Raw genomic sequence first — 72,089 nt, 5'->3', positions numbered from 1 at the left:
ATGTACTGGCGTACTGCTTTCTTTGTATTTGAGCCGTAGGCTTGACTGCTGTAGTATAGATTTTTTTATTTATTTATTTATTTTTGGAATAGATTTAAATATATTATTTGTTGTGGAGTTCAGGTGGGGATTTGGTGGGTATGGGGCGGGGATTTGGGCGGGGATTTGGTGGGTATGGGGCGGGGATTATGTGGGGCTAAAATGGGGATGGATATCCACATGGGGATGGGGCGGGGGTGGTTTTGAAGTTAGACCCGCCGGGGCGGGGATGGGGAAAATTTCCAGACCCGCCGTGGGGATGGGGGTGGGGATGGGGATGAAAATGGGAGGCGGGGATGGGGATGGAAATGCCAAAACCCGCCCCGCCCCGCCCCGTTGACATCCCTAATCATGACATGTGTCATGATTAAACCCTAATGACTAACGGAGTTAACGACCGTTAGTCATTAATGACACTTGATGGATTTTTTGAAAAATGGGTGGCATTTGGTGAAGTTTGAAAACCTTGATGGTATTTAGTGAATTATTAAAGTGTTCAGTGGCATTCGGTGAAATAACCGAATAAAATATACATTGAATCGATTCAAACAAGATCTCACGCGAATATGTTTTATCATATATATAAACCACAGATGCGAGTAAAAGGATATTGTGTGAATGTGTAAAAATCAAAAGGTGTCGACTTAAAAAAAATAGAAAATAAAAAAAGGAGGAAATATAATTTATGCCTCTTTTGAATTTTTTTTTTTAAAAAACTCCTTATAATAATAATACTCCCTCCGTCCCCGAAAGAACGACCCTTTTGGGTTGATTTCGCGGGTATTAATAAAGTTAAATAAAAAAAAAAGTAAAAGTATATTGAAAAGATAAATTTACATGAGATTTACAAAAAAATTAGATCACTACCCTTTCAAAACCCACAAATGCAGTTACTATTTCAAATCTACGGTGCATATCCATAAATACCCTTGTTTCCTTTTTGTTTTTTTTTTTTTTTTTTTTACCTTTTTTTCGATTTGAATGGGTTTGACTTTGTGCTTTGTAGTTTCTTTTGGGTTGGGTTTTGTTCGTGGATTGGGCATTTATGTGTCCCCTTTATTTTTTTTGGGTTTCCTTTTTTGGGTGTCGTTTTTAATTTGTAGTTTTTTAAGCCTTTTTTTTTTCCTTTCTTTATTTTTTTAAGATTTTTTTTTTCTGTAGGCCTTTTTTTTTCCTTTCTTTATTTTTAAAATTTTTTTTTTCTGTAGGATTTAAATTTTGTTATTTTGGGGTCCTTTATTATTGTGTATTATATTTTTGTTTTTTTCTGTATTGCCTATATTAATTAGTTTAATACTCATTATGGATTGTTTGTTGGGGAGCTTAGTGTTGTCAAAATTACTTGCTACAGAAAATTCTAAGTCAGTCCAGTCAATGACACCTTGCTTAGTTGCTTGTAAAAATTTGGTCTTCCATGTTTTAAGGTTCGTGTCATGTGCGGTACTTTTGGTTTTGTTTGACTGGGAATGAGGCTTGAATTTAGAAAATGTTTCTTTATTGATTGAGTGTGTACTTGTACTGGATATATATATGATTCACCTTCTTGGAGTGCATCTATCACTTGTTATTTTGCATCTGATTTATTTTCTTTTGGTGTTCTAGAGTTTACACTAAAGTGATTGTAGTTCTAAACAAGGGAGCTCAAGTAACTTAAATCTTATCAATTGTTTGAGATGGACATGTTTGTTACATATATGTATCTTTTTTATTATTGCATTGTTATGGTTCATCCAAGAGCTGCCAATAATTTAATGAACCGAAACTATGACTGTCAGTGACAAATGACAATTCCATACACTACAGGACTGTGACAAGGACAAACCAGATACTTCACTATGATTTGTGTGTTGATGGATGTGTTGTCTATGTTATGTTTTCTGTTCATGTGATGGAGTTTATGTGTTGCAGCGATGTTTGCCTTTCTAAATTGGGTGTATAAAGTAGCCTATTTTTCATGGTGTTTAGAGAATTATGTTCGTTTATTGTGAATCAGTGCTCTTGATTGTTTTCATCTATGCACTGATTGTTAAAAAAAATGAGAATTGTTGATTTAGTTTATTTGCTTTTCCTTTTATTTGATGGAAAATAACATGGAAAATTGGATGGAAAATTAACATGGAAAATTTGATGGAAAATTAGCATGGAATGTGATTGATAGTTCAGATTTTTATGCCTTTTGATTTAGTGTTATGTGTTGTTTGGAGAAAAATGTGTTCTGTTTCATATGTATACTATTTGTTTAGAGGAGGAGATGTTCTGTTTAGAAATGGATCTTGTGATGGTAAGGCTGCTGGTTTAATGTGGTATGTTGTTTGGAGAAGAGCATATTCTATTTGATATGCTACTACCTCCGTTACATATTAGTTGCAACTTTTGCCATAAAGGGGTGCTACACATTAGTTGCAACTTTCATTTCTTTTCTTTTTTTAGTAAGTTTTTTAAAATGAAATTACAAAAATACCCTTACTAAATATTTCATAAACACAATTAGTTACCTAAATCAGATTTCATTAAATTTATAATCTAATTTAATTAACATAATAAAGTCACTCAATTAAATCAATAATCAATTCAAAAAATCATTCACATCCATTATCACGACATCATCTCCCACAAAATTATTAGACCACCATTTTAGCATTGCCACCGCTACCCCAAACCACCACCTACGACGCTGCTGCTCATCACCACCTTCAAAGTCACCGCCTCCTCCCTCGGTGTTCTTATCTCTCTCTCTCTTCTTTTTCTTCTTTTTTCCAAAAATAAAATTGCTTAGATCTGATGCTTTTTTGAGGGATGATTGGGCTAGTTTGGGATGGTTTTGGAGTGCCTCGAGGTGGTTTGGACACCACCTTCTCAACTTTGTCGCTGCCGCCGGATCTATCCACCACCGTTAAAGTCGTCGTTGCAAGATCTGATTTCGGTGCTTGAGGTCGTCGGTGCTCGAGATCTTTTGGTGCTCGAGGTCGTCGCTGCTCGAGATCTATCGGTGCTTGAAGACAGGGGTGGTTTCGGTGTCGTTTGGGTTGAAAGAGGGTGATTTTGGGGTGGTTTGGGCTGTAGGGGGTGATTTTATAGTTGTTCGGGGGTGTTTGTGGGTGGTTCTTGGGTGGTCGGCCTGAGAAGGGGGTGGTTTCGGGCTAAGAATGGGGTGGTTTTGGGCTGAGAGGTGGTGGTTTTAGGGTTGTTCTAGTGCGTGTGGGTGGTGTCCGGCTAGTTCAGGCTGTGAAGTGGGTGGTTTTTGGGTGGTTTCTGGGTGGTTAGTGTTGGGCAATGGTTGTTGTGTGGCAGTTGTTGGTGGTGTTGGCCAATTTATTAGTTATCTTCACTTTCTCTCTCCTACCCTTAATTTATTATTCTTTAATTCACTAATCTACCATTATGAATTTTTGTCTTAAATTCCGTGTCGAGCTCAAAGTTGCAACTAACCTGAAACGGAGGTAGTATTTGTTAGGAGGGGAGGGGGGTGAAGGTGTTCTGTTTAGAATCTGGATCATATGATGGTATATGTGCTTGTTTTGAGTGCTGATGTAAGGTGGTTTATTGGTAAAAGAAGTGTTTGTTTTGTTTGATTTATTTATTATGAAAAGTGTTCTGTTCTAAGCATGGATAATAATTGGTTTACTATGTAGTTCTATAATTGGATATGACTTTATAAAAAATGTATATTCTGTTTGTTTCTTGTTAGTTCTTTCTGTTTGTTTTTCAAGCTATATATAGGAACCTTTTGTATTGTTAGAAGGTGGTTCATTGCTATAGGTTAGACAAACAGCCTGCCTTCTTAGAATACTTATATTAGGCTTCTAATTATTATTTAGCCTATCTACATGACAGCAATCTTTGATAAGAATCATGGCTTCGGCAATGGACTGATTGTCTTATAATTATTTACAGGTCATGGACTTACCACCCACGCAAGTAGTGATGCCTTTCCGTCCTCTTCTGAAGCAGATTACCAGTTACTTGAGCTTCCCTGATCCAGATTACCAGTTTTTTGATGAACCTGGAAGCATTGCTTGCGTGATTGTAAAAACAGATTGCGGTCCCATTGCTTCTGTTTATATTGGGGGTTATACTAAGAGTATAGAAGAGTCCTGTGAAGTGGCTGTTAGGAAGGCTGTCTATGATCTTATGAAAAAATATGATATAGTGGTTGAGGATGTGACCTACTTGAGGAAACAGATGTATGATCGATGTGGTCAGTTGTTTTGGTTCAAGAAGAAGGAGTTGGAACGCATTGAGAGAGATGACCCTAAAATTTTTATGTATGATGATATTCCTTCTGGACTTGAAAACAATCACAAGAAGATTGTAGTCGACTTTGTTGTGATTTTAAGGGCTATCTTTAGAACTGTTGATATAAAATGCACTCCGATTGAAACCAATGAGCATTCTCCTGTTCGGTACACTTCATGGTTTACTGTTACACCTCATAGAGAAGGCATAGGATTCCGGTGTCTATTTAGTGACTATTGCCAGACTGCAGCTTCAGCAAAACAGAACCTAGCTAGAAAGGCTGTGGACTACCTTTCTGATGTCTTTAACCTTGTAATAATTGATGCTAATTATAAGGTGACAACAGCTAGGTTTGATGCCATCCTATGTACCTTAGAGAGGGAGAGCTATATAGGTGTCAAGGAATGAGTTTTAGGCATTAAGGAGCAGTTAGAGCCTTCTACAGTTCTTATTGAGCAAGACTGTCTTACTCCTCTTGGACAGGAGTTTCAGGTTCCTGTATCTATTCCACCTCTTTTTCCTCCTAAGAAACGCCTGCTGCGACATATATATGCAGAAACAAGTCTTGTTATGTTCTTTATTCTAATTGTGAGATGGTTTCGATGTTTCCAGTGCCAGAAGATTTAGAAGGCTGTTTTAAGCGTGCAAAGTCTGTTAAGCATTAGAAGCTTTTAGTGTCTGACTGGAAATTAGTACTGCTACGGATGTATTTCTTAGCTCTTTTTGCTTTTCTTTTTTTGTATTGAGCTAAGTTACTGCTTTGCTACGCTAAGACTATTTTAGGACTGGCTTATATGCTTTTGTATGGTGTAAGGCTTGTGTTAAATTTGATTAACTAAGATTTCTTTTGTGATAAGTTGTTCTACAGCTAAACTTATGTATTATATTATATTTCCTGAGATAATGCAATGGAGTTGGTTAAATCTTTTGTTATATGAATTCTGTTGAAAGTAATCTTTTGATTTATAAAATATGCAGTCTTTATGTATACCCATCCTTTTATTATTATTCATGTTAGTTAGTTACTTATAACATGTTATGCCTTGGAACCAGGATTGATGTGCTAAAGGAATTCAACTCTTGGACAACACATTATTAATTGTAGCTTGATAGTTGGTATACAACTATTTACATATGAGTATGTCCTGCACCATAGCTTTGCCACTTCATAGCTAATTTAGATCTGCAGCTTAAGTTTTCTAAATATTTTATTTGAATGAGGCTCTTATAGATCGTTTGATACGGGAACCATCATCTTCAAAAGGATATTGCACTAAACGCCTTAAGAGTTTAGAGTCAGCATCTCAGGATGAATTGCAGAGGTATATATACAGGAAAAAAAATGAATTCTGTTAGACATGTTGTATTAAGGCCACTGGTTAGTTAGCAGTAGCAGTACCTTGTTTCATGCTTAAAGAAAAAACTACAGTGACATATACATGGTGTATTGCTTCTGCTTTCCTAGATTGCAGCCTGAGCCTATCACAAAACCTGCAAAGATACCCAGGACTAGACATCCAGTGACAAGTAACCAAATTTTTACTGAATTTTGTACCTTTTCATTTGAATTATGCATGTTAATCTATGTATACATATATGACTGTTTTATGGGTATACTGTGATGAGCAGGGATTCCTGATGCAGCAGTTGGTAAGAAATTACCTACAGAGGCCTACCAACTTCCTTCTCCTACTGAATGTTTAAAGTGTAGAGCGCGCAAATTTGCTTTTGAAACACCTCACTTCTGTTGTTGCAATGGTGAGGTTAAGATTGCTGCAAATGATTGCCCTGCACAGCTTCTGAGGCTCTTGACTTCTATGGACGAAGATGCAAAGCATTTCAGGCAATACATACGCTTGTATAACAACATGTTTGCATTTACATCATTAGGTGGAAAATACGATGCTAAGACCAAAAAAGGGATTTATGTTTTTAAGCTGCATGGTCAGCTATACCATTATATCCCCTATTTACTGCCTGGAAAGGAAGGACCCAAATATATGCAGCTCTATTTCTATGATGGACAGCTTGAAGCTCAGAAACGGCTAGGGTGTTTTCTAGCATTAAGAGAAGATGTGTTGGCTATTCTCATGGAGGTTACTAAAATAAATCCTTATGCGAGGTTCTTTCGTTCGTTGAGAGAAACCCAAATCACTGAATCTACATAAATTTTGATAAATAAAACAACTGTACCAGATCAGCGTGTCTACAATGCTCCTTCCACTGATGAAGTAGCTATCATATGGCCGGAGAATGCATCTTCCAGTGAGGCACAAAGTCCCCATATTTTGGTAACAACAAAAAAGGATCCATCTCAAGGGGACTTTACTGATGCTGATTCAGCTGATGATGATTCTTTTGAGAATGAGTCATCTAAGAATGATGAAGCTGAGAGAAAATCATGTCATAGAATCATGCATTATTATGGCTGTTATGACCCTTTACAATATCCAATACTTTTTCCTTACGGTGATTGTGGATGGACTCAAGGCTTAAAAAAATGTCTCAAGGTGGAGTTCAGCAATTGCAATCGCAGCCTGATCCTGTGGCTTCATGTAGTGTTCATACTGCTGAAGATTTACTAGAAGAAGAAGCAAGACGTATGTGCACTATGCTTGCTTAATTATTTACAAAAGTCAAGAAGTTTTTAGTTTATTGCTTATTTCTGTTCTGCTTTTTAATTAGAGCACAATATTTGTATTTGTAGGTGCAAGTGGAGGTTCTTCAAAAACAGACAGGAACATTTCAGCAAGGGAGTATTATGCGTACAAGCTTCAGTGTAGGCCTAATAACATGCTACTTAGAGCAGGTCGATGCTTTCAGCAGTACATAGTAGATATGTATGTGAAAGTGGAGAATACATGTTTGGATTTTTTCCGGAAAAATCAGCAGACTATAAGGGCAGATCTCTATCAAGGAATCCTAGATACCATTGATTGTGGAGAAAACTGTGCAGCAAATGTGGGTCGTAAGGTCATTTTACCTCCAACGTTCATTGGTGGTCCTCGAGACTTTAAAAAGAGGTACCTAAATGCAATGGCATTAGTCCAGCGGTTTGGAAAGCCTGATCTTTTCATTACAATGACCGCTAATTGTCCTGAAATTAAGCAAGAACTTGATGTTGGAGAAAAAGCACAGGATAGACCAGATATAGTTGCAAGGATCTTTAGAGCAAAAGTTCTTGCTTTAAAGCATTTGATAAAAAAAAAAGGTATTTGGAGAAGTTGCAGCAATGATCTATGTCATTGAATTCCAAAAGAGAGGTCTACCTCATGCTCATTTTTTAGTCATTTTAAAGCAAGACTACAAAATCAAATGCCCTTCTGATTTTGATAGATTTGTATGTGCTGAGATACCGTCTGTTGATAATACCTATCTTAGGAAAGTTATACTCAAACACATGATGCATGGTCCATGTGGTCATTTGGATCCAGAGTGTCCTTGTATGAAGCACAAGGAAAGTCGTGGTCGTTGTAAGTATGGTTACCCAAAGCAGTTCTGCGATGAAACAAGGAATAGCAGTGATGGTTATCCACTATATCGAAGAAGAGACACTGGAGAAACTGTTACAGTTTGAAAAACAGTCATGGATAATAAATGGGTTATTCCATATAATCCTTATCTTTCTTCGTATTTTGATTGTCACTTAAATGTTGAAGTTTGTTCCACTATAGAGGCTGTCAAGTATTTATATAAGTATGCGTATAAAGGCCATGATAGAATATCTTTCAATATTGTTCAGTCTAAAGATACTATGCCAGTCCAAGATGAAATTGAGCAGTATCAATCAGGCCGATGGGTTTCCCCCTGTGAAGCTGCTTGGCGCCTTTTTGGTTTTGATATGTATGAGATGCATCCACCAGTTTTGCCTCTTCCTGTACAGTTGCCCAATTCTCAGTTGATCCAGCTTAGGCCTCATGAAAAGTTGACATCAGTGGTTTCAGATGCTAAGCGTTCTAGAACCTGTCTTACAGAGTTTTTCCGAATGAATGCTAACCTACTTTAGGAGAAGGATTACTATACAATGAGTTTTCAGAGCACTATCGTTGGGATGCATCTGACAAGCATTGGTATAAGAGACAGAATAAGAAGATAGTCATTGGTAGGTTGGCATTTGTTGGACCTTCAGAAGGAGAAAGGTATTTTCTTAGATTGTTACTGCACAATGTCAGGAGTCCAAAGTCATTTGAAGATCTGCGTACAGTTAATGGTCATATATGCGACACCTTTCATCAAGCTGCACTTAAATTGAAGCTATTAGAAGAAGATGATTCAGTTGATTTGTGTTTGAAAGAAGGGTGTGTTGTTCAAATGCCACTTACAGTTCGCAAGCTCTTTGCAATTGTGCTGATATTCTGCCAGCCTAGCGATCCTGTTTCTCTTTGGATGAAATATTATAGCTTTTTGTCTGAAGATTTTAAGCATAGATATCCTTCTGATCCACAAAAGTTTAGACAGCTGACTGTTAAATCAGTTGAGTGGTTCTTAGAATCAATGGGAAGTTCTCTTGCTAAATATGGATTAGACCATTTAGTTGAACCGGATGATGATGAAATGCGCATAACAAAAGATATAGAGAATGCATTGAATGCTCCAATACCAGAACAATGTCTGCAATTCAAAAATCAATTGAATCAGGCTCAACGAGAGGCATTTGATGTGATAATGAATCATGTTACAAAGCAAGTTCCTGGAGCTTTTTTCATAGATGGTCCTGGTGGAACAGGCAAAACCTTTCTATATAATGCTTTATATGCAGAGATAAGACTAATGAATAGGATTGTTCTGCCAACAGCAACATGGGGTATAGCAGCATCTAATATTCCTTCTGGAAGAACTGCACATTCGCGCTTTAAAATTCCACTCGATCCTCTTGAGTCACGTGCCTGTAATGTGCCCAAGCAAGGTAGCCTAGCTTCCCTCCTAAGAGAAACAACACTCGTTATTTGGGATGAGGCTTCAATGGCAAAAAAAAAGAAAATGTTGAGTCACTTGATGAGTTGCTAAGAGATATATGTAATCCTCACTTATTGTTTGGAGGTAAAATTGTTGTCTTTGGAGGAGATTTTAGACAGGTTCTTCCTGTTGTGCCTAAAAAACACAAACTGAGGCAGTTGCTGCTAGCTTGGTTGGCTCTGCTTTGTGGCCACAACTTATGAAGTTTAGGCTAACAGAAAATATTCGAGCCAGGCATGATCTAGTGTATGCAGCTTTTTTGCTGGCACTTGGAAATGGGGAGCTGCAAGATTCTGAAAATGCATTTGTTCAGCTGCCATCAGAGATTATACAGCCTTATGATGCTGCCACACCTCAGGATCTGCATTTGACTTCAGCTGCTTTTCCAGAGATGGATATGCCTCCGTTTAGCGCAGATATATTCACTACTAGAGCTATATTAACACCAGTCAATGACAATGTTGATGTTATAAATGATATATTAATAGGCAAGTTCCCTGGTGAAGCAGTGGTCTACAAGAGTTATGATTCAATGATTGATGATAATTGTTCCATATACCCCATTGAATTTCTAAATAAGCTATGTCCTGGTGGCATGAGTCCTCATGAGCTTATATTGAAACCCAATAGTCCTGTTATCCTACTGCGTAACATTCTGCCATCATCTGGTCTTTGCAATGGAACATGCCTGATATGCAAAAAGTTCTTTCCAAATCTCATTGAATGCGTTATTGCTGTTGGCCATCACAAAGGAGAGCATGTACTGATACCAAGAATTAATCTAAGGCCATCAGAATCCTCGGCTTATCCTTTTCAGTTTCAGAGAAAACAATTCCCCTTAAAGCTTAGCTTTGCAATGACTATCAACAAAGCTCAGGGGCAAACACTTAACAAAGTTGTTGTTTATTTGCCGCGATCATGCTTTTCGCATGGCCAACTATATGTTGCACTTTCTCGGGCTCGTCAGGCATCAAATGTCAGTGTTATAATTGACATCAATGCTGAAAAACCAAGTTTGGCTCATGTCAGAAATGTATTATCCTACGATGTTCTTAATTTAGCTGGCATCATCTAGCTAAACCAGTGAGTTTTACCTTTCCATTTCCTAGGTTTATACTTTTTTTGAATGGATTTAGAAATTTTACTAATTTAACTAAGTCTTGTTTTCTTCTGCATGCTATACTATTTTGCAATACAGATAGTTTTTCTGAGCATGTCATAGTTCATGAATTAGCATACTGGTTAACTTTCAAATTATGGTATGCTGTTTATCTATATGGAAAGTTTTTGAATCCATTATTTTGAAGTTAGGGAACCTTTAGCAGATTGCTGACATCTTCTAATGTGCATTTTTGTTCCATCTATGCAGTGTTCAAAGAATATTTTGCTAAAGGTACAACCATAATCTGTCTAAATCAAGTCTGGTGGATGCATTCGGTACATCTGATTAATCTGAGAACTGAAGTCTCAAGTCTGGTGTATAATTTGCTTAATTAATATGTATTAAACCTCAACCATAATATGTATGAATCAGAATTCACCTTAAGCCTTGAATCAGATTTATTAATAAAGGCAGAGGTATGTTTACCATATATATATAGTTTAGTGGATCAATCAATACTTTCTGATTAGTTGTTTTTTAAAAAATTGTTATTATTATATAAAAAGTTGTAGTATTTATTATGTATCTAGATGTCTGTTTTTGTATTTTATAAAACCAATCATATAAAATTCGAAAGTATTTTAGCAAAAATGCCATTTTACTATTAGTGTATTGTAATAATCTTTCGTGTGTGACAAGTTAATAAGTTGTGAAAACTTAGATTTAAGAAACAACACTACAAAGAAGAAGTTTTGATTAAAAAAAAAAAGGTAGTCAAGATTTGGCACCCATTTCTAATCAAGCGGACAACCACTGTCTAAAAAGGCATTCTTTAGTTACTAGCTACCTAAGACATTCTAGATTCATAGAAAATAAGAGAATACTAATCATCAAAAAAAAAAAGGCATACCAAAAAAAGGGGGAAAAAATACAGATATATAGAAAATTAGGTATGTGCTTACACATGAACTGCATCTCATGCTGATACATTTCAGCTTCTATAAATTCATGCTACTGTTTCAATTTTAAGAAGATTATTACACACATAGAAAAAAAAATAAAAAAATTATGCAAGGCATGCAATTTCTGCTTAAAGATATCAATATAGATATGGAACTCCATATTAAATTGTTAATCAAGTACATCCTACACTACAAATAGCTATTTTAGGAGTAAGACTTGCTGATTTTATGGAAGAAAAAACAGCATACCACTATTACCCCAAACAGTACCATTGAATTCTTACTTTTTCCTTTAAATTTTATTTATTTATTTATTTTAAAAAGATGTACTATAAGAATACAACACACCTTAGGTCTTTCTATTACTCAGAAAACTCAATACCTCTGCAGTAGACCACAGAAAGGCATAGCAAAGATAAGTTTACAAGGAGAAAGCTATATTCTATTCCATAAGCATTAAAACCTCTACTTTTGGGCAGGTATGATCAGTCTAAATGCTATTTCACTTCATTTATTTTAGAAATACAGTTGATTTGATCCCGAATTATTACTAGCTGAATATTCCATGTATAGATTGCATGTATTGTAGCATGAATATTCTTTAAAAGGTCTTAGTTGTGGTATAAGAAAAGCCATTAATTGTTTGGGTGCATTTATAGAGCTTCAAAATTACGTATACATAGATATTTATAAATGCTTGTTAATGTTTTGGCTTAATTGGTATTTTACATGTGAGAAGAAGCATATATATATCTATTCATCACAATATAAAGGCCAGACACTTTTAGTACATCCATAAATAAAATTACCACCTGATATATCAGTTAGTTTAGGTTAATGATAGAGCTGCTCTAGATTCTAGGATTATAAGTTGAATAATTAGTTTAGGTTCATGATAATGCTGCTCTAGATTCTAGGATTATAAGTTGAATTACCATCTAAACAAACTAGACATGCTATAGACCTTAGACATAATTAGATAACATAATAGAATTTTACAATATAGCTTATATAATCTAGCTGCTAAAAAAGTTTGGTTTTATATTACAGAATTACACTATAATTGTTCCAACACTAAACTAAGCTACTTACATTATTCTAATTTTAGATAAGACATGATTTTGTCTATGTTATTTCCATATGTCAGAGGCACTTTAACATTCTTTTAAAATCTAAATTATGAGAATCAGTATTTTTATTAAACATTACACACATGTTTAACTCTATATTATAAGATTATAAAATAAATGTTCTAGCACTAAACTAAACATACTTAAATCCATTTGATTTGCCTATTTTATTAGCTGCATATCATTGATTATACTTTGAAACAGATTATCACTAAAAGATTTTTAGAATCAGCAGTATCTGTAACAATCATATATGTATCCAGAGATTAGAATACATGAGCTATTAATTTTCTATAGGATTACCATTCTAAAAAGAGTCTAATAAATTAAGGAATAGAACTCATTACTCATCATACTTGTATATCTCTAACCCTAACTAAGTTAGCTTCTTGCTTATATTCTGTACAGAAGCTTGTTATGGCACCACAACGAAAGTTTCTTGATGAACTCGATGCATTGAGTAAATCATACAAAGTAAAAGTTAACATTGCAGAAAAAGGTCGAAAACAGGAATCTGAGAAGAAAATACTTTACCAGTACATTATCTTACAAGATGACAAGGTATAATCTGTATATGTGATTTACAAGTACACATTAATCTTATAATACATCACTATGCATGATTTTAGCTTAAGATATTATTTTTGTTTTCCTTTACAGAAAAATCGTATGAAGATGACATTATTTGGTGATCAGATTCATGCATATAAAGATGTCATTTTGTTTAGAGGAAACTATGAAATTGCTAATGCCTTAATAAGGCCATTAGATGCACAGTACAGGGCTAGAGAAACAGATCTTCCATTTCAGATGACTATAGGAAGCAGAACTCTCATCCAATGTTTGGATCCTGAAGGAGAGCAAGTATTTCCTAGATACCAATCTCTTGCCTCTATTCCAAAAGTTTCCCTTGATGATTCTCGACATGGTAATTTCAGTATCCTATTATCTTGCTCTAGAGATCCAAAAATTTCAACTTACTTCATTAGATAATTTACAATAATTTTCTCTTCTCTTTTAGATATCCTTGTGATTGTGCTGTATGTTGCAAAGGAACCAAGGAAAATTGTGACAAGTCTAAATAAGGAAACTTTTGTACGCGACCTGATTGTGATAGACCATAGGTGATTTCATTTCTACATTCAATTAATAAAATGTCATTATAGCAGTACAATACTTATGATAATTTGACTTTAACATTTATGTTTTGCTTAACTTTCAGCACTGATCAGTCGATGAAAGTCTGTACCTGGAATGATTTATCAGGAACACAGTGTGAAGCTCTTGTTTCTGATGCTGACAATTTTAAGGTCGTTGGCATCACAGCTCTGCGTCCTATCACTCGCAAAGGTGGCTCAGAAATCAACCTAAAAATTATATGCTTTACTTAATCTATTCCATTGTATATCAATCACACAATAAATATTTTCTAACGTTTTAAACTTGAAGGTTTTCAACTTGAATCAACCATGTCTACTGTGATAATCCAAAACCCTGAAGGTGAAAAAGCAGCTGCATTAACTGAATGGTATGCTAATTCACATTCAACTTTTAGACATACACAATATACATATTTTGCACACTTTTCGACTAATGTAGACTACAATTGTTATTCACAGGGCAAGAAAACATCGAGTTGCTCTAAGTGATCATCAGAATAGAGTTACAGCTGCCTGGAATCCACCTGCAGAAAGGACTCTAACAACAATAGGGCGCATCAAAACAAAAAGGTAGGATTAAGATATGTGCTTCTTTTTAGTGCTAATGTAAGGCAATTTAAGCATGTGTTTTGTTTGATTTATTTATTTTGATAAGTATCCTTTTTTAAGCATAGATAGTGATGGGTTTTCCATGCAGTTCTATAGTTACCTATAGTTTTATAAAATCTATATATTCCATGTGTTTCTTGTGAAATCTTTCTATTTCCTTTTCAGAATGTGTATAAGAATCTTTCATTCTGTTAGAGAGTGGTTTGCTGCTATAAGCTACCAAAACAGCTTAGCTTCTTAGAGAACTTGCATTAGGCTTCTAATAAATGTTTACATGTTTTATATTGCTTTGTGCTCACTGTCGAGAGTAATACAAGAGTTCTAACATAAACTTATGCTTTCAATGTAGGCAACAACAACACTTCCACAAGAAGTGTATTGGCTTAGAGTTGTAGCATCAGATATTCAATATGACAGGCTTAGAACATATATAGGTTGTTCTTACTGTGGAAAGCGAACACAGCACCCTCTTGGAACAGTCTACACTTGCATAGCCTGTGACAGGAAAGAAATATTTGCTACTCACCGGTAAATGTCATTAACTCTTTACATTAGTTAATGCAGATCATAGAACATAATATCCACTCAAAACCAACACTAAATAATTTTTCAAATTATGCAGGGCGACTATTACATTGACTTTCTCTGATGGTACTGGAGCATTGCAGCTTACAGCATTTACTGAAAACTGCACCTTACTCTTTGGACTATCAACTGAACAGATCTATCACATGAAGGCAACAGTAAGTGATTCACGATCCATATTTCCAGTTAACAATCCTAAATATTCTTTTATTTCATTTAAATTTTAATAGTAATAATAAATAACAATACATCTATATCTTAGGATGATACAGCAAAATTTTGCCAGATAGCCGATAGACTATCAACTACATACTTTTTGATAAAGATTGGCCCTACAACTGCTTTAGAACAGAAAACCGTTCTGCAATGGGGTCTAAAGGGTGTAGAAATGGAAGACACAATCACACCTATTGTTGCAGGAAGCAGCTCCACAGATGCTGCTACAGGGTCTGAAATTAAGAATGTAGCTGCAACAGCTAATGCAGAAGGTGTTGAGTCTTATCAACACAATGAATGTGTAGCTCAGAACAATCATCCTCTCAGCAAGACCATTAAGAAAGAAATTAAACATTTGCTGCATATGATCTATCAGTCTTCAGCCAGGAAGAGGAAGATGCTTGCATATCAGCAGAAGCGATGGCTGCAGCCAAAAAGCAGCAAAATCTAAGACACGGGATATAGCGCGGAAAAGAAAGAGGGTTGATGCTGATGATCAGTTTGTTCCTACCACACCAGCAAAAGATGTTATTGCCCATGAAACAGCTTCAGCTATCAAGAATGCAGATCTAATCAAGGAAAAGGAAAAAGATTAGGCTATTCAAGCAGCGCTAAAAGGAAAAGTAATTGTTTATGACACACCAATTGGCTCTGCTGAAACAGCCAAGGCTATTAAGCAAGAGAAAGATAGCAAGCGTCGAGCACTTGTGTTTCCTGATGATGACTCAGATGACATTTAAATGAAGGAATGACAGATCAGTTGAGTAACAGCTTCATTTACTAAATATTTTGCTATGTATATATTATGCTCTAAAAGTAAGTATTTTAAGCAATGTGACTTTTCAAAGGAACAAGTACTCTTAAATTACATGTTCCTAAATAAAGCCACATAGACTAGGAAAAAAATCAGTTATGGTTAAAACCAGTTGTTAGACTACATATCTTTTGCTACTTGATTGCTTTTATATAGTTTTAAAACACAATCAAGCATTATGGTTTTATATAGGAACAGGCATTTCATAGGTGTTTGTTCCTGTGTAACACTGCTTTTCAATGTGTCAAGCTTGACACAGATTGTAATTAGTCTATCTAGCTTTTGCTATCTGGTTGCTAAATTATGCTTTGTAACACAACCAGACATCACCTATCTAGGGCTTAAGAAAAATGTAGCATTGTAGCTGCCAATCATGTACTTATTATGGAACTTTTATGTATATATAGTATTATGACCAAGTACTTTAAGTAATTACTTTATTTTCGTTTGCTTACCATACATTTGTCAAAAGAATTAAATTAAACAATCTTTGCATCGCCATTTTGTACTTACATTAGTTCATACATATGAGCTCATTATCTTTGCGTTTGTATAAGGCATAGGTATTCATAGTGTAGTACACCAAATAAACAGCCATAGAAAACACAAGATACATAGCCAACTTCAGTCATCCATTATTGACAGGGTAAAGTCGTATCCCCTAATCAAAAATAATTCCTAAGTCCTCTAACTAAAGTAGATAGGGAAGTAGGGTCGATCTCCACAAGGAAACAAGTCTTTTTACTCCTAATTAATTATTATAGTCTAAATTATCTAAGTAACCAATATTTATATTCGAATAAGAAACTAAACTACTAAGATTGAGAATAGAGAGAAAACAATATATGAAAGGATCTAGGGCATACGTTCACCATTAAATAATACTCCAGGGTAAAACATAGTAATCAATCATTGACATTGCATAAATAACATGATTAACAGGCTCTCGCAATTTATTAATCAACATAGATCTAACAGGCTCTCGCAATTTACTAGATCTAAGTTCTTAATGAAAATAGCCTTTAATATCAAATTAACATCTGCTCGATTCGTCAATTTAATATTGCTATACTTTTACAAGCTGCAATTGTAAAACGTTAAAACAATTCAATAAGAAATTATCATGTAATACCAATAATCAATAATAGTCAATCATCAATGCATCAATTAACTAGATTGTAAAGGGCTTTCGCTACGTATTACAATCACACAATTAATTTACCGGTATTAAATCTCATCTCTCGAATCTCGACTTAACCATTTATAAATTAATCTGCCTATTAAAACTAGACCTAAACATCAACTCTCATCTCTCGAATCTCGAATCAATGTTGTCAAACTCATGCATAAAAGATAGGCCTAATCTAGTCACAGAGCATTAAATCAATCAATAGGAAATTAATCTAGCATTGATAATTAACAAAAATAAATTACCCCTTCATATTATTTAAGGATCCCCATAAACCCTAGAATTAAACTACTCAGACATAATTAAATCTAAACTAATCAAAGTAATAAAACAAGTCATGATGGAAGGAGTAAAGTAAATAACTAAGATTAAGAAAAGAGAAATCGTTACCAAACTAATCTGTATTAATGGAAATAATCCAGAACAAGGTTTGAGAGAAGAGTTAAGAGAGAGAAAAATCCTAAGTAGAGAGAGAAAGTCTAAGAAAGAAGATAATCCAAATTCCGTACAAAACTCGTATATAAACGTTTCCTAAAACAAAATTAAAACTAAACTAAACAGGCTATATAAAAACACGCGCCCGATCGGGCGAAGGGTCGCCCGATCGGGCCCGCCCTTTTCTTCGCATTCCTTCTCCGCAGCATCGCCCGATCGTGCTAGACGCTCGCACGATCGGGCGCGCTTTAGCACGCACAGCACCATGGTCTTGTCGCGCCCGATCGTGCTAGAGGTTGCCCGATCGGGCCCTTGCTTCACTTTGAGGCTCGGACTTCGATTGGGCTTGATTTCTCGGCCCAATCCGGATTTCCTCTTCAGGTCTTGAATACTCGGTCCAAAGCCTCGGGATTCCAATTACCGAGCCCTTAATCATCGGCTCTCACCGATCCTGGGCTTCAAAAGTGGTCGTGTCCTTCTAGCTTCCGTAGTTGACTCATAAAGCCCTGGAAAATGCTCCAAGAGTGCACTTTCCTGTAAAATACAACTAAAACTACGAAAACACTAGAAAACACAAATTAGTGATAAAAGTGGCCGAAAGAGCCAAAAACACTACTAAATACGACCAAGGGACGGGGGCAAAATACTATATAAAATAGACACATCAAACTCCCCCAAGCCAAACCTTTGCTTGTCCCTAAGCAAAGATCTCATCAATGAATCAATAAACATGCTTCACCCCAAAAGTAAAAATCAAGCACAACGATCCAGGGTAAATCAAATAAACATGTTTCAAAATAAACCAATCAAATCCATCTAATTACCAATCTTCCCTAACAATTGTCAAATAGAGCAAACCACAAGAGCATATAGAATTCAAGACTAGTGCTCACGCACTCAACTCTCATTTTTGTGGCGAGTAAAAGATGTACTCGATCGCTCTCCATCCAACCCCTTTATGTGAACAATGCCCTCCCAACTCACACTCTCGTGTGTATAAAACAATGAACGCTCAATCCTACTAGTCGACTCGAAATATGCCAAATCATAACTTGCATTGATAAACAACACTTTCACATTCATACAATTTTATGCACAAAGGTTGGAAGGTCTTTAAAGCTTGTAATATAAGGCTAGGGTAAAGGGTAGGATAAATTTGGGAATAAGTGAGAGAAAAGCTATGCTTAAAGGAGCCATATCCTAATAAAACCCATGATCAAAACAAATAATGATCATACATCTCCAACAAAACCAACTCTAACATCAACCAAATATACTCCAAACAATATAAACAATCCCAACACTTACAATTTCACTCATAAGATATAATAATGAAGAAGTAGAGTGAATAAACAAACTTTATTCTCCAAACTTGAATATTTTCACTACGTGAAAAAATGTATTTGGCACCGGTTCAAACCCGGCCTAAGGCACCGGTTTGAACCGGTGCCTATTTGGGGGGTGCCAAAAAGGGTTTTAAAAAGGCACCGGTTCAAACCGGTGCCAAAACTTGAAATTGGCACCGGTTAACCGGTGCCAAAACTGGGTTTTAAAAAATGTGGAATTGTTGCCAAAAGTGCCAAATATTATAAATTTTTTTTTTTTTTTTTTTAGAACAGCAAAAAATTAAAAATCTGACTTAAATTATTTAGAACATCAAAATATAGATTGAATTTCAATCAACATAATCAAAAATTTACAATATATAATCAAAACAATTTTACAATATAGATCAATACAGTAGTAGTTCAATTACAACAAGGAAAAAAAAATATCGAACAATTAAAATAATTAAGCTTCCATCTTGCTCAATATAAAAAAAAAATTCGAACGATTAATATAATTACAACATATAAAAAAATTACAATACAAATAAAAAAATAAACTCAATATTCTTGCATCTTGCTTCTTCCATTTAAGATCTAACTCAAGATACCTGCACCAATTAAAGCAAAAAAAAAACGATTAACCCAGAACATCATTTAAAAAATAAAATCCAGAAAAAATAAAAAATAAAATCGAATAAAATAAATATAAAAAATAAAATCGAATAAAATAAAAAAAAAATCAAAAAATAAAAAAGAAAATCAGTTGGTAAGAAAAAAAAAACCCAGAACATCATTTAAAAACCAAAATTGAACCCAGAAATTAAAAACCAAAATCGAAAATCTGAAAAAAAAAAAAAAAAAAAAAAAAAAACTCAGAAAATAAAAAAATTTCGAATTTAAATCGAAAATTAAAAAAGAAAATCCTAAAACAAACCCAGAACAAATCTTGCATCTTTAATGGATCTAAATCAAGTAAAAAAAAAATCAACAAACCCAAAAACGCATGCATTAACCCAGAAATCGAAAAACAAAATCAAAATAAAAAAATAAAAAAAAAAACAATCGAAATCGAAAAAAAAAACCCAGAAATAGAAAAAAAAAATCAAAATCGAAATCAAAAAAATTAACCCAGAAAAATTCACAAATCGAAAACACCCAGAAATCGAAATAGTTGAACTCGGAAAAAAATTGAAATCGAAGGAAAAATCAAAAACCCAGAAAAAAAAAAAAAAAAAAAAAAAACGTAACAAAAAAAACCGAGAAATCGCTGAAAAAAAAATCAAAATCAATTGAAAGAAGAGTTTGAAATTAAGAAAATCAAAATCGAAAAACAAACTATTAAATTCGATTGAAAAACCTCAAAATCGATTGAAAAACCTCAAAATCCGTGTTGCATGTTGTTGTCTTCGAATTTGTTAGTGGTTTTCGAGTGATGATAGAAAGGAGGAAGAGATCCAGAAAGATAAATGAAGGAGAGGAGAGGAGAACGGCGACGTGAAAGAGGAGAGGAGAGGAGAGAGAAAGAGGAGGAGGAGGAGAGAGAAAGAGGAGATGAGAGGAGAGAGAACGGCCGAATGAAATATTTAGGGTTTGGGGTAGTTATAAGGGCGGTTTTTTTTTAATATGTAAATGAACCGGTTCGTAAAGGCACCGGTTCAAACCAGTGCCCTTTTTATTATTGGCACCGGTTTGGGCTGAACCGGTGCCTTTTCCATTTGTTTAAAAACCCGCCCAATTTTGGGCCGATTTTTGGCACCGGTTTGGCCTGAACCGGTGCCATATGGGGGGTGCCTAATGCTATTTTTCTACTAGTGTTTTTTTCATTGAAGCTCTATATTTTTCTTTGATCAACCTCCAACTAGAACATTTGAACACTTTTTTCCTTTGAAGTTCTACTTATTTTTTTCACATATTTTTTTTTTCTTTGAACTTCTCTTTTTTTCATAACATCATGCTTTATTTTTTTCAATGAAATATAATTCTTAAACTCATCAAAAATAAACATGAATAACAACAAAACAACTTCTCAAAAGCCCACCCAAGTTGTGCAAATAATAAGCACACTACAAACTCTCTCACCTCACTCACTAATAGCTCCCCCAAGCCAAGCTTGGGACTAGTAACCAATGGGGCAAAATAGGCTTGTAATATGGCTAGTAAACAACAAAAAGTCAAGGCAACAACATGGGTATCAAGAAGGGAACAAATGTATCTACAATGTCTAGAGGCTACCTAAAAGAACAAATGCCTTCGTCCTCCACAATGTGCATAATAATGAATCATATAAATATTACTAATAAATGCAAACCAATACTCAAATTCATTGACATACCAGGAACTATGGAACTATCACACATTCCTTACCAAATCAACTAGTCAAGCACTATATTCACAAGTAGTTGGACAAAATTGACGCATGTTAAGGTTTCAAGGCAATCAAACATCAAATCATGATCAACTAATCCACAATGCTTATCATCAAATACCAATAATCAAAACAATTTTCTCAAGTAAGGGGCACAGGGAAGCATAATTTACAATTCATTGGTACGTATTTTTGGATTTTTTTATTTTTCAATTTTTTTTTGTATTTTTTCATATATAAGAAAGTAATAAAAACTAACCTAGAAAAGCAAAAAAAATAGAGAGAAGAGAAAGAAAGTTACCATATATACAAGAAATCTCCCCCCAAGCCAAATCAAGCAATGTCCTCATTGACTTGGGAGGATAGCTAGGAGGAGCTACTCCTCATCGTCATCCATCCTCTCATATCCTCCTCCATGACTCGAGCCGGCACCACCCTGGCTCGGTCCAGCACCACCATAACCCGAACCACCTGCAAAGTAGTTAAGGTCCACATTCCCCCCCATACCCCAAAAAGGAGCATCACCCCCATAATCATGGACTGAAGAGTATTCCACATAAGTACCATACGCACCGGGGTGAGAATACCCTCCTTGGGGGTATCGGAACCAATCGGGAGCAAGTGAATCGGGGGGAATAGCCCCCCGACGGGCATAATCATCATACATGGGGTATAGGCCCCTCCCGAGGTTTCTCTCTATGTGTCTTACCCGCCCATCCAAGGTGCTTAACCTAGAATCTAGGTTTTGCATCATACCCTCAACTCTCCCTTGCCTCATCTCGATACGGTCTAATTGGCTCCTAAAAGCCGAAAAGTCATAGGGGGCATTGGGGTCGACGTTATAGTCGACCGAAGAAGTGGGTATACCATAGGTGAAAGGTGGAGGTGGTGGGTAGTGTGGTGAATGGTGATGAGGTGAGTGGTCAATGGGAGATTGGTGGGGTTGAGGTGACGGGTGAGGTGGTTGAACCTCACCTTGACCGTTAATCTCGAAAGTGTAAGAAGGCTTCCCCTTCTCAAATTTGGTCAAGGTGGGGTTGGGTAAAGTGAAAGCATTATCCCTCCTACCCGATTTCCGTTGAATCACCCACCAAGTCTCCCCCCCCCCCATGACATTAATCCAATTAAGGCCCTCTAAATAGGGTAGGTCCATAATAGTTGGGTCGGCTACCTTACCGTCATCGTTAGGGACAAAGCTAAGGTGCTTGACCGCTATGTGTGTAACTAGGCCACCAAAATAAATGGGTACCCTACACCTACCCGCCTCGGCCGCATTGGCCACCCGTTGGAAGTGGTTGGCCATTTTGTAGACTATATTGAGCTTTTCACTCCTAGGGATCATGTATGACCCTAGCAATTCAAGCTCATCCCGCCTAACATTGGCGGGTTCATGCCTTCCAAAAATGGTAAGGCCAACAAACCGTTGCCAAATCTTTGGCACGGGATGTTGTATCCAAGTGCCCTTAGCATGTTGGAGGTTCAAATTAGGATCCCCCGTAAGGGATTGATAGACAACGGCAATGTTGTCTTGGGGCGGTTCAAGGGGCCTATCCGATTTTAACTCAAAAAGTTTACCAAATTCTTTCAATGTCAATCTAACATCATTATTAAATAATCAAAATTGAACATGAGAAATTAAAGCATTTGAGTTTATGACATTAAAACTAGAAACGAATTCTAAGGTTAAATAATCATAAGTATCGTAATGCATGTTAAAGAAACCACTCATGCCAACTCCCTTGAATAATTTTTCTACATGCTTATCAATTCCTAATCTAATAAGGGTGGGGTGATGAATGAAACGAGTGGGAATTACCTGCCTCGTAGTGAGGTTGAGCATCCTTTGTTTTTGCTCTTGGGTGGTGATGACCACCCTCTCCCATCCCGGAACTTGCAAATCCGGGTCAATTCTGGCCTCTTGTTGCCTTGAGCTTTCCCCCCTTACCGTTCTTGATCTCTTGAGAGCCATTGAGATTAGAAAATATAGGAATTGAGTAGTTTCTCTCTCTTAGGGTTTAGAAAAAATCGAGAGAAAATGGTAGAAATTGGGTGTAGATTGTAGAGAAAGATGAAAGGATTAGAAATATGCAAAAAAAATTTGAGTTTTGATGGAAGGATTGGAGAAGATCTTGAAAAATAAGTGAGTTTGAAAGTGTAAAAATGGAGGTTTTAAAGAGAGAAAGTAATGGAGAAAAAGATGAAAGAAGAAGAAAGTGAGGAAAGAAAGAAGAGGAAAAGTATAAAGGGGACGGTCAAATAGGCGCGCCCGATCGGGCAAGCCTCGCCCGATCGGGCGGATAATGTTTATTTCCAGAACCTTAGTTGCGCGCCCGATCGGGCGAGCTCCGCCCGATCGGGCGCGAACACGAAAGAAAATTTCGCCCTTTCACTCGCCCGATCGGGCGAGCTTCGCCCGACATATCTTTTCCTTCACTCGATGCGCGCCCGATCGAGCAACTTCGCCCAATCGGGCGAAATAAGCTCGATTTCCAACTCTCCTTGCGCGCCCGATCGGGCAGCCACGCCCGATCGGGCGAATTTAAGGCTGGAATTTTGCCTTGCTTGCGCGCCCGATCGGGCCCGTGCCCAGTCAAATTTCCTTAGCTTTTTCTTCGTCTTCAAATTTTTCTAAGTCTTTCGACCTCTTAAACCTATACCTGTACAAAAACACTTATAAACGGTAAAATTTCACTCTCCTCGCCTCTCTAAAATAAAAATAAAAATATAAAAAAGGAAAACTAGTCTAGAAAGCAAGAAATATGGGTTGCCTCCCGTAAAGCGCTGGTTTATCTAGGTCCCGCACGACCTTCTTACCAAGTACAATATCTAGGACCCTTTGCCTAACGCTTGATCGGGTGGTTTCTCACCCAGTCTAGCGGTGTTTAAGCTGCGATGCGGCTTTCTGACATACCCTGTGGGACGCCAAATTACCTTATCTGGCGGATCCTCCTTAACTTGGGCTGGGGGATCTCAATGCTACGCACTAAAAATCCTTCTTCGATCGAAGGTTGCTTCAAATTGTGATTGCGTTCAACACTTGCAACTCGATCTGACGGAACACTTACCGCAGGCTCGATTCGCACAACTTGCTCGATCGGTTCCACCTGTTCATCCTCAAAACCAAGACTAACAGTGTAAAGCGCTCTTTCTCTTGCATCGACTTCCTTCTGCCATTTGTCTATCTCATCTGAAAAGGATGCAACACAAGATACCGCCTCCAAGGGACCTTTTTCAAGAGCTTGGGGCTTGTTAGAATAGTTTTCAACCACATTAACACTGAAACATTTCTCCTCAGTCATGGAGCTTTTAGGGGCATTATTCAGATTAAAAACAACTTTATCATCCTCTACTGATAATGTTAGCTTACCACTTCTTACATCTATGACTGCTCCTGCAGTGTTAAGGAATGGTCTACCCAAAATAATTGGGGTTTGCATATCCTCATCCATATCAAGAACAACAAAATCTACAGGTATATAAAATTTACCTACTCTAACGGGGACATCCTCTAAAACACCTAAGGGGTATTTGAAAGAATGGTCGGCCATTTGTAGAGTTATATTGGTAGCTTTTAATTTACCCATATTCAACTTAGAACACACAGATAATGGCATGACGCTAACGCTTGCACCCAAATCACATAATGCATTATCAATCAAGAGATTGCCAATATGACAAGGGATAGAAAAGCTACCTGGATCTTTTAATTTAGGTGGAGACTTATTTTGAAGTACGGCACTACACTCTGCAGTGAAAGCTACTGTCTCTACCTCACTAATGGACCTTTTCCTCGTCAATATTTCTTTCATAAATTTTGCATACGAGGGGATTTGTGTGATTAATTCAGTAAAGGGAATTGTTACCTTCAAATCTTTTACCACCTCCAGGAACTTACCAAACTGCTTATCCAAGTTTGTCTTCAACTGACGATTGGGGAATGGAAGTTTGATAATTGGCTTTGGAGCATTATTACTCTTATCTGGAGTAGCCACCTTCTCTGGAGTCATACCCTGCAATGTAGGATTAGATATGTTAGTACTATCCTTTATCCCTGCAGGGCTATCAACTACATTGTTTGGTTTAACGGAATCAAGATTAGCATTATTTAATAAAACAGGTTCATCAACTCTGGGCATAGAGGGCCCTTCATAGTTTGAACCACTCCTTAGGGTAACTGCAAATGCTTGATCCGTAGGCCTAGTCGCTGTGCCGGCAGAGCTCCCTGTTGGCGAGCTTGTAGGGTAGCAGAAAGTTGCGCAATTTGATTATCTACAATTTTATTATGCGCTAGAATTTGATCAATTGTCGCATCTCTACTCTCCATGTGCTTTTGCATATTAGCCAACATTGCTCTAATTTCCACCAGAGAAGGGTCAGAAGATGAGGAGGGTTGTTGTGGTTGGTTCTTCTGGCTAGCATTGGGATGATAATATTTCTGTTGTTGTTGCTGTAGCGTCTGTGGTTCTTGTGGTGGTGGATTTTAGTGCTCCGGTAGGAAAGGTACGGATGATTCCGATACCCAGGATTGTAGGTGTTGGAGTATGGGTTATTCTGCCTATAAGATTGGAAGGCATTAACTTGCTCCACGGAACTCCTGCAATCTTGCTCCCAATGACCTACAATACCACAATTTTTCACTGAAGGCCTCATTAGAATTATTATTAATCGCAGAAACATTAGCTACATTAGCAGTGCTCAGATTATCTAATTTTTGGCAAATAGAGGTCAGTTGAGCTTGCAAAAAGGATACAGAGTCAACACTATGTTTCCCCTTGTTCGCAAATCCTCTAGGATTCCCATATTGGGAATTGTGTATCGCCATGTCTTCAATAACTTGACCTGCATCTTCAACATCAAGATTCATAAATCTCCCACTAGCTGCAGAATCTAAAATTATTCGAGAAGAATTTCCAAGGCCATTATAAAAGGCTTGGATTAACTGCCATTGCGCTAAATTATGGTGAGGTCAATCTCTTTGTAAATCCTTGAACCTCTCCCAAGCCTCATATAAAGATTCATCGGCTTCTTGGGCAAAGTTCTGGATCGCACTCCGTAGTACGGCTGTTCTCTCTGCAGGGTAGTACTTGTTATAGAAATTCAAAACAAGAGTTTCCCAGTCAGTTATACCAAGTGTAGTTCTATTCAAGCCATTAAACCACAATTTAGCTTTTCCAGTTAAAGAGAAGGGAAAGAGAATCTCCCTGATTTGGTCTTGAGTGACCCCGACTTGCCTGATGGTGTTACAATATTGACAATAGTCGGCAATGTGAAGATTCGGGTCTTCACCCTTAGCTCCACTAAATTGCTTCCTCTCTATCATCGTTATAAATTGAGGTTTAATTTCAAATTGAACCCCATCAAGAGCCGGAGTAGGGGTGAGATGTGGAAAATCCGTAAGCTTTGGTTGTGAATAATCACTAAGCTTCTTTGGAACCGTCATCTCTGATTCTGCGTCTGATGATGTCTCTGAATCGCTAGAACCAGTCGGAGGATCGCGGTGATTATTGTTATTATCACCAGAATCCGCCAGGATTTGCTTGTAGAAATTTTTCTGTCTATGGAAGGAACGTTCGATCTCCACTAAGAGCAAAATCTTATTTTGCGATAATTACAACCTACTATGTTCCCTTACTAATTACATTGACCATAAGCTTCCCATCAGCTAATTAGTTCCCTGCATCTAACATTCCAAAAAGACACTACAACACCTAAAAACGCCAGGATACACCAAGATAATTTACTGCCAGAAACTAACAACCAAACTTAGGAAACTTTAAGTTTATACCCTACCAATACTACAACTAAAACCCCCCAAAAAAACTTAGCCAACAGATAGTATACGATTAGTCAGAAATTTTCATACGAAACATCGAAGAATCTTCACTTGTTTCTGGATTTCCCTGTTGCTGATTTCCAAAAGAAGAATCTGAACCACTGCCATCATCATCAGCACCATCATAGACATCATGGCTTGATTCTACTTCTTCGCCTGAATCAACAACAGCTTCTTTCTCAGACTCAGTTTCTGAGTCAGAATTGACATCACTTTCAGGATTTTCATCAGTCTTTTCATCTTCCTCGCTCTCAGCTTCATCTTCCTCACTATCATCTTCTTCTTCACCTTCCTCTATTTTCTCTTTTACACCAGCACCTTCCTTGTCTTTGGGTTCCCCTTCATCATTGTCTGAATCAACAATGATAACAGGCCATTCTCCGCAGCCATCCTTCTTAACACCCCGTCTTCTCTTATTACTTGTTTCCCCTTTTTCTTTCTTGTTTTCCACCTTTGAATTTCCTTGTTCAAGGAATTCTAGATGCCTATCCATCTTCATCTTCATTTCAATGGTATACAAACGAAAGCTAGCTACGTTTTCTTTTTGTGACTTCCGATCATTCGACCTCCAGATTGGTGGTGAGAAAACCTTCCCGGAAGTCGCAGTACTGTCAGTGCTACCCATTGGCAGAAATTGTAATTAAAATTTTACAGAAAAAAAAATTGGAAAAGAAGGACAGAGCACAGGGATAGAGAAGGCTATACACCACGCAATATAAGTACATGAATTGACCGATCAAAGCAATGATGAAGGTTTCTTGAAATAATAAAGAACTATGACTGTATGACTTCATCAGTACAGCCGTTCAAAACCTTTACATATTCTATGGTTGTACTTACATTTTAAAAACAGGCAAAAATAGAAAGTTCCTTTTCATAAATTTCATTATATGCACAATGTCCATGCACACGTGTGTTAACCATTTGTACTATCTTTAACTTTACATTACGATTTGTCACGACACATAGTATTTCTTGGCCAATTTTCCTATTTTTAGACAAACAATTTCCACATAATACAACTGTTCGCAAATAAAAAAAAAAAAAAAAAAAGACATACTTATAAAAATATTACACGTTATATCAGCACTTTATAAAAATTACTAATAAATCAATAGCTCGTAATCTTAAATAAAAATTATACGCCCTCTAAATTAATACCTACATCTTAACTCATTCTTAACACAAAATATATATTCTTAACTCATTCTTAACACAGAATATATATTGTTGCACTACCCATTACATACATTACCTAAATACAATAAGAAATGTCCATAAATTTAACGGAAAAATTTAACTCACACATTCCGTGTTTATTGGGCTATCGCACGCATCGCGCGCAATGGCTCAACTAGTAGTATTAAAAATATATGGAAAAACAAAATTTTATATAGAAAAGCTAATTTTGCACAAATATTGTTGTAAATTGGTGGGTATTTTAATCCTAATGGGTCATTCTTTTTGGGACTAAAATTAGGCCAAATAGGTCGTTCTTTCGGGGACGGAGGGAAATAAACTTGGATTTTCTCTAAATATAATAGACTTTTAAAAAAATATATATATACGTAAATCAATATATGAGGTAAAAGACAAATTATAAATTAATATAGAATCAAGCACGAATTACCATGATTAAATGCTGAACAAGATATTAAGGTGATGATTACCTCAGTACAGAAATTGTCCCATAACATTTTGTTCTTAAATATTTGGTGATTAATTCTCATTAACCTGTCTACAAAATACAGATATAGAAATATCAATTATTTAAATGTATTTAAAAATTCTATCAAAAATTAAACTCATAATTTGGTACACACAGATCTGCGCTGGAATTAAAAGAGCTCCATTAAATATCTAGATTACAAACTGTATAAATGTGATTGCTACAAAACTATACATATGAAATGAATGCGACAAATCTAATAGAAAATTAGCCAAAACCATTCATTTCTACGCTAATTGGGAGGGACTATAATCATATGCTTGAACATAATATGACACCTACAAAAACTAGCAAAATCCTGAGACATGAATAACTTCTAGCACTTGAAACCTTCCTGAAAAGACAAGAAATGTGGAAAATGCTTCCACTATTCTGCAGAAGAGCATTAGTTTCGGGATTGATCTTTGAATACTCATAAGCTCGAAGAGGACACCCTACGCGACACTTCAGGCTATATGGCAATGTCTCGGGTAAAAAGCTGTAATCAGTGCATATCCACAGAATATTTCTTATATATCTAACTGCTCAAGGTCGATAATGTTAGCTGCATTTCGTATAAGCTCCTTGCGTCCATCAACCTGGAAAATTGCAGCAAAAGCGTCATGCTAACTCATTTATTTTGACACACAAGAAAGAGCAAAAAACAGAGAAATCTTAGTCCAGTTCATGCATCCAAGAATTACTACCATCCAAGACATTCATATCAACTTGCCATTGTGAATTATTGAATGGTACTTTATAACATAGGAAGAAATTATATCCATATTAAATCCCATAGCGGAAAGAAATAACACTGGCTCGAAATCCCCCATAGGTAATGGAAAATAATGAAAAGAACAAGCACACTGAAATGACTTACCCGGGCTCCCATGAGTGAGGCGAAAACAAGATTTGCTTGAGCCGCATCTTCTACCGTCAACTGTTTCAGCAATCGACTTTCTGGATCCATTGTTGTTTCCCAAAGTTGAGCAGGCATCATCTCACCCAACCCTACGATATACTTAAATCAGACAATAGAGCAAAAAAAAAAAAAAAAAAAAAAAAAAAAAAAAAAAAAAAAAAAAACTGTTCTATTCAGAACATACTACATTGAATAAGATCTGCAAACAAATCATATGTATGATCACATAGATGAAGGAGAAGCCCTGTTCCTTCTGACATACGAATTAGAATTCAGGGTTACCAGCAGGAACATGTTTGATAGTGCTTTAGTAATCAAGTCATCATTAGACATTAGCATAACTGTAACCAATCTTTTCATATAGCAACGGGCCAAAATTTTTTGTTTCTTCAAGATATGTTCAGAACCCAAATAATTTACATGCTAAAGATGCAAATACAGAATTACTTGTCTGAGCTCGTATTTACATATTTATGATGCCATTAAACTAGGGAAAGCAATTAAAGAATTTCGGAAAGAGCAATCCTAAAACCAAGATGAATAAATCACTGGTTCAGTAAGAAGACATGAAAACCCATATGCATTTTAATAAATGATAGCATATCATGAATGAAAGCGATTCTTATTATACCTTTAAATCTCTGAATGTTGTATGATGCATTTGAAGGGAAGGTACTCTGGAGTTTTTTAAGTTCAGCTTCACTGTAACAATAATAAAATTGTTTCCCTCTTTCAACCTGAAGGCAAAGGTACAAAATAAATAATAGGAACCCATAAGCAAGGAGGTGTGTATGAGCTTAAATTCCTCAACTCCTCCAGATTGACCACAGTGCCAGAAGAATAACGATACCTTGTATAGGGGAGGAACTCCCACATAAATGCAACCTGCATCAAATAAAGCTTTCTGCAAGAAAGAAGCCTCATACACATTAGACTTACTTGTATACACAGCTTTAGATGCATAACTTACAGTTTTTCCACCAAAGTCCAGCATATACCTGATATCTATAGAAAAATGTTAGCAATAAAGTTCTAATATGAGCACCATCAACATCAGCATCAGTTAAAATAATAATCTTATGATAGCGAAGATCTTCCATCTTGAAATCTTCACCCTGGTAAAAGATAACTAGTCAATAAAGATAAGTAAAAAATCATAACAGATTTTATATTAAAATAAGATCCACTGGTACCTTCACTCCAAGTCCCAAAGCAAGAATTAGGTTTTGAATCTCTTCATTCTTGTACATAGCTGCATCATCCCTCCTCTCAACATTTAAAATTTTACCTCGCAAGGGCAGGATAGCCTGCAAGGAAATATTTTCAGGGAAAGCATTATGTAATAGATTAAACTTTTCAACCAAAGATCATGTGCATACACAAAACTGTAGCCTCTTTCACCTCAAGACAACAAGGTAAGTCCTATCTTACACTTTTAATGCTAAAACTGTGAATAAAGCCCTCAATAGCATAAATCTTGATCGTACTGAAGCACTAGTGATGTTCAAAGACAACAAGTAATACATGCAAGTTAAATAGTGATTTACATCTAAGCTCACCAAGTAAGTGATGAAGTCAAGAGGATGGAAACACAGATTTATTTATTTTGCCACATTGCCAAAGGGGAAATAAAAGGTGGTAAATGAAGGAGTTCAAGAAATATCATAGCAAGCATATTACTGATAGCGTCAGTCAAAAGGAAAGTTGAAGAATTCAATAAAAAAAAATTCACTTCTGTGTTATGCATAAAGGATGTATTACAGCATCACTTTGTTCTCCCTCTACCCTTTAAAGGTTACCCCATTCATCTCTTTTCACTTGATTAAAAGTTGTATAAATGGTTAGGTAGTTTTGTTGTTTAGGATGTGAGGTAAGAAATATACTAGAGAGGATTTGTTGGAACCATGTCAGTCAAAAAGAAATTGAGGCACTTTTTAGGGACAGACCAAAATTAAAAAAGGGGCAATTCTTTAGATACAGAGGGAGTATTCTACAAATTTTCTCAAATTTGTCAATCATCCTAGAATAAATGGAAGATACTAACCTAAATCTGATATCCATCACAGAAAAACTAAAATATACTCCCTCTGTTTTTTTTTTTAATGAAACCCACTTCTATCCCACTCACACTTTCTTAATATTTCTCTTCAATCACGTCACTTACTTTTACATAAACTACATACCCTTATCACGTTTATTTTTATCATTTTTAATTCCCCAAAACCCCACTTACACATATAATAACTTCAACTCAACCGCATGAAAATCCGCATGGTCAAAGTGTTGCATTTAAGAAAAAACAGAGGGCATAACAATTTATTTCAGTCCATTGAAAAAAATATATATCAAAGAGAAAAGGGAAAATATAAGCTCCCTTGCATAAAACATGTTTTCAAGACAGCACATAAAAAGCACCAACAATTCTTAACTACGGTTTGTGACATCCTTTATCTATTGACTGTCTACCTTCCTCCCTTACAAGGAAAAAGCTGTTTTATGGAAGAAAGTTGAACTCCTATCATTGATATTCTTACTCCAGATCAAATAATGATATTCTTTTCTCACAAATCAACAGAAAAACCAGTTTGAGAAATAAGGTTAAAAAAAAAGCACATTTTACATAAACAATTCAATGCAATGGCACACGAACCACCTTTACTCCTTTAGCACACAGATTTAACAGTTGCTTCAAGTACAAGGTGTAATAACTCACTTGAAAGCGTCTATCTCGGCCTTGTTTTGCACTTCCACCAGCTGAATCTCCTTCAACAATAAATATTTCTGCAGGCATAATTCAATACCAAGATAATTTAGTAAAGCAATGGACAGAAAATTAAAAACAATATGGGCCTCCAAGACTCCACACTGTTTTTGAGGTTTGATTTCTTTAAAAATCTTCCAATTCTTTAACACATTACACAATGATACTAGCAGATTTAGCACCAGGAATAGCTATGAAATCCCTCAACTTTTAGGGAACAAAAAGATTTAGAAGTAGCAAAGAATTCACCCTATGTGTTATTCCTATTTACCTTTTTGCATGAGAGGGGGGGGGGGGTAGGGGAAATTTCACCCAGATACTTTAAGGTTGATCGTTGGCATTACTCTCTAATACAGCTACAGATATTGCATGTACTAAATTTCAGGAATACCCACCACTTACCGAAATATCTACCTTCTGTTCATCAGGAAGAAACCTATCACTAAGATTTTAAGAAAACAAATCTCATAAAAATTTGAACATTTGGGGAGGGGACCTAGCATTATAAACCTACACATCAAAATTCTAGACTTTCTAGTGCAACTTTCTCATATACTTTTCTTCAGCAAATGTTCTATTCCAAGTATTCTACTGGCAGTTTGACTTCCTACGATAAAAAGCTACCCCAGAATCTAGTCTTACTACCAAACATAAAGATTCTTGGGATATGTCATCCAACATTAGATAAGTAGTCTCACTCTAAAATCACATTGTTACTTACAATAAGAGACAGATAGTAAACGGTAACGAAGATATAATTGTTAAATATTAATCAACAGGAAAAAAGATATTTATTGGCACACAAAAGCCAAATTTAAAATAGCATAAAATTTCTCACTAAAGATGAATACTGACCCTAGGACAAATCAACATTCACCAAAAAAGAACGCCCAGGTGGCGATTGTAAAAAGATAAATATTTAAAAGATCAAACATCAAAGAGATAAGATGGAAAGGACCCACTGATCAGGCTTAAAGTTGAGCACTTGAGTTTTACATTTAGGCAATTTAGCATATAAAGTTAATCTCTTTGATGAATCCGCCACATATAATGTTCATTGCAATATGCATGTGCATATGCAATAGATAGTGGAAATGCGGAAACCACTGATGAATTGGTGCTAGCCCCATAAAACATGATGTAATTTGACTAGTCTCATCTAGTTTTTAGAGTTTACAGTAAATATCAACTAGTAATAGGTTTGGAGAGCTTATATCTGATTTTGATGCCCAATACAAAGCCTTTAGGTTCAAATTTCAATGCAGGTCAGTCAGAACTCAAAAGGCCTGATCTAGTTTCTTATTGCAAAATAGAAGAATAAAGTTCAGAAAAAATATATATATTGCCAAATTGGAAATGTAGTGGATAATTACTTGCAGCAAAGAACGCATTTTGAATATCAGACGACAATAATTAAATGAGAAAAGTCACTATCCATTTCCTTAGTCTTGCAACTCAGCTCTTCGGACCTAAATGAGAAAAGTCACTATAATTACCTGCTTCCTCAGGGTTTGTGGCAGAGCAATCAGCAAGTTTTCCAGGAAGCGAAGATGACTTCAGGACACTCTTTTGCCTCACTAGCTCCCTTGCCCTTTTGGCAGCCAGAGCAGCCTGAAACAAAAATTAATAAAAGAGCCTTGCAGTTTAGTAATAAGGTCAGCTACACAATGTCTACTGAACATAAATTTATAAATCAAGATTTATCACAAACTTACCTTGAGAGCATTCAAAGCCTTTGAAACGATCGAATCTAAAACATCAGGATGCAACTCTAAATACTCCACGAGATAATCTTGCACACATTGATCCACCACCTTCCGAACTTCTGGATTTCCTAACCTTGTCTATCAACCATGGACATCATAGCATCAGTCTTCAACTTTCAAGAATGTAACTGCAAACATCTTAAGGTTATTGAGCCACAAAAGAGGAGAAAAGGAGTAATTAAAAAAAACCTTTGTCTGTCCTTCAAACTCTGGATTTGGCACTTTGACAGAAATTACACAAGTTAATCCTTCCCTTACATGTTCGCCACTTAAAGTAAGATCTTTGTCCTGAAAGTAAAATTAAGCTCTTACATTGTACAAACAAAAACAATACAAATTTAAACGCGTTACAAGAAGAGATGTTATGGGAATTCATCATAGTTTGCAAGTGCATCCTGTTTCGTAAAACAATTATCATAGAATACTAGTACATTGGATCCAAGGAAAGATCAAAAATGAAGAAAATCAATGCACCTTGTTAGCTTTTGATTTCTTTGCCAAACTGTTCAGAGTTCTTGTCAATGACATCTTGAAGCCATCAATGTGAGTACCGCCATCAACAGTGCGTATGCTATTGGCATATCCCAAGATTGTATCTGAATATGCATCCGAACACCTACAAAAATTTAGCAGTTTAATCCAACCAGGTAGAAGGAATTCGTCTCATATACAGCTAATACAAGGGCAAACGTTGTTGCAAAATCTAAACAAACAAAACCAACGTAATGTTTAGTTCACCTTATTCAAGTGCCTCATTAATTATTTCAGATCAGATTAGAAAATAAGTTCAAACATATCAGATTAGAAAAAATAAGTTCATAGCATACCTTATCAACTTATTTGCGATTTTTTATCACTAAATATCAATTCCCCTTAAGCAAAGTCATAGATACAAAAATAGTTGGCAGACCACCCTAACACGATAAGATTAAGGGGAAGTAAAGTCATAGATGCAAGTATAGTTGGGAGACTACCCTGACAAAGGAAAACTTGAAGCCAAACTTTAGAAAACAAAATATCCATCACATTAAGCTTAGCAAGTAAACTCAGAGAAATCAACATCTAAATAACCAATATTAAATAATTACAGGAAAAATCCCGACATATATAGCTATTGAGAAGATTAAAATGCAACTCAACATATCAAAATTCCTACAGTATTTTCTCAGGGAATTTGTGGGGTTGTCATATCTAATGTCTACTCTCAAAATCAGATAACAGCCAAAGGATACAAATATAAAGCAAAACCTATACGATATATCAAAACCAACACAAACAAATGTAAAAGAATAGACAGAGGCAATGCAATAAAAAGAACAAAAATAAATAAATGCAACGCTTAACAATAAGAAGCTATGAAAAGTCCAGATATAAACGCAGATATAAAAGCCTACCACTGTAAAGCTGCATCAATAGTTACACCATCTATTTCTCTGTGAAACCCAACGACATCATGAATTGGTCTCTGGATGCACATTCCAGCATTAGCAAGCAAAATAATGTGAAAATATGGAGCAAAATTCAGAAATGGAATGTCATCATGGAAAACATACCTTATCAACGTTTAGCCATTTCACATATTCAACCAACCCACCAGCATAGTAATATTCATTATACCGACTCTTCTCCGGATCTTCACTCTCCTTGCTAAAAGCAATGGTAAGCTGCAAACAGGAAGTAAAAGCGGAAAGGAGATGCTTTCAGTCAATATCCCCAACTAGTGAATAGAAGTTATATATATCCTCTCCTGCAATTCCAATAAATTAAAAAGCAAAAGACGAAAAACAAAGGCGCAACGATCAATTACCAATATAATTCATACAACCAATTAGCAAAAAGAATTAGCCTCATAAATCTATCAACACCAAGCCACCACCGCATATAAAAACATCTTACTCAAAATTTAGAGTATCCAAATACATTGTCAATACTTTACCTTGGGATTTAAAAACGCAAGCTCCCTAATACGCCCAGCTATTGTGTCATAGTCGAACTCAATTTCAGTCGTAAATACTGCAATGAAATTGTCATTATAAAAGTAGAATTAGCAGCCAAATTTAAAAGGAAAATTGTAATACAAAGAAACAGCATTTGCCAAGTAACAAAGTCAATACAGAGAAAACATAGCAAAGATACACTGCTCCTCAGTTACCTTCTTTATCAGGCCAAAACCTGACAGATGTTCCTTGGCGATCCTCAGAATCTGGTGGAAGCACAAGACATGACAGATTTGTCACAGGCTTTCCACGGGCATATTTCTGCTTGTACTCCATTCCATCTCGCCAAACTGTGATTTCCAGAGCCTACATAATACTAGTAGAGCATCAGAGACCGAAACACCTTTGCATGGTAGTTGCATCTTTCGATTTGATAGTATTAAGAGAGATTCTTTTCTTATTTTTTGACCTCCATCCAGAAGAAACATAAGACAAGAATATGAATATAAATGTGATGCAAAAGCATATACAGTGGCAACTGAATGAAAAACCCAGGGTCTTAAGCCAATGTCAATAAGCATACTGCAATATCAGATGACAGAGCGCAAAAAAGGCTATAGGCCTAGAGCAATTTTGTTGCTCCTAAATCATGGGATGCCTAAGGCCGAATTACCCAATATATTTGTGTACCCAGAAAATGTCTGTTGTGTGTTTGAAAGTAGAATTTTTGAAGTGTCAAAGGTCAACCATTAAAGTCTTCTCCAAGGGGGAGCAATATTGCAACTAGCATAATTGAAATAACTTCGAAATTTTTTCTCAATCTTGCGACAGACTACACATCAAGACAAAACATAAGAATCACACACAAAAAAAGAAGTAAATACTTCTGAATCATAAACGAAGTACCTACCGCTGATAATGCATTGACAACTGATAGACCTACACCATGCAATCCTCCTGATACACTGTACCCACTACTCGAACCACCAAATTTCCCACCTGCATGTAAGACCTGCATAAATTAGCAGCCATCATTCAATACTGTTAGAATTTACTATAGGAAGCACATGTTATGCAGCAAAATAGTTCAATAAACAGAGTATATTTTCACCATGAGCAATGAATTCTAACAGACAATTACAGCTTGCCATGTTCTATACTCATATGGCCACCACTGCCAACCAGATAAATTTTTTCATATTAATAAGAACAATAACCATATCTTCTTTTCAATTAAACACAGCAGCTCACTTTCTGCAATTACTATCTGTTAAAGCAAAGCATAATAACCGTATCATAGAGGGTATAGATTACTACTCTTGCTACTCAATTATCCCATTTGCAACACTCATCCAAATTTTTGGCAGCCATATGTTCTTAAACCCATCACCTACTCACCGGTTACTCAATCACACTAAATCAACAAGGGGCAGAATACCACTGTAACTTTGCACATAAACCAACCGTTCACAAAGCAACCACAAGTGCAATAAACAGAGGAGCACAAAGACGATAGATTAAACCAAGCTTCATTAGTAGACTCAAGATGTGATAACTCTGCATGAACTAGGCAAGCATCAGTGTTTCTTAATCAGGAATGCCAAATTGATCATTAAGCTTCCTGGTCACCTTTCAGTACCACAAAAGTCATGAAAGCTACTAAACACAGCTAAAGAAAAAAAATGGGGAATATGCAATACAGACATAACAAGCCAAAATAATTCTAATCGTATGGAGGGTTAAAGGCATCTTATTTAGTGAAGCTCCTACGGCAAAAAACCTAATACACAAAGCTGAACAATGCTACAAAGTGGCTGTCACACAAACATGTATGTAATAACACAAACTCACAAGTTCTGATACCATAAGTCAATTTATCAGAACCTAATTAGGGATTTTCAAAAGCAGACCAAGAGGGTAGGGAGGGGGGGGGGGGATATTGCAATTGTAACGTAAAAATTGGAATGAAAGAAATTTAATCCCATTGCAACTTCTATCCTGGTTTTCTTCTAAGGTTTTACCGTTAAGACAGTTTCCAAAGAAGATTTCTTCGTTACTGGATGAACATCAGTTGGGATCTGCAACATACAGACGACAAAAAATAATTAGAATAGAAACAACAATATGAAAAGAAAAAAAAAAAAGTCAAAATCTGCAATAAAGTGATATGTCACTCCTTATATGACTAAATATATCAAGGAAGATGTCCACAATATGCAGTTTACACATGAATTATCGTGGACACTAGCTTGATGCCTCTAGGTAGATAATTATAAATATCACAACACTTAAAATATATTTATCAATGAGAGTGAGGGATAGCTCAAGTGGTTAGAGCTCCCCACCCAGTTCCAAGAGATCTTGGGATCAAATTTCATCACCCACTTTTGTGGCTCTCTAAACACCAAAAAAATATATTGGGTTTTTCTATATAATAACCCTGTTAACCTTGCCATTATCCTGCCGTTAAACCGTTGGTGGGGCCCACTATCTATTTATTAATTTTTTTTATCGATTTGCGAGTTGGAAAATGTTCCTTTAAAGGTTTGGGGGCTATTTTGGTCTTTAAGGGTCCAAATTGAACTCAGATTTCACAAAAAAATAACGTAAATGACTCGTTTGGTGTATTAAATCGATAAAAAAAAATAATAACGGAATATTTTTCAATGAGCAAATCGATAAAAAAATGCTAATGAATGAAGAATGAGCTCCACTAACGGAATTTTTAACGGCGGGATAATGGCAAGGTTACCGTATGGAAACAAAACGTATATTGGGGTTATAGTGTGGAAAGTGATATATGTTGGGGCACAACGTAGAAAAGTGAAAATATCAAGGTTACTATATAGAAAAACCCTATCAATCATCGGCAAGCTTAATGATTTAGCCAGTAATAAATATTAATGATTGTAGTATCATTTACCAGAGCTACTATAATGCTGAAGCAGAACCTAGATAAGTAGTTAGTGAATACATGCAATACATTCACAGAGAAAAACACAGAGTGGGAGGTAAAAAGGTATGAAGGGACTGAAGTACTCAGGCCACCTTTAAGGTATGCATTATCTATAAATAGATACAACGAAATTATAGGTCATGAATTTCATGATAAAAATCAGTTCATTTCCACAAAGAAACAGCTAAAGGTAGAAGCAGGATTCAAGAAAAAACCCATTATAGACACATACGCTAATCATCATCTAAAGTAATACTTCCTCTGTTTTACTTTACTGGAACCATAGCCTTTGCCATAATATTTGAGGGGGGGGGGGGGGGAGGGGAGAGGGCAATTGGTGCACATGGTTTACATTATTATCCTTTGAAAGAACATGTAATGTTAACCCACATGCACTTTATAAGGGTAGTTTAGTGAATCTGACAACCAAAATCAAACCTAATATAGAATGGGTCATGTAATATGGCATTTCCATTTTAGGAATGTTAGTCAAGTAAACGGAGGAAGTATTTCGTAATTATTTAGTCATGATGCTTGTGGATAAAATATAGCCACAAAATTACGCCAACTACCTTATTTTATATAAGTCATAGGAAGTATATTTGTACATGTTTCTGCAGTCATTTTTGCTTAGCCACATACTCATCTACTCAAGCACACAAAAGATATAAAAATCATTGTTGGAAATGTAAATGTAAGCATCAATACACCTCATAAGAGAGTATGAATTGCAAACATGTCTTAGGTTGGAATGGAAGACTTATCCTAATATCCTATTACTATTGTTTGGTTCAAACTTATCTATGTATATTGCTATATTTTCTTCAAATTATTTTGTAAGTCCACCTCATATATAAGTCAGCATTTTCTACGTTGGGGCCCACACTCACTCATTTTTTCTCTCAACCTTTTCATTATCCTTAGTCTCCCTGCAAAAATAAAAGATACTAGGTATTAACTTAAATAGGGACTAGAAAGAATAGAATTATTTCGGTGTATTTATTTTATTCACAGGAAATTTTATCCACCAAAGAGGGGGGGGAAAGAAAAAAGAAAAGGAGGACTATATGAACGAAGTTCGGCATCTAAGGCAAATGGAAAGTGGGCAGAAACCAATCTTATCACCAATGGATGATAATGAGAAATCAGGGGAAGCCAAAGCAGTCAACTGCTGTATCAAGGCACTGTTTGATGTTTATTCAGCAATGCCTTTGGGTAAAGGGGTTGGGATGTTCTACCACAATTAACAGAAAACTTTGTGTGAAATATACCACTAAGTTACACTCAAACATAATCAAACTATCAAAGAAGTGCAAATATTGGAATTTGATGTTCCATACCCCACGCCCATTGTCAGTAATGCTCACAGAGTTGTCAGCATACAGGATAACATCAATCTTTGAGGCATATCCTGCTTGTGCCTCGTCAACAGAATTATCAAGGATTTCATAAACCTGAAAGATCCCATATTAGAGTCAGTTTAAGTTCACAAGTTCATAATTCTCTAATTTCTAACCATAATATTATAATAAGACATCATTTGGACCTCAAAGGCTCAAATAGCTAAAAAAAATATAATTCACTAATTCAGAAAGGTAGGTACCAAATGATGCAAACCCCGAGAACCTGTACTTCCAATATACATCCCTGGTCTTTTTCTAACAGGATCCAAGCCCTGTAAGACCTGTGCCAAGCAATTATCACAACATATAAGCCATACATATATCATACTGTATAAATTAAACCTCAAGCTGCGAACACAATTGCGCAGTAAATCAGAGAAAGATGACACACATTCATCTAATCTATAATGAAGTCAAATCAATCATTAAGAAAAACAAGACCAGATGAAAGAACAACATCTTCACCAAGGATCTACTCTAGTCCTCTATTCAGTCAATTATTAGAAAGATTCTAAAGCTTCCCACACATTGCATATTAACACCCGACACTAAGGTTGCTTAAAAAAGGTCAGGGAAACACAGAGATATTCCACATGTTGAACATATACAATTAAATTATCCTCCTTTCTTGGTGTGTTTGGCTAAGTTGGCCCCTAAAGCAAGGTAAATTGTCAATGCATCATATAAAACACCCTTAGTAATGATTTTAAGTAGAAAAACGGCACTCTACAAGTCTACAATACCTCAAACGCTACCACATGATAATAAACATCTCATTATCTCATAATTTACTCCGATTGTAAAGTCCAATTACAGGTAAAAACATATATGCAATTAGCACATATCACAATCAATACCATATTAACTCCTTGATTATCAACATCAAGTAGATGGATAGCAAAACACAGAACAACACAATGGAGAAGCAAAAACTCATTGGCATACAATATCATGATGAAGCTAAGATTAATAATACTGGACGCGAACACGATGAAGCTAGTAGTATACCTGAATTTGGTCAGACCCATATGATTTAGAAGCCATATTTTCCTGAGGAGACTCAGTGGCAGTACTAGAAGATATATATGCTCTGGGAAATGCCACATTTCTGACCACTGCACCATTAGAAACCCTCCTCAATCTGAAATTAACCCTATACCCACAAATTCCCAACAAAATTAACAACACCAAAAATCATCAAATCAATTAAACAAAGCATAAAACCTCAAAATATAGACAGTAATAATAAACTAAACAAAGCAAAATACAGCATAATTTATATAAACCCAGAAAAGACTAATTCTAAACAACACCAAAACATTGCTCATAGCAAAAATTGAGAAAACCCAACAAAATGCCCAGAAATTTTTTGTAGCAAAGATGAAATTTTCAAAAAAGGGTCGATAAAAAAAAAAACCCCAATTATACAATACCCAGATAAAAAAGTTAAAGTAAGAAGTAGTAAATGAGGGAGAAAGAGACCTTAGAGTATGGGGAAAAGAGGAGGTGAGAGAAGGAGGAGGACATGAGTGAAGATAAGAGGAAGAAGAAAGGAAACGTGAAGAAGAAGAAGAAGCAGTGGCCATGAGAAGGCGAAGAGAGAAATGGCGAGGTCTGAAAACAAGAAGCGCCATTCAGTTCAAATTCATTCAGAAACCTCTCTTGTTTGGGGGTTGCCTAATGCCTATTACACTCACTGGTGTTTTCTGCGGCGTAAAACAAGGATAATAGAGTAAGAGAGAAGGTGAAGGTTAAAAAATATTGAAAGTAGAAATGGTTGGGACACTAGAAGTCTAGAAGGGCTAGGCAAGAGTTGATGGAGTTGATCTTCACCGTATGACCGGTTGTACATTTTGTCGGGGTTAATAAAGTAAATTTATTCATTTTCAAATTTGGTATTAATAAAGCGATACGTGATAACGCGTTATTTAAATAAAAAAATTGATAAACATTATAAGTTAAATACTCAAAATTGCTTGCATTTTGAGATAAAGTGACCATAATGCCCTTAATAACTTCGCCTCCCCCTCCTCTTACCCCCCCCCCCAACTTGCTACCACCACAACTTGTACCACTTATATCCTCCACTTCCCACCCACTAGCAGCAGCATAGAGAAAGAGGTCCTTTATTGGTGGCGGCATTGACAACCCTACCATCTCACCGATGTTATAAACCAATAGTATTACACAGTTAAGTTTGTTGTGTAAAGAGAGCTGCAAAGAACAATGATGCAGACGAGATTTGATCTCATGTCTTGGATACCACCTCCTAAAATATCAACCAAAACTTAGTTGGTATCTCATCCCATAATATAGTGCAAACATTTCTTTTTAATAAGTGTCCCAAAAATATTGTGTTTATTTTATATTTTACATATTTTAATCATGATACGTGTAACTTATTTTAATTTTTTTTTTTACTTTTCTCATATAATAAATACTCCTACATTTCCCCAAATTTCATTCATAATTTACTTTTTTAGGTTTTCCTTATAAAATTCTCCTATTTCTAAAATTTCATTAGATGTCACTCATATTTTTTTTTTTTTAACTTTTTCATATAAAATACTTTAATTTAGAATTCTACTATCCTAAATTCTTGATTTAAGAAAATGAGCACTATAACATAAGGTGGAGGAGTATGATTTTCAAGGTAATATGTTTTGAGAGTTAAGTATAAATTTGGGGACTAACATTTTCATTTTTTTTATCTTTTGGGACCTCTCACCTTTTTTTTAACCTTTTGGGACCTCTCACCTTTTTTTTAACCTTTTGGGACCTCTAGTTAAGTTTCCGGCCATTTAACCCAACTTAAACTCACATGAGCAAAAGGCAGTCCCCTATTTCAATTTTTATCCAAAAAAAAGTTAGTCCCCTCATTGAAATTTGTACGAAATACATGCGTCCATTAATTTAAGCATGCATATCCAAAACATGAGTATATTATCTAAATATTAAACAAAAAATTATTTCCTAAAAATTAAAGCTGCAACATTAAGTAGCCGTTTAAATTCAAAAAAAAATTAAAATCCATAACAGCAGCAGCAGCCTGCAGCTAGCCTTCAGCCCTTCAAATCTCTTCTCCAATCTAAATTAATGTACACAACTACGAACACATCCAACATCTAAATTCAACACAAATTTGCATAATTGACGCAATCAGGGGGGAAAAAAATCAAAATACTAAACCCTATTTCAACCAGATAAAAAAACATACATTTTTGCCAAAAAAAAACATGCACAGTAGTAGTTTAGGATGTTTATTTCACTATCCTTGCAAAATGCTTCGAGAATTATCATATTTGGGAGCCACCAAAGACGAAGAATATTCAGAATAAGAGGAATTTTGCAGAGGTTTAGCAGGAGAGCAAATGAGAAAAATGATGCTAAAATGAGTAAATACCTACAAGATTCCAAACATTGTTTTTTATTTATTTATTTATTATTTTTTTTTTTTAATTCTAATTCGGTTTTTAATTTGGACTACTCATTTACAAAACCTTGCAGCAAAAGTTTTGCCTTCCCCGTGCACATGTGTTCATTTACACGCCCTCATCAATCATTCTCAAAAGCATTAAATAGGGGGCTAACTTATTTGAAGGGATTTTATGTCTTTTGTCACTTTTCAAGGGACTAACTTTTTTAACCCAAGGGACTCACTTATTTAATCCAAGTGACTCACTTTTTGGCTGGATTCTACCCATGAGGTCCCAAACGGTGAAAAAAAAAAGGAGACCCCAAAAGGTGAAAAAATGAAAAGGTTAGTCCCCAATCTTATACTTAATTCTATGTTTTGAACTTTTGAAGCCATAATTAAACTCTATAATGGTTGGATGCAACACATTGTATCATTTCCACGAAGTTATTACAGAGTAAACGATACCAATGTTCTTTTTTTAATTTTATACAAGCATAATATTATCAAATTCTGCTAGCAGTGTAGCTTGTATGAGCAGGTTGCTTATTATACTGCAAGTAAAATCCCCACTCCAATAGTCATGGTAAGCTCTTGCAAAAAATTATGGAGAATGTACAAGAAATTCCTTATATATACCATATGTAATTGAAATATACTTCGAAAACTAGTTTAATAGGCAACGAGAGTCTGACTCTATAATAATAGGCAACGAGAGTTTGAGTCATGTTATCTGACTACCAATTGTCTATCGAAATTAAGAATGTCAGTGGGGCAAAAATGGATCCCGGTAACTAACCCTACACTTCTGCAGCCTCCAAAGGGTGCAGCTCACAAACTTGCGAACTAGTCAGGGTTTTTGCGCGGTAGGCAAATTCTTCTTACATTGCAACTCAAGTTTCTGGTTAGCCTTGTTCAACTCTTTAATGGAACTGAAGATAGTTTCATTTCCGAATACAAGCAATTATGACAAACATGGAAATTGGAGGCGTTTCAGAAAAAATCTATAATCCATAACTAGTTATGAAGTCAAAGTAGCTTTCACCCGTACTTCAAGAGTAGCAACTGGGGTATGCAACCATGCCCTTTTACAGAATATCAGCAATCCTTCAAAATCAAATATAATTGAAAGATGACCACAAAAACCTAATACACACCACTACTTTCACATAGATTCACACTCATGTTGTTAATACAAAAATATACACGATTGATGTAATTCTCCGTGGACCAATCTAGAAGTCAGCTCTTTACAAATGAATAGCAGACCGGGGAAGCCTCTTGAAAAGGAAGCGGGAATGTCAGAAGAAAGCGAGTTGTGGAGGGAGAAATCTGTGAAATAAAGCCCTATCATCCTAGAGTTCAAGGACTGAATCCTTAACGAGTGTAATTTTACCTTGCAAGGATCATTTCCTACATATGCCGAATGTTCCTGAATGATAGAAAAGACAACCTGGTTATAAACCAATCTCCCATATAAAGAAAATAATTAACTTAAAATAACCTTCAGTATGCCCCAATACTTTACCTTGCAGAATGTGGCTGAGAACCATTGACAACCCCTCTAGCCATACTCATTCTCCGGTTCCTTTGATCGTTCTCCTTGTTAGTACGCATTGAAGCAACTTCCTTTTCCATCGCTGCTACTTCTCTTCTCATTTTCTTAGCTTCAACTTCCATCGCCTTGTTCAGAGTCTCAACCTTCTTTGATAACATCTGTGGAATTCATACAATTACGGAAAGAATGTAACCATCAATGGAATAAAACAAAATTAGCGAGTTTGGAAGTTTCAGCAATTTCTAACCTCAATAGCGTCATCCTTATCCTTGAGGCTCTGAGCTTTCTCATTACAAGATTTCCTGAGAGTAACAACTTCCTTTTGTAACATATCATACAATGCCCCAGAGACATAGTCATCACAATCTGTTTTTGTTTTTTCAACTAGATTCTTGTGATCATCCTCTCTTTGGGAGCCATTGTGAGTCTTGTCAATACCATTAGAAGTTGTGCTTGGCATCATTGGACATGGCTTAGCTCCTTCTTGAGATTTATCACTGCCATCAAATGATTGTGACGGATTCTTGGCATTCTTTAGCAATGCAATTACACTATTAGATCGTAGAGTCCCGGATGGTGAATTTGTTGTTCTTTTTGATAAATATCCATTAGAAGCCACCCTTGAAAAATTCTCTACTCCTCCGAGAGATTGACGTCGTGTTCGACCACTGCTTATGCTTCTTCTTTCTGGGGTGACACGAGAAGAGTTGGCACTTGCAGATCCTCTCAATCTTTCTTCTAAAACCTTAAATCTTAATTGGTATTTCTCCTAATGGAAAGTAATGCAAGTATTAGACAACCATAGAGAATGATCTAGTACAGCAAAAAGAAGAAAATTTAAGTCTCACTTTTAATTGTGCTTCTGCTTTTGCTGTACGCTCGGCAACAGCAAGCTTATCCTTAAGTTGTTGCATTTCTCCCTGCAATGATGGAGATATAGCTTTGAAATCATTTGAATAATATATATGTTTTTGACAAACTATAGTGAAAAATATGTCAATTGACTTAGTATTACTTTGCGGAATCTGTACAGTGTATATAAATCTGAGAATACAAGCTCTACCAGAAACCCTAAATACACACAAATTAAGCCGACTTAACCAATATTAGGAAACAACTTGTTTCCTAAACACATACAACCTGCCTAAAATATATCCACAATAGTTTTCAACAATAACATTCATTAAAAAGAACACAGATCAATCGAAGATAAAAAAGAGTAATCTAGACCCACTAAATAAAAGAATTGAGCAACCAAGGTGCATGCCATCTACTACAGGCACTATTGTAGGTTCCTGTTTCTTAGATGGCTTTCACAGTATCACCCACTCGAGGTCATCCTTATAAGTCAAAGTTTAAGAGAAGCAAACAGCCAAACAGTAAACATTTCCAAAACACTAAACAGCCAGATGAATGACCAAGGTGAAAGCTTGATACATAGTTTAGGCCGTTGTCATCCTTATCTTTATTAAGGTCATCAAGATAGTCAACTGAAAACCAGATAACATTAATAAAAAATAAATAAATAAATTACATGCCTGATAATATTTTCTCTCTTCTAGCCATTGCTTTACAGGCATTACTTTGTCATTGCCATCTTTCCATTCATTTGCCACAACAGTAGCAACCCTATTAGCGTTTACTTTTGCACGAGCAAGCTCCCTGTCTAGGGTTTTCTTCTCCTCCTATAAAGAAAAAAAAAAGAGTTCAGTATCAGCATAAAGCACAAGCCATACCGATCAAGCTGTTTTTTCTTAGAAAGTTGAAACAACATCTGTTATAAGAACATAAAATTACATTCATCTCCTGCACTTTACGTTGGTAATCACGCACAGCATTGGCAGCTGCTCCACCAGCCAACACTGCTTCCTCAAGCTCCCTAACTGTTTGTGTTAATTTTTCAACTTCTGCTACCTTTTGACGATGCATTTTGTCCAGAATTTTGTTCTCCTCCTAATAGAATTCATATTATTTAATAAGCAGCTGAAATTGCATATTTGAGTACTCTGACAAGAAAAAAATTAGAAACAGCAAATCAGTATACCTGACAGATTTCAATCTGCTTCATCAACTCCTGGTTTTTGTTCTGCAAATCGTCAACCATGGATGCTTTTGCCATAGCCATCTGAACAGTTTTCTCTGCCTCCAATAATGCAGCTTCCTTGGATTTTGTAAGACGGTCCAATGCCCTGTTGTCATCCTGCAATTTTGCAATCTAGAAAAGAAATAGACCAGTGAATCAGAATATGTCTCCAACTCCACAAGATCTGGTTTTTCATCTAAATAAAGGGATTGGGCAAAGATGAGATACGCAGCCTTCATGCAAATTACCTTAACAAAGTGACTTTCGAGTAGAAAAATAACAATGGGTAAATACAGCACTAAATGAAGAAAAGATGGACAAGATGTACCTCCTGCTTTGACAACTTTAGCTCCGCCTCTAGCGGAGCAATAATGGCCTCTATTGGTGGCATGTCATCATCCTTTTGAGCAGCATGTACGCGTCTAAGTGTGGCTTCGGCAGCAAATTGTGCAGCAAGAGCTGCTTTCTTCTCTTCATTTATCTTTTTAATTTCAAGATTCTGCAATATTAAGTTGACACTTCACTATAGCATCCATAAGCCATCTTCTATGCTTAAAATTTTTGAAGATAGAGTTTTATTTGGACTAAAAGTATTAATGCTTGGTACCTTGCTTTCCAGATTAGCCTCAGTAGTTTTTAACTTCCCATCCACCTTTTGAAGCTCTTCACTAAGCTGGAATAGAGCCAAATAACGTGTGATCAGCATCAGCAAACAGCCTTGTTCATTTGTACAAAACTGAACATGTATCTCAATGAACTACGTGCAAAGTATACCCTTAAGAGGTGAAAGAAGGCGGTGTTCAGCACAAAATTAGCCAAAAGCAAAAAAAAAAATGTCCTCTGACTTCTCATATACCAATAAACGCAAATGGTATGGTAGACCATCAATGGAGGACTCCATGCCAAAAATGATGGAACTTGCAAACATGATGTTATTTAGTACAAGAGCATAAATATTTGAGACAAGAAAAGACATTAAAAGTCTTTGCATAGAAAGCATTGTTTTACAGCCCAACCTAGATTCTACTTTTTCATAATTATAATTTATTAGTGTATCTTTAAAAGATTTGTCTATAGAACAAATTCAAGTCACATGAAATTCTTCAGAAAAGAAAAAAAAAATCTAGAAAACTATTAAATTCACTGTGTACTGTCCTCGGTTTCATTTATCAAACAAAAACACTTGAGTATGGTTCACTTACTATTTCTAATCCTTTCATGGCCATTGGATTTTGATTAAATTGATCCATGAAAGTACAACACTTTGTCTATTATTAAGCATTAAGCAAGAAGAAGCCATCATATTTGCCTGTCAGTAATATTAGCAATGTAGCATGCAATCTGTGGTGAAAGTATGGAGTAGTAATATGGAAGCCACGAAGAATATTCACTTATAGGTTCCCAGGGCCTAACCGCCTAAGCATAAAACGGGAGGCCAAGGTGTAAACCTAAGCAAAGGTACATGTGTTCCATGGGAAACTATGGTCATTCACCCAAACAATATTATAAATTCTTGACAAAAAACAAAATTAGCTACAGACATTTAAACTTTTATAACAATGCACTTCAATTAATCTGACTCCCATCCCTAGATTTTCCTCAAATTTTCTCTTGATTGAATCAATTACTCCCATGTGTTTAACTGTTTATATGATTAGTCAAAGTTTCATCAGCATCCAAAGTTTAGAAATGTAATTAATCCATATTTAACTAATACATAATTTAGTTTGTAGTTGCATTTGAGGCAATCCTTCATGATAGCCTTTTGTTTTTTTTTTTTAATGACTCTTTGAATCTAAGTGAATTTTAAAAAAAAATTAAAATCTTCGCCAAGTGGATGCAGTTACATGTGGTTACAGCTAGTTAGATATTAAAGCTTAAAACCAGCAACAATTTAATAAAACACACGTACACATGACTAATGTTTTTCCATCGCCTACAATGCACCAATTACACCTCGCTGAGATCACCATGCCTAATGCGTCTCAAATCATAGCACACAGAGTGCCTTTTTGATAGAGTATAAAACATATTCCTGGCCTCAACTATCAGCTTAAGCTTTTGGTTGAGTTGGTCCTTTAACATGGTATCGGAGCCAGCGTGACACAAAGGTCACGGGTTCGAATCTCATCCGCCCCTCCTTCAAAGTGGAATTAATTCGCACCAGGTATAGGTGGGCCTGTGTTGCATCCACATTTCAAGCCCAAAGGGCCTTTCATGTGAGGGGGAATGATAGAGTATAAAACATATTCCTGAGCTTCAACTATCAGCTTAAGCTTTTGGTTGAGTTGGTCCACTAACACTTTTAATACACTGGCCTCAAAACTCCAAATCATATTGCATTCAAGTATTGGGTAGATGGGAAGAGTGGGAAATATGCAATACTTCATAGAGCAAGAATTTAGGTGAGGCAGAATAATGTCAAAATACCTCTTCGACTGCCTTTTCTTTAAGGCGTTCTGAATGTTTTAATCCCTTGATTTCTGCATGAGCTTCTCCTAATTCTCTATCCTTCTCTGCAGCATGAACAAAAAAGTATACATGAATTAGATGCAATGATACATTTACAAGGTGTCCATCTGATCATGCACCAGCTTATTTAAGTAAAAAAAGCTACTCCGTATCCTACAATTTGAAGGACAATCAAGTACAATTAGAATTATCAGTCCCAATGTAGGTGTAACTAGGAGGCCTATCCCTATGCTAATTTACCCTAATATGCAAGGACAAATCCAAATACTATTTTCAACAGCTTAGGTTAAACCACTGTCTAAACCAGACGGGTTGACAGCCATTGAACCCAATACAAAGCTTTGCCCGTCCCGGAGTAAATATGCAGACAAGCTAAAACACCTAAACTGCCTACATTGCTCCACAAAGTCATCATGACAGATAGCCACATAAAGCTAACCAGAAAGAGGGTCTGTATAATGATGTTCTACTCCGTATTCGCTCAATATAGAAAAAATAAGTCCTCCCATACAGTAAGATTATTCTCTTCACTTTCATAATTATATCCTAACATTGTGAACAAACATCAATTCACTATCATCAAAAGTTAATACTGTTTTTCTGTAAATATCAACCATTTTTTTACCAACCATCTTAACCTTTTGTTCATATCCAGAATTAACCATTGATTTCGTCATCAATCACAAAAAAGCAAATATAAACAGATGTTGCAGCCATCTAATAGATCACATTTGACAAATTGTTCTTGTTTTAGAAAAGAGTATGCATTACGATTGAAAGTTTTCAAATTTTATCCATAACATTATCAAGTTATAGGGAAAACATAATTCCTGAGGTAGCGTAATCATCTAACTTACCTCTTCAGTCAATAGATACTGCGTTACTTTTTGATGCTATAAAATAGAAATATACATTTTTGCAATTCAATGACAATAACCCAATAAAATTAATCATTTCCATCTAAGGAAATTAACCTTAAATTTCTCATAAAATACAACATAATCTACCTAAGATCCAAAATTAATAATCCATATTCACTCTTAATTTAATTATAGCAAGGAGACAAACAATTCCATACTTCGTATTAATTAACACTTAATTATTCAATTAAAAAAATTGGAACACTAAAAGTCATTCAACTACCTAAAATACAAAATCGATTAATAAAGCAAAAAAAAAAAAAAAAAAAAAAAAAAAAAAAAAAACAACCTTTTACTTAATTAAGAATTGATCAAAAAAAGTGACAGAACTCAGCAGTCACAACTCAAAACGGAACATCCTCTACCTAAATTTACAAACCCATTTCAAATTATTTTATTTTTTTAAAAGACAAATCGCGTAAATCAATCAAAAGAAAAAAAAAAAAAAAAAATCATTCCTTATATTTTCAGCAACAAATTGAAAATGCCAATCAATATAGATTTTTTAAAAACAAAATAAAAAATTGCCTCTCAAAATATCCATCAAAAGTTTAAATTCCAAAACATTAAACCACATAACAATCAAAAACACCCTTAAATCACTTTACAAATTTCCATGTTAACACAATAGCAAATCAACTATATTCATGATCTTTAAACAATATATTTGTAATCTTTGAACTAAGTATTTGTAATCTTTGAATTATATATTTCGGGACCACGATATATATATTCTATACGAATACCAAAAAAAATTCAAATTTTCAAAAATGCCAACAATAAAATAATTAATTCATCCAATAATAATCAAAAAAATTAAAGGAAAAAAACCTCGAACTTCATTCTCAAGGCGAGTGAGCTCAACGCGAACAGGATCAGAACCGTGCAACAAATGAACAACATCTTCAACACCCGAATTTACTCTCGAATGTCCGCCGCTCTTTTTCCGGTACTTAAACGAAGCCGACGTCGTTAACTTCGCCGGCGCCGCCGTTGCTTCACCGTTCGCCATTGATTTTTCCGGCGAGATCTGCTCAGATTCCGATTTACACTCCCAAATTCAACCAACAAAGATTAAAAAAAAACCCTAAAGTAAAAATCAAATCTTTCTTCAAATTTACTACTTAGTACTAGTAATAATAATAACAAGTAGCTCAAAAAAAAATTGATTGAATGAATTTCAAAAAAAAAAAAGAGGAGAGAGAAAGTAAGTGTGAAGAGAGAGAAAATGAAGGGGAGGGAAGAGTGAATATGGGGAATGATTTTTTAAAAAATTAATTTATGATTTTATGGAATGTGCTTTTTGCCTTTTTGGCTGGAATTTTATTTATTTTTTTGAATTTTTTTTTTAATTTGGTGGATTTTGATTTTGAAAGGTATATACAGGATTTAGGCGGGGATTTAACAAGGAGGATTAAATTAAGGGGATTAATTATTGATTAATTAAATGGAATAATTAATTGATTGGTTAATAATTTGAAGGGTATTTGTATAAAGTTGGTCCACGTTTGAAAGAATGAATAGCAGGATCTGATTTATGTGATTGTGAACACGTGATGGATGTTCTGTTCTCATTCCCCTGCTTTCTTCCTTCCCTTGTATTCCAGGTGTTTGCCAGGGTCCTTTGGATCAGATTCACTGTTCATTTTTAACGACGTCGTTGCTCGCTAAGGATATATTCGGCAAAATTAGTTTTGACTCATTTAAGGCCTGAACTGAAATGAATATTTTATATGAGAAGGAAATTAGGAGCTGAACTGAACTGAACTGAAAATAAATGTATGAAAACAGGCCCTTAGTAAGACAAAAGACATTTACCTTGGATCTTAGAGTACTTGGAGGAAGAGAGGTTGTAACTTTTAAAAAATGTTTGACAAAATAATTATGGTATTTTTGTTTTATTTTAAATTGACTTGTTTTAATTTATATGAAGTGTTATGTATTAACATGACGATTATATGGTGGATTACTTGAACAATTAAAGGTCTAATTTGATTTACTGAACTGAGCTGAAGTGAATTATTTATATGAAAAGGAAATTATGAACTGAACTGGACTGAAATTAAGCCGAAGAGAACAAGATCTGAGTAGTTAATACCCCAAATGTATAAGATATAGTATCATTTCGGCATACAAGTGATATGAAACCGGTTTTTCTAATGATCTATTCATTTCTTTGTATGTATGGGAGTAGTAAAGGGGAAAATTATCTGAATCAAAAGTGTAAAGGAGGTAGAGACTTGTGCAACACATTTGAAAATGCAAATTTTCTTCGGCAATTTAAGTACACCTTTTATGAACTTGTATTGTGGAAGTTTATGTGATGAATGAAAGAAATCAGCCAGTGTTTTATGATCACTAATTTTGTAGTACATCATTTACATGCAATGCTTAAGCTTGGACTTGAGCTCTACTCAAACTATTAGCTAAATTCAAAGGCTGGATCTAGATAATGAGTTTGAGTTGTACTTGGTTTAATATACAATAAATCAATCATAATGGTATGAGATAGATCAACCATAATTCTGATGATGTTAAGTTTTAGGGATAACGTAATATATTCTTAAGTTTACAAGTGTACAACACAACTACAACTAAAAATAATATTGACTTCGACCTTACAGAGGATAAACAAACCAATCAAGACGATCCACACTTCTTCTTTTTTTTAATCGTATAGAGTCTAAAATATCCATAGAACTTTGCCCCTTATCACAATGTTAACTTTGTTAGTATTGTCAAGTTGTTTGGTTACACAAATACAGCTCCCATGATATGTAAAGTTCAAGGAATAAATCCCATTTTCATGTCAGAAAGAAAATTGAAAGACACACACACATTAAAGCTTTGTGGTAAGGTGGAAGGTACAAGCTAAGATATCATGTGGATATAAGGTGGTTAGTGCTACAAAACGTCCCACTAATTTAAGTACAAATTTGACAACTTTAATTGAGATTTGCACTTTCCTTGAACCAAGAATAATCAATGCTAAGAATTTATCTTTAAGTTGTTATTAATGCATGGTTTATCCACTCTGTTTATCACATTACCTTGTCTTCCAAGTGCAATCACCTTCTCATGAAATCCTTATAAATTAAAATCTAAAAATAAAAAAAGTTTTTTTTTTTTTTTGAAAAAAATATTAATGAATTAGTTTGTGGGCCATAATTTGATGGTGGAGGTCTACCTAAGGCCTTAGCATATTTTGTGGGCCACTTTTTTGGTGTCCATGATCCAACGGCTACTAGTCTACTACCAATTCTGTTAAGGTATCTCAACCGCCATTAATCTCCCTAGGTGGTCACCTTAATTACTCTTATAAGGACCATATCCAAACTTATAAGATACTCGAAATTAGATGGTCTGAAACTGACTCAAACTCGAGCTAAAACCAAATAGAAGATGACCTAAATTGAATTGAGTCTACAATAATTATCAATAGACGTGAAATCTACTCAGCTCGATTCAGCTCATACTCAACCTAAAAGTGTCCATGATCAATCTATCATATTTTGTCAAACTCATCAAACGGAATCTTAAATAAAAAAAGGAAAAAAGAAATTTATGCGAGAAAAAAAACAGAGAGAAAGACTATACTTTAACTTTTGGGTTTGTTGATAGATTAGATCACTTCTTAGGGCCGCAAAAACAGCAAAGATAGCAACCCCAATTCTTGCCCACTTTTGGCATTTGCATATGTGACCATGTAATTAATATGAGCATATATATTGTGATATTGATGTGGGATTTCCACTTGTTCGTCACAAAATATCTTATACAATGTTGTCTTAAGCAAAAAAAAAATGATTGAAACTAGATAAAATAGTAAATACATAATTGTGATACATTTCGAACCCATAACAAGTTATGATATGCACCTAAGTGACGTTATGACTTCTACTTTAGTAAATACACAATTCTAAACATGTTTAAAATGATAGAAAGCTGATACAAATTCAATGGCAACTCTAATCATATAAAATTGACACAAATTCAACATAATATTGTACTCGTAAGATATGAGGTAACACGATACAAAATCAAATTATATGAGGTAACACGATACAAAATCAGATTTTCGTAATTTTAATCGTGACCAGTGTCATAGCTTGATTGGAAAGACAAGATAAATGAAATTAGAAAATTAGTTGAGGCTATTAACATTAATACATTATTACATAGGGTGGCAGTATGGTACGGAGTAACTTGTTAGGGAAATAAAACCTTACATCACGCACAATTCACTTTGGTAAATTGCGGAAATTGAAAAGCAACTTTTACGAAATTGGTTCATAATTGGTTGTTAACGTAATTAGTCTATATCTATCATGAACCAAAATGTCAATCTTCAAACAGGTTACCTAACAAATGTAATTATGAATTTGTATTAGCTTATTTCTGGATAAGACAAAACATCAAATTCGTTAATCACCCTCACTAATCACTTGGCTTATTATCAATCAATCAAAGAGCTAATTTAATCTTATAATAATAATTCATTTTTTTCAATTTTAAAATAAGCTACACTTGTAATTTGAACACTCGAAATATTAATCATTTAAAATTCGGTAAAATACTCATTATATTCCCTTTATTTTCAATACAAATGATTGGCCGCCTACATATACATTGTACATTACGAACTACGAGTAGTTATTATTAACCATTCATGCATAACTAAAAAGGGTAGAAGAGAGAATGTAAATTGTTAGCAAGAAACTATCCTTGTGTTAGCAAGAAACTATCTTTTTTTTTTTTTTTGACGGAAGAAACTATCTTTATGTTAGCAAGAAACTATTTGCTAACTTTCAACTTTGATCAATAACACCTATAACTATTAAAGTACTTCGTAGTAATTATAAATACGAAGTACTATGCATTTAAGAGGTTTTTCGTTATGAGCTACTTGGAGTAAAAAGAGTTGTTTGACTATTTCAAAAAGCTATTTGGAATGTTTGGCTAGTAGCTTTTTAAAAGATCAATCAAAGCTTTAATCAAATAAACGGAGTTCGCTACATGAACCAAAAGTGAAAAAAGCTCATATGAGGAGCTTTTTGAAAGAACTTTAGCTTATTGGTTGTTAATACACTAAAACAACTAATAGCCAACAATTATTTAGCAAATAATTTTACACAAATAGCTTACTACAACCAACAAGTCAAAATTGTTAATGCAAACAACTAATAGCTAGCATCTAGTCAAATGCTAACAACTAAAAGCTTTTTCCAAACAAGGCCTAGACAAGTTTAACAAGTACATACAATTGTATTTAATCTCATGTATTTCCTCCGTTTCATTTTACTTACAACACTTCTCTTTTTACATTTGCCAACGCAATATTACATTCACATGATATATTTAAAAAAAATTGATATTTTTTTCACATTGAGACAAATTTAACAGTATCTTAATATCATACACAACTATATTTTTCCTTAACGATATATACATCATCAAAGCTATTCAAAGTTAAATATGTGAATAGTGTACTCTCTCCGTTCCAGATTGATGTTCCTGTTTCGTAAATCGATGCACATTTTTACCCAACTTTGACCGCAAATATCTTTAATCTTACACTAACAAAAATTATAAAAGTTAGATATTAATAATCTACTCACCAAGACGAATCAAACTAGATTCCACATGACTATATTTATTCCTATATATTAAGAGAAATTTAGAAGATTCTGGCCTTGTTTGGCAAATGGCTGTTGGCGGTTGGCTGTTGGCTGGTTCACTTAGCTTGTTTGACTAGTTAGAATGTTTGGCTGTTTATAATGGCTTTTGAAATTGGCTGCTTAAGCTAGCTGTTTATAAAAGTGTTTGGTAAATTAATTGTTGGTTGCTGGCTGTTTATTAGATAATTTGTGGGCCAACAAGCCAACAAAAAAGCTACTCAAAACAGCTTTTTCATTTTGGCTTAAAAGCCAGCTTTTTCGCTGACTAAAAAGCCAATTATCAAACACATTTTTTTGACTAAAAAGCCAACTATAATACACCAAATTACAGGGAAAAAACTACTACCTCCGATTTTTTTTAGTTGCAACTTTGGGGTATTATTTGAGAGATATAAAATATTTCAAAATTGCAACTAAAAAAATCGAAGGTAGTACTTAATCCAATGAGAGTAGAATTGTTAAATATTGTCTAGTTGTATAAAACAATCACAATCAAAAATACAAAAAAAACGGGAATCTTCAAGTAAGTAACAAGTAATAATGACCTAAATCAAGGAGACAAATAAAACAATACAACAAATCAAAATTTGTGATGAGAAAGTAAGAAAACTAAAAAGTTGTAAAAAGATATGTTTGATTAATTAAAAAAAGAAAAGAAAGAAGAAAAGGTGGAGAGAAACGATAACAATAACACGGGACAAGAGCACATGTGAGTGTGAGAGGGAAGGCAAAGGTTAAGCACATGGGGTTGCGTATTGAGAGAGACAAAGCGTGCGCACACTCTTCTTGGCTCCCTTTGGTCCCATTTTTTTTCTTCATACAGTTTTCTACATAACCAAGCATAATTCCTTTTTTTTTTTAAAAAAAAAAACATAACCAAGCACAATTAAATTATGTTCTTTTAAACTTTTGGACAAGCATAACATAACAGATTTTAGTAGAGAGCAGAATAGGTATTAACATATTTCAACAGATTTCAGCAAAGCAGCTCAAAAGAACTCTGTAATTTGTATGACTCAATATTCTATGAGTATTTTTAATAAATTTCAAATCCCTAACCAAATTTGAATCCTTATATTTTTTTTTTAAAATTCAACATTTACAGGTCAAACACTTTAAAAGTAAAAGAGAAGGATAATAGATTCCCACTCTTAAAGTGTTTCTAATGAAGATAGTAGCCTGGTTTAAAAAGTGCAATCCTTCCAATAGACCAAGGGCCTGTTCTCATACGTTTATTTTCAGTTCAGTTCCTAATTTCCTTAGCTCAACCTATGAGAACAGGCCCCAAGTTTAGTTTGGTTTTTTTTTTTTTTTTTACTTGTATGATTACTCTGTATCTTATTTTATTATTTGAGTATTTAGAATTGATTGTGCACTTGAATGTATATACTATATAGAGCTAGCTGGTTGGGGTTTGCTAAAACTACATATTTTGCTTATTTTATATACTACCTTCATTTTATTTTTTTTTATATATTTTTTTTTTGCAATTTTGAAATATTTTATATTTCACAAATAATACCCTAAAGTTGCAAAAAATATAAAACGAATGAAGTACGTAGTATATGTTTTCTTACTTGTTGAATCAAAATGAGGAAATAAAAAGCACTAGAGGTTTAAGGAAAGTAAAAAAAAAATTAAAAAAAAAAAAAAAAAAAAAAAAAAAAAAACAACAGAGGAACCATTAAGGAATGAGAGTATAGATATACTGGTAATTGAGTATTAAGGATTACGGAGATTATTAAATAAGGATTACTCATATAAATAAATAAAATTTTTAAGGCGTAATAAATTAATGTTACTTGTAAAATGAATTGGGTTAGAGTATTGTTATGGAGTATTGGGGTCCAAAACAATAAACAAACACATATGGAGTAGAACTTTATTTGGAAATGACAAAAGTCTCTTTTAGTCCCTCCCAAAAATATTGTTTTCCTATGACGAAAAGTTCATCATTTAACATAAAACATAATAATATATAGTCTAAACTACCCTTTTTTTGTTCTAAAAACTCTAAACTACTCAGATTATGTGATCTCCCTCCTTATGTAATTCACAAAAACCAAGAAAATGATTGGAAGTAGTGGATTATTATACTCCAAAAGATCAAATTAATGAATAAATATAGCACGTAATACAAGTGTTAGAATGTTATACTGTAAAGTAATAATAATTAATAATAAAAAAAATACAGTAGTATATAACAATAAAAAGATAAGTGGGAAAAGAGTGGAGTAGAAAAAAGTGAAATAATGTAGGCTGATAATTATAACAATTTTTTTTCTTTGTGAAATGGCTAAAAAAAGAAAAGTGTAATTTTCTTTGGAAACGGGGTAGTATGAAAAAAGAAGGAATGATGATAAGTGATGTAAATTGCAGCGGCAATATAGAAGCATAGATGCCAATTCCATCCATCATAAACAAAAAGTATGTTTCTCAAAATAATGAAATATACCAAGTACTACATGTTATCTGTTTTTCTAAATTAAACGAATAAAAAAGCGAATAATTAAAATTAAGGCTTACAGCTCGTTATGTCACGGGACATTCAGCCCCCCTAAGATATACGAGTAGTACAAAGTACTTCCTAATTTGCATATAGGTGGAAGAGGTGTTAGACCAAATAAAATTAGTAACGGTATTTAGGTTTAGGAACCGAGGGAGTACAACTAATAACAAAAACTGAAACAATGCACATAACGATTGATTCTAAACAAGAGTTATTTTGCTCGCGCTAGACAAGTAGACATAGCTAAGCTCAAAGCTTCCACGAAGCTCATATTGACTTAAAATCTCTACAAATCACAATCATTGTGAACCTAGCTCAATTATCAGCTCACAAATGCTCATGTCCCCAACCCAGGCGATTATTGTTCGGATTTTCAAAATTCACATGCTCAATTATTGAAACTACGTTATATACATTTTGTGCATACTACAAATCCATTTCGCCGTCAACTATTTCCTTAACTCACTCGAAAACAAAAGCCCTGAAGTTTTCTTTGTTTTTAATCAAATTCAGGATAAAAATAATAAAAGTTCCAAAAACAACCAAATTGTCTCTCACCTCATTCAGTTTGGAATTTTCCAGTTCTATTACAAAGAATTTACATTTGCCTGCATAAAAACAATCTGCACTTTTTTTTATACTGACTGAGCTTCTACTCAAAGTTTTTTGCATACATGTCAGTATCAATACATTAGCTTCCACTTCAATTATCACATGTCATCCAATAATTGGAACACTTTATAGCAGATAGATTTATTTCTAAGACACAAGAATATAATCTGAAATATTACTCGAAAAAAGTGAATTAATTAATTAAAAAAAGTGGATTGCTTCAAGAATGAGGATCAAAAGAAATTAATCTATACAATCATCAAAAGTATTTACAAGAGTAATAAGAAAGCCAACGTCAGTTGAAAGACAGACCATAGGAAATTAAGGACTCAAATTTAGGAATCTGGGATTATAAGGGCAGTTTGGTACTCACCAGAAAGCCAACAAGCAATAATTTTTGTGAACGTAAACAGTTATGAAGAACGGAAAACTTTGTTTCATGCTCCTTTGTTTGCGCGGATGTAATCTCATTTGTACCTAGAAATGCAGCAAATCCCCCCTGACACATGGTCCTCTGAAGACAATTCTTCTGCAATAAGAAATAGCTTAACGTTGAAGCTGAAATTAAGCCGACATAGAGCCTCTTTCCATGGAAGCTTCACGTTCCATACGACGCCTTTCTCTCTGCAATCAATCCAAAATCAACAACCAAAGTACAAGGAAAAGACAAGTTGATACCATGTTCAATGTTATGCAATACTCCATTACTCCGTATATTCAAGGTTAACAATAACTTATATTAAATTTCTTTGTGACTCTAGAAAGGGGCATAAAAGATCATTTCTACAGTCCTCAAACTTATAGGCACATCTCCTAAAATGGTCTATAAAAATGCTAGTGCAAAATCTATCACATTGCAAGGAGCACCAGCTTTTTTGCTCAAGTGAGAAACTTGTCTTGCTATGGTGAAAATTGATTGCAATAAAACATAATGGAAAATGGAAAGCACCAAAAGCAATAACCTAGTCCTGACCTTGATACTCACACTAAATTACAGATATTTGTTTAAAACAGATTCTCTAGTCATTTCTTCAATTACAGAGCTTTTCTGTTATGGGTGCGAAAAATAGACAAAACACAGAAAGATTAAGAGAATTAATTTTCTTAACGGAACAAGAGGCAATTTATTTTAGAAAGGATTTATCACCCTGGAAGCCATGAAAGACAACTCATTACTATCTTATGTAGCGATTGAGTCACATCCTACCTTCATTTGGATTACAAAGTAAATGAGAGATATTCAACATCAACAATTAAACAATGAGAGATAATTCTTCACTAGATTGTGAGGTGTTAAATGTTCATAGTGATGCAATTCAGAGTCAAGGTCTAAGAGATGGGCAAGATCTGCATCTGTACACAAAGAAAGTTAAAAAATGAAATATTTTGAAAGGACAAGGAGATAAATCCACCTTAAAAAATGCTTAAAAAAAAAGGGAAAAAAAAATGTCCAAAATAAGACTAATTCTCTCACACACAAAGCACAAACACTAATCCAAGTTTACAAGATTTAAAGCCAAGTAAAAATTATAAATAGCTGAAAGTCATGAACCAAAGTTGGTCTAAATTTGAACTTAAAAAGAGAATTGTAGAGATTAAATAGAACCCACAAAGGGAATTAATCTAAAATCATAAACTCAAAACAAACACCAATTATACGTTGCATAGGCCTCAATATATAAAGGGCTAAACTTAGAGAATAGTTCAAACTAAGTAGGAAAGCAAAAGTAAAAATTAAATTATTTTTAATCAATATTGTCTGAAAATTACATGCCTAGATAAAGAAAAAATTCTAGAAAGTAACCCAGACGTTTCAGCTTAGATAGAATTTTATCTTTAGGAAACTTCCTGAATTATACGCAACTTTGATAGGGTAAACTATGCATGTCAAATCCCCAAAAGGAGGCTAGAACTTCAAGGAAGCTAGGCAGAGTTATGTCTCCATGAGTGCTAGCAGCCTGCTCAAACTTGCTGCAGTGAACTAGGATCTTGAGAAGGATAATCAATTAAACAACTCCTTACTAACAGACCAGGTCAACATATAATTATCCCAAACTGCAGATGTAATCCAAAAGGTAATTCAGATTTAATGTTCCCATATGACCATATCATGAAACCTTACCCCTGCAAGCTGCAACTGTTGTGTGTGCTGTCAGGGCTCAGGAGATTTAGGTTGTTCCAGTAGGTGTTGACATATTGAGTTAAGTCAGGAAAAGCATTATTGCATTGCTAGCTAGTAAGTATCACATGCTTGATCTTGCATTCTATAGCTGTTACTTTGTTTCGACACAAGCAGCCCATGCCTTTGATTCATATGAGACATATCCTATGCTTTAGGGCCATATATATGATGCCCCATTCCTTTTGTTATGCAGTTCACTTTCTAAGTTGTTCAAAATTTGGTATTATCTCCTTAAGCCAAACTATCCATCTAAAACCAATGTCGCGAATATATGAAACTCAATACATCACCAGAAGTTGAAATATGAGAGTAGAGGCTAGATATGCTACAGGCTAATTATTATGTTATTTTTATGTGCAGATTCAAGAATTAAACAGGTAGAGATTGTTGATTTCTTTAAGGTTCCTTTGAGGTAAGTCATGATGATCACCCCCAACACACCTTACATTTCACAAGTCCTTTTTACCCCCTTATTAGGTTATCTTAAATTCTAATACTGATGTTCATTTTTAATTCTTGCTTTACATTACCTGTCGCTGTTAGGATTTAGGGGATTCAATATCCCTACAGAAAGAGAGAAGCTTTATAAAGATTACTATAACAATAGAGGAATTGATGAAGATAAATAAGAGAACTTTGCATTCTATAATTGCACAAGTACTTTAAAAGCTCAAGGCTAAGTAAAGTAATAATGGGCCCGAAGCCTAGGTGTACAACGCACGAGTGAGGTGCGTTTCTTAACATTAAAGATGAAAGATGATCAGTGTAAAAACTTTTTGCAGAGAAGAGATTAGAGCAGCAAGTTTACTTCATCGAAAGTGCTTTGTCCAATGTCCAGGCCTAGATAAATACTTGGGCAGCAACGCCTAGTAGACAAGGTGGCCTCAAGCACACTTATATAAACACTATTTTGCACCAAGTTTATGATGCAAATTTGATATAAAAATAAAAATATAAAAAATATCAAAAGAAATCAACTTTACTAAGGAACTTGCCTTCCTTTGTAAGGTGTACCCAAAATGTCCTGATACTCAACATTTCACTTCAAGTTTTAGACTACCATAGTTTCTCTAAATTTCATTGATTTATCACTTATCTGCCCAGCAGCCCCAAAGCAAAGAAATGACAAAGGAAGAAAACGAAAGGCAAAGGTGATAAGATTATAAGATTTTCTTTCTAATTTCACCAAGATGATACTTCAACTCTATTCCTAATCTCTTTGCGCGGCGTTTGGTGTGTAAGAATGAGATCTTGGGAGGGATGGGAAATGTATAGGAAATTGCAGGTTGGGATTTGATAAAGATATTAATAATGCCTTGTCTGGTAAGTTGACAGGAATATGTTTGCTTCCACACCCGAGTAATATGACAGCGAGCCGTGCGACGCTCTTGCCTATATGGCAGTAGTGGTACTAGCCTAGTGCAGAAAGCGCCTATGAGCACATAGCAGCACAGGTGGGTGTCTGATTACCGAAGGGAACTCTTGTCTATTAGCGACACGAGCATGGGTGTTTTTGTAACGGCCGAGTGGGTTAAGAAAGGGCACAAACAGGACCGAATCACTGAGTTTTAGGGTGTCAAAGAATTTGGGTGCTAAAATATATGAGAGACAGCAACATCAATAAAGGTCTAACAACAACACAAGTATCAAATCAAGGCAGATTTGGGTTCAGGTAGGCAGCTTGGATCTCTTATTAATCTCTGATCCCTAGAGAGCTTTGTTTTGGAATCACATTTTTTCCCATTGGATTGAAAGTAATGTAGTAATTTCTTCCAAGGTCTAGAAAACTTAAAGAAAGGCCTAGAAAGCATTAAAGGAAAACACAGGTCAAGGAAAGAAAAGGCCAGACATGTACATAGAGGCATAGAGCCACCGTTACAACAACAAAAAGGTGTTTCATAAACAAAGTTTCCCATAACAATAGAGCAATCAATATGATAAAAGAAGAAATTTACACATACTGTTATGAGTTCTGCAAAAACGAGTCCATTTAAATAAACTAATAAAGCAGTTGATAGGATTGTTATACGAAGAAAAAAGTTTCACATGCTGCACTTATATCAACAAAAGAGGTAAAAACAGCTTATGATGCAAGATCATACCCTTCTTTCCCAATAAGGATGAAAGCACACATAATCGTAGACAGGTGAGATTGATGACACCAAAACCACATTCAGGCCAGTAAACAAAAGAAGCGCTGCCATAGGCCGTGTCCTGTGAGGCATTGGTCAAGTTTAAACTTCTATGCTGCCAGGATAGATATAATCACCATCAGGAGTTTATAATGAAAGCTGTAACAATTGCTAATAATGAGATGGCAGTGGAAACCCAAAAGCACTATAGAAAAATATATACCACATATTTTAAAACAATATACAAGTGTTGTGCCACTGTGGTAACTGGTAAGTTATATAGGCTACCATAATCCAAAGAATGTTACAGTCTACAAAAAAGTGAAAATACAAGGCAAAAAAAGCCTCGAGATCATATAAAGATAAGTTATAAGTTATATGCACCTTTAAACCTAGAAGGATTAGAACAAATTTGAAATGCTCGGCACTAATAGTGTAATGAATAGAAAATCCAGAGCTTTGACAGACAATGAAATCTAGAACCAGAACATAACCAAAATCTGGTATCATAATTGACAACAAACCCCTTTAATTCTATAAATTTTAAAATTAGTTTCATTGATGACGAATCACATAATAATTGCTCTACTCAAAATATTATGTCAACCAAAGAAATGCACAAAACAAACCAAGAATATCCTATGTCCAAGCAAAATAACCAAACATACACAAAAACGACCACATTCCATCCAAGGAGGATAGACAAGATGACTTCTATGCATTATCACTCTGATAATAACCTAAAACTACATGTTAATAACAATATGTTGCCAGGGTGAGATAGACAGTTAAGGCATTGGTAAAATTGCGAGGACGGTTTTAGGGTTAAAAGAAAACCATGAGCGTGTTTGGTATAGGGTTTTTAAGAATTGAAATGGAATCAGTTAGCTGTTTTGCATCACCTATTGTTTGGTATGGGAGGTAGGACACCACACTCTATTTCCTAATAGTAACCATTACCGCCCATATATCACCCTTCCTAAGTTCCTAACCCTACGGTAACATAACCGTTATTCTCAATCCCCAATAAAATACAAGGTAATCCTTTTCCTTGCTAGAACCAAACCGCTAATAATGGTCTCAGACTAACTTTTAACATTATCCTTTCTCTTTCTTATTTGCTCCCATTCCAGACCAACATAAACTCAATCATTCTAATTGTAATTATGTTCTTCATATGTAATAAAAACACAACGATCAAGATGTTGCACATTTGGCTTTGGTTTCCTGCACTAAGGTTCATCATTCATCAATTTGCGATTGAATTTGAAATCATTACATACTCTGAGCACATAAATACACTCGTAGCTAACCAAGCTCGCAGAAAAGGGTCCAATTACATAGTTCCGTCCTAAATCCTAACATTAAAGGTTATAAACTAAACAGTGCAATACATTAGCAACCAAAATCGACTCAATCATCAAATTAAGCTTGAAAAATCACAAAAATTTCTTCTTGATTAAGAATATCAATGTAAATGTAAATTGCACACGGAAAAATTCTAGCAATAAATAACATTTTATAAATTCAGTAACTATAACCAATAGTTGAAGAAGAACCCTAAATTGAATAAAAACGATAGTGAAAAACTAAACCCTAGATTGTGAAATTGATATTCAGTGATTGAAAAGATGAAACAAAATGTTACCTGAGAAGCTGCTTCAATGGAGGAGAGAGAAAGCTGAGAAGCTGCTTCAATGGAGGATGGAGAGGGAGGCGCAGAGTAAAATTGGAAATCTCCGTTTGGAAAAGAAAAAATTATGTGGGAGGAAAATTAATGACACGTGTCAGATATAAAGAACATCAATCTTCACACTTCCTCCGTTCTGAATTAGTTATTCCGTACACAACTATACGTATTTTATCAATGTTTGAAAAAGAAAAAAAAATCTTAATGGTCATCAGTGTCGTTCTTTTGGAATGACATTTGCTTAACTGAATTGAACAGAACTAAAACGATAACTGAATCATTTATTGTCAGGCCTTCCGTCATATGCGATTGTAGTACCGTTTTCGGACACATTGCATGGCTGACTTTCTATGCAAGTCCTTATAGGCTCTAGCTAAGGGCACTCACACTAGAGTCACTGATGGCGTATGATCATCTCCTTTCCTCAAGAAACTTAGAGGATCCTTTTATAAAATTTGATGAAATGTCTGTGGCTGATGCTGTCTCTAGAAAGACTGTTCTTCTGTATGCTAATCGCTTGGGAGCATTGGAACCCCATCTTTATTTTCCACTACTTAACTCATACGTCCGATTCAAGACAACGGAAGCTCCTCCTGATTTTGAAGTGGTATTTATAGACTTAGACGGTGATGGTGGAGATGATGGTTAATCAAAGCCATGGCTGGTGTGCCCTTTCGGCCCTCAACGTGTTGCTTTTATTAAAAACACATTACTTAAGGGTAGACTTTCCGACATAGCTGCATTTGGTAAGATTTAACATTGAATGCACAAGACGTGCTCGAGTCATATGAGCCTGATGATTTTTCTTCCTATGGCAGCCAACAGTCCCTACGCAATCAAGTTATCATGAAAATTGAGTTTAATAGCATCACTGAGATAAAAATGAGTGATTTAGTGTGAGTGAATACTTATTATTTGATGCTTTTAATATAAACACAGTAACATTGTTCAGATAGCTGCTTACTTGCTGAGTACAATTAGTAACCATAACACCAAGAAGACTTGCCATTTTTATTTATTGAGAAGTTAATTTCTTACATAAGGGATTTATAGTAATAGAAGGAAAAAAAAATGACATCCTAAATACTAGTAATACTAAGAGAAATTCTACACTGTAATGTGGTTACTTTCAATGGCACCACTGTCTATATACTACAAAAGAAACTTCCCTAAATACTATAACATCAACCTAACAATACCTTAAATAACATCAGCCAGAACAACAGTAATCATACAACACAGAAAGAAAACATGAAAATATGTTTTCATTGTCAGGGGCCAGGATCAAATTACGCTGCTGCCTTAAAAACTGCCAAGGGAACAAGGTAAGTCAGAAGACCCGATTACTTCAATTGATACAATACATAAAGCTGCTCAATCACGCGGTCTAGCAAGCCACAACGAACTGAGAGCCCTAAGCCTTGAGAAATAGTCATGTATAGATAGAAGGGCACGTGCAGATTGTCGAGTTGTTAATATGTGGTGCATCTGTTGCAGCGTTTGTTGACGGAGATTATCAGCCTGCATGAAGCAATCATTGTCCATGAACAGATCAATATATTATGAGACAATAATTGAGACAGATCAGCAAGTGCTGTATACTTCAAAGAAGTGTCGTGATATGAAAAAACAAATTTTTACAATTAAATGCAGCTAAAATGCAGCTAAGCCAGCAAGTGAGAAAGCCCAGAATGTAAATTTAGCAAGCACCTCATTCAGTCCAAAATGTCTTAACCTTCAAACAGGAGGACATGAATTGAATTTGAGCACTTCAAATTAAATGAAAACAGTAGAAACTCCTATCCATGAGGTCACCCCCAAAAAATCACACCTCAAAAAAAATCTGGCATTTCCAAGACAGCCCATATATGATTATATTATCCCCTCAAGGATCTTTTCCATTTAAAAAAAAATTCCCAATAACATCTATATAGGACCAAACTGCCCGTAGTTACAAACTAGATCTGTCTGAAAACATGATACTGTCAATTCTCCAGCAAACAAACTGCAAGCGGGACATTGCTATTATATTATAAATCCCGAAGTATTAGAAACTTGTGAGTTAATATGCCACATACATCAACTAAGAAACATCTCAAACAAATTTGTCAAGAAAATACCTGGCGCAGGAATCCTTCAAGAGTTCCTAATTTCCCCATGGCCATGGCCATCTGACCCATATAGTTTGCCACATTGCCAGATGAACCAGAAGAGCCTGGTGTACCATTGGCTAATGTCTCAGATAGAGACTGCTGCAGCGCCTCCATTCCTTGCGACAAGGCTTCTTCGGCTTGTTGAGATGACTGCTGCAAGTTGTAGATGCCCATTAGCTGCTGCTCTGTCAAGGGCTCCAATTGATTCACCAGAAGCTGCATTTGAATGCAAATAAAGTTGGATATGCAGAAGGTACAACAACAAACCAACAATCATATGTTGAAGCAAAATATGCAATAGGAAACACCAGTTATTTACTTATTTGGACTGTTAATTTGACTGCCAATGGTTTCATGCATAACCAGAAAACTTTATATGGCCCAAAAATATTAACAAAACAAATCCAAAAAAGCAGGGCAACACAGAGTTATATCAAAATTATCCTGATCTGGACCCAATATCGGCTACTAGGTCTTCAAAAGGTAGATCTAACACGTAAAAAGGCCTGAAGGATGTAGCCAACTAGGTTTTTCAGATTTTCATCACAGCTTTAAGGTAACCCAAACACAAGAAATCTCTTGAAAATTACTTGTGTTTTCGATTTTCCAGGTCCACACCACAGCAATTCCTAGACAAAAGCACAGGACAATGCTGTAAGCTGTATATTATGATTTGGTGAAGGGTCCTTAGAAGGTCACCAGAGGCCAGCTAGAGACTTAGTAGGTAGATAAAAGATCACAAATAGCCAAAGGCGGGCTTTTATTTGGTCAATGCTTTAAGGCTCAATGTAGAGTTTGAGTACGTTTTCATGTTTCTGCTCAAATTTAAAAATGCAACAGATACAAAGGAAAGGATGGGCCTCACCTTCAAGAGTTCTGATGGGCGAAAACCACCAATCCACATAAAGCAACGCTCTGCAGGAGTTTTCCACATTCCAGACAAGATGTGAAAGACATCAGCCTTTGCAGCAACACCTTTAAGCCTGAAAATATCATTGAAGTGTGTAGCTACATTGTCAACAACTGTATGCAGTTCAGTATCACTAGCATGTGAATTGACTGCAGTCCTCAGTTCATTTATCATTTTGTTTTGTTCTTCCAGCCATCGAGAGTACTCCGCATCGAAAGCCAAGGCACCTACAAGGTCACCAAACAAGAAATTATAACCAGTGACTATTGAAAGATCAACGTTTACTTGACGAGTAATATTAATCTTGGATTCTTGGTAACAGTAAACAAGGAAGAGTAAACATGCACCACAGATAGACAACCGAGAAACAAAGGAAAATACCATTTCCACCTATTGTATGTGATTGATCACTAGCACTTGAGATGAAAATTCCCTACAATGCAAAAGATGAAGAGCAGCAAGCATTAATTTCTTCATTAATAATAGCATCTAACGAATAGATCAGAATAACAGCAGCAGCAGCAGGAAGAACACCTGCTGGCGGGCTCGTTGGAGCTCTTGCTCAAGCTGGGTCAACTTCAGTCGGCTATTTTCCAGCTGTTGTACGTACGCCTGAAAAAATTGGAAGATCATTATCACCGCAAAACTAACACTTCTGGATCATGCATATATATGTACCACATTTATTTTAGTGTGTTTGTTCTTCTCTTTGGGGCTTGCCCCTCTTTCGCACCAAAAAAAAAAAAAAAAAAAAAAAAGTATAGATAGAAAAGTCTGTTAATCAAACACAAGTTCTAGCATTTTTATATAGTATGTAATCACTATGAATAAAATTGCACTGCCCAAAGGATCACCATAAGATACATTGCATAATAAATGACGATGACTAACCTTTTTCCGCAAGCAGCTTTTTCTAGCTGCTTCACGATTTTGAGCTAGCCGTCGCAGTGACTGAAAAATTACAGAGAGTAAGTGTTTGACAAGCAGGTTGTAAAATATTCCAAGCCACACAGCAAGAGTGCAACAGGATCTAAGTAATGCTGAATTACCTTTTGATCAAGAGCTTTTTCTTTGGATCTCTCACTGGAGTCAGAAGCAGTCTTATTGTTTGTTTGACCTGGTTCAAACTGCAAACATGTTTAGGTTATTAAACTATTGAAAGCATCAGAGAAACAGCACAGTCCAAGAAGGGGGGGGGGGGGAGAAACTATTAATGACAGACCAAAATTACACAATCTGCACCCTTCCTAAAAGAAGTGCACACATTAGTTGATCACAGAAAATAATTCTTTGAAAAAACTACCTGTAGATTCTTATCCTCAGTATCATCTGATGAAGAATCAGATCTAGGACTAGCATCAGCCATATTGGACTCTGCCCAATTTTCACGATAACCCCCGCTTACAGAAGCCAAGTTAGGTTGTGATTCTCTTTCCAACGACAATAGCTGAGATGTATTTTTAAGCACATGTCAGACTTTATAATGGGCAGGAAATATTCACAAGCTTAACATTCATAGTCAATGATGTAGAATTACCTTATTGAAAGATCCAAATGGTGGATCAGGGCCTACAGCCAGACTAGAAGACTTCAACGAACTGAATAGAGGATCTATAACACAAGATCAATAACAAGTCAAGCTAAACTTTCTCCAGCATGTTCAAGTGAACCACAGAAAATCACAAGACCAAGCCTGAACCCACTAGGTAAGAATAGGAATTTTCTTCTAGAACAACAGATAAAAATTGAAAAGAAAGGACACAGACAGCAGAACAATACATTTATTTGAGTTTTTAATTTAAGTAAATTCTCGTCAACATCCTGTTTTTTAATGTGTTAAACACCCATAGTCTCATACACAAGATCTAAATCAGCTCTAAAAGATAACCCTCCAATACAGGCATGAAAACCAAACTTTTTGACCTATTAAGATTGTGCTTCTCTATGCATTCAGTATATCTAAATGAAAACAGTAATTCTGCTATTTCTTTATAGGATTAAAGCTTATCCTACATTCCTAAAATATATCTTGAAAATTCTTAGTATGCTACTAAAAAGTGCAGCTTCATAATACAAGAATTGAGAATCAGTTTGTGAGTAATCAGGCTTTCCAAATATAATTGTCATCTCAAGAATTATTATAATTCCCAAACAGCCAGTCTTTTTTGCTGCAAAAGAATCTAGGAAATCAGCAATATATGATGACAATATAGCTGTTAATGATTTCAGTCCTCTCGAGAAATACTTGGGACTAAGCTCCTCAACAATATTTTTAAAGGCGGCCCCAAACCTTCAAACTTTATGTCTCACATTTTGTAGAGTGTATAGTTCTCATTGGCATCCCATAAAGCTTACTACAGTCAAAGACCTATGAAACAATGAACAATACTTAAAGTAGAAGAATTATAACACGTTAATAACAGTTATAATCTAGTAAGACTCACTCCTGAGATCGACAGCATCTTCAATACGAAAATCAAGTGATTGCTCAAAAGCACCAAGTTCAGAAATCCGAGATGAACTTGTGTTGTTATCCTCTGTTACACTGAGAAAATCAAATATCAGCATTAGAAGGCCTCATACAAAGGTATGAAAAAATTCAGGAAGAACAAAACTAATGAATTTTGGCATCAACCACAAAATTCACCAATTATTGAAAACACAAGAAGATGACTGCTTGCATGTATCAAACAATATCTATCATGATTTATAAGAAAGTTTTGATGTCCTCAAAGCAGGAAGAGGCATGGATAAGTAGCCCAAATGAGCTTTTCGGATGAAGTTTATGTGGATAGGACAAAATAGGGGTTCTTAGGTTGAAGTGTATGTGGATTAGACATTTTCCTCTAACATATAAATAGGATGTATTGATAGTGCAACTTCAGAAAAATATCGGGATATAAAGATTCTGGTCATAAAGCAAATTTGCTATTATTCGCTTGCGAGTGATCTAATCCAAACTGGGATTCATCGATCCACAATATGATCCACATTGCGGATCTCACTTATACAAATTGGTATTAGGAGTGACTTTAGACAATTTAAGCCTGCGGACCATGTTCACAATGTCATATAAAGTGATATTGGGATAACATTTCCACATATGATCATCGTACATGCAACTCAAACAAAATAATTAATATCGGCAATCCAAAGAATTCAATAGTACATATATTTAATTAGTATATTAAAGAACTTATTGGGTCTAATAAACTCACATTTGAAGTGTATTGCAAACTCACATTTGAAGCTTAATGTACCTATAGCAATATCTTACATATCTGCTTTTCCAAAAGGTAATCGCCTAACTCTACCAAACACTTAACAAGGAATCAGCTAGTCAAACAAGCCAATACAACCAGA

General features: G+C 35.1%; 3 protein-coding genes, 1 long non-coding RNA gene and 1 other non-coding gene across 5 annotated transcripts in view; 1 reads left to right on the top strand and 4 right to left on the bottom strand.

Annotated features, from left to right (window-relative positions):
* The first annotated feature begins 26,078 nt into the window (after positions 1-26,078).
* LOC145633398 (small nucleolar RNA R71) lies at positions 26,079-26,185 on the top strand. Its single transcript, XR_014112726.1, has one exon. It is a non-coding gene; the product is annotated as a small nucleolar RNA R71 (small nucleolar RNA).
* Positions 26,186-28,622: 2,437 nt separating this feature from the next.
* LOC145632324 (DNA gyrase subunit B, chloroplastic/mitochondrial-like) lies at positions 28,623-42,107 on the bottom strand. Its single transcript, XM_081684670.1, has 21 exons — positions 41,895-42,107; positions 41,421-41,565; positions 40,613-40,693; positions 40,350-40,463; positions 38,075-38,131; positions 36,964-37,065; positions 36,269-36,419; positions 36,053-36,129; positions 35,670-35,780; positions 35,511-35,581; positions 34,591-34,732; positions 34,306-34,404; positions 34,066-34,194; positions 33,847-33,961; positions 32,303-32,370; positions 30,783-30,896; positions 30,588-30,704; positions 30,440-30,493; positions 30,221-30,326; positions 29,548-29,678; positions 28,623-29,266 (listed from the first exon to the last, which is right to left on the bottom strand). The coding sequence occupies exons 1-21, from the start codon at positions 42,044-42,046 to the stop codon at positions 29,198-29,200; spliced, it is 2,205 nt and encodes a 734-aa protein (XP_081540796.1). The 5' UTR covers positions 42,047-42,107; the 3' UTR covers positions 28,623-29,197.
* Positions 42,108-44,818: 2,711 nt separating this feature from the next.
* LOC145632323 (microtubule-associated protein 70-1-like) lies at positions 44,819-52,377 on the bottom strand. The gene is made up of 11 exons (XM_081684669.1): positions 51,692-52,377; positions 49,899-49,984; positions 48,076-48,141; positions 47,797-47,967; positions 47,430-47,600; positions 47,183-47,338; positions 46,924-47,070; positions 46,234-46,305; positions 45,633-46,154; positions 45,356-45,543; positions 44,819-45,259 (listed from the first exon to the last, which is right to left on the bottom strand). Exons 1-11 carry the CDS (start codon positions 51,870-51,872, stop codon positions 45,241-45,243), a joined length of 1,779 nt encoding a protein of 592 aa, XP_081540795.1. The 5' UTR covers positions 51,873-52,377; the 3' UTR covers positions 44,819-45,240.
* Positions 52,378-59,453: 7,076 nt separating this feature from the next.
* On the bottom strand, positions 59,454-65,761 carry LOC145631106 (uncharacterized). The gene is made up of 3 exons (XR_014112344.1): positions 65,622-65,761; positions 63,944-64,088; positions 59,454-60,283 (listed from the first exon to the last, which is right to left on the bottom strand). It is a non-coding gene; the product is annotated as an uncharacterized LOC145631106 (long non-coding RNA).
* Positions 65,762-66,644: 883 nt separating this feature from the next.
* Positions 66,645-72,089, bottom strand: part of LOC145632322 (transcription factor TGA2.3-like) — a 7,836-nt gene continuing 2,391 nt past the window's right edge. The window contains exons 2-11 of the mRNA XM_081684668.1: positions 71,171-71,271; positions 70,264-70,337; positions 70,030-70,173; positions 69,776-69,853; positions 69,618-69,677; positions 69,261-69,338; positions 69,108-69,159; positions 68,682-68,953; positions 67,784-68,032; positions 66,645-67,184 (exon numbers count right to left, since the gene is read on the bottom strand). Of these exons, the coding sequence (XP_081540794.1) occupies positions 67,038-67,184; positions 67,784-68,032; positions 68,682-68,953; positions 69,108-69,159; positions 69,261-69,338; positions 69,618-69,677; positions 69,776-69,853; positions 70,030-70,173; positions 70,264-70,337; positions 71,171-71,271 (1,255 nt within the window). The 3' untranslated portion in view covers positions 66,645-67,037. The remainder of the gene's footprint in view (positions 67,185-67,783; positions 68,033-68,681; positions 68,954-69,107; positions 69,160-69,260; positions 69,339-69,617; positions 69,678-69,775; positions 69,854-70,029; positions 70,174-70,263; positions 70,338-71,170; positions 71,272-72,089) is intronic.

This window comes from Chenopodium album, chromosome 5 (genome assembly GCF_948465745.1).
Source record: "Chenopodium album chromosome 5, dcCheAlbu1.1, whole genome shotgun sequence".
NCBI lineage: Eukaryota > Viridiplantae > Streptophyta > Magnoliopsida > Caryophyllales > Amaranthaceae > Chenopodium > Chenopodium album.
The sequence above is the reverse complement of the archived record's forward strand: the minus strand, read 5'-3'. Positions and strand labels throughout refer to the sequence as shown.

Excerpts from the sequence above, each read along its gene's own strand:
- LOC145632324 (XM_081684670.1), bottom strand. The coding sequence starts at position 42,046 with ATGGCGCTTCTTGTTTTCAGACCTCGCCATTTCTCTCTTCGCCTTCTC. Across the intron at positions 30,705-30,782 it reads CTTTGGGACTTGGAGTGAAG|GGTGAAGATTTCAAGATGGA; the intron begins GTACCAGTGGAT and ends ATCTTTTACCAG. Across the intron at positions 30,327-30,439 it reads GAGTTCCTCCCCTATACAAG|GTTGAAAGAGGGAAACAATT; the intron begins GTATCGTTATTC and ends CTTTGCCTTCAG.
- LOC145632323 (XM_081684669.1), bottom strand. The coding sequence starts at position 51,872 with ATGGCGAACGGTGAAGCAACGGCGGCGCCGGCGAAGTTAACGACGTCG. Across the intron at positions 47,968-48,075 it reads AGGCTAATCTGGAAAGCAAG|AATCTTGAAATTAAAAAGAT; the intron begins GTACCAAGCATT and ends TTAATATTGCAG. Across the intron at positions 47,601-47,796 it reads TAAAGTTGTCAAAGCAGGAG|ATTGCAAAATTGCAGGATGA; the intron begins GTACATCTTGTC and ends TTTCTTTTCTAG.